The 61,517-nt window shown below is 42.6% G+C and overlaps 1 protein-coding gene across 1 annotated transcript; it reads left to right on the forward strand.

Moving 5' to 3' along the window:
* The first annotated feature begins 12,137 nt into the window (after positions 1 to 12,137).
* Positions 12,138 to 44,376, forward strand: LTA4H (leukotriene A4 hydrolase). Its single transcript, XM_063447173.1, has 19 exons — positions 12,138 to 12,371; positions 16,657 to 16,787; positions 29,812 to 29,932; positions 31,625 to 31,693; positions 32,180 to 32,284; positions 33,632 to 33,684; positions 34,501 to 34,573; positions 35,630 to 35,770; positions 36,218 to 36,241; positions 37,377 to 37,447; positions 37,950 to 38,061; positions 38,800 to 38,944; positions 40,724 to 40,827; positions 40,917 to 40,987; positions 43,265 to 43,319; positions 43,401 to 43,496; positions 43,653 to 43,735; positions 43,856 to 43,960; positions 44,118 to 44,376. The coding sequence occupies exons 1-19, from the start codon at positions 12,225 to 12,227 to the stop codon at positions 44,236 to 44,238; spliced, it is 1,827 nt and encodes a 608-aa protein (XP_063303243.1). The 5' UTR covers positions 12,138 to 12,224; the 3' UTR covers positions 44,239 to 44,376.
* The last annotated feature ends 17,141 nt before the right edge of the window (positions 44,377 to 61,517 follow it).

The following is a 61,517-nucleotide window of genomic DNA, read 5'->3' on the forward strand; positions in this document are numbered from 1 at the left end:
TGATCAACATACTGACAGAAATACTGACACCCACACACAGGCACATACACTGACCGAGATACTGATACACACACACACACACACACACTGACAGACACACTGACACACACATACAGGCACATATACTGACACACACAGACTGATATACTGACAGACACACAGACACATACAGAGACTGACACATGCATGCACATGCACTGACAGACATACTGACACACACACATAGACATACTGACACACACACACAGATATATTGACACACAGACAGACCTACTGACACACACAGATATATTGACACACAGACAAACAGACATACTGACACACAGACAAACAGACATATACAGACACACACACAGATATATTGACACACAGACAAACAGACATACTGACACACAGACATATTGACACACAGACAAACAGACATACTGACACACAGACATATTGACACACAGACAAACAGACATACTGACACACACACAGACATACTGACACACATGTAAAATGTACATTTTTAAACCCACCCTCCAGTTTCCTACCTTTTGCTGGAGGGTGGATTCCCTGGGGTCCAGTGTGGTGCCTGAGGATGATGGGAGTGAGGATCCCCCATCCTCACGGCAGCCTCGTCCTCTTTCCCTCGCGACTCCTCCTGCCACCTTCCATGCAGCTCCTCTCTTTATGGGAGGAAGTGACTTGCGGCTGTCACTTCCTCCCAGCCGGCTGCCAGAAATACAAGCCCTCCGGGTGGCCCTAAGTGCATGGGCCACCCGGTGGGACTCAGAGGACGGGGAAAAAATAAATTGATGAGGGCAGCGGGGCCCACGGGGCAGGTGCCTCGGGCCCCCCAAGAGAAACTGGGCCCGGGGCAGCTGCACCGTTTGCCCCGCGTTAAAGACGGCCTTGCTTTATATGTTTAAAGAAACACTGTAGGCACCCAGACCACTTCAGCTTTTTGAAGTGGTCTGGGTGCAGTGTCCCTTTTGCACTTAGTGCTGCAATGTTAAACATTTGAGTTTCAGAGAAACTGCAATGTTTACATTGCAGCACTAAGTCATTCTCTAGTGGCTGTCTACCATGCAGCAACTTGAGGGCTTCCTGTATTGAAACGGACCTTTGGTTAGGTATCTGACGCTGGACGTCCTCACGCTATGCATGAGGACACACAGCATCATATTTTTTCTGACACTATAGCTCCCCTGCCTCCCCCCTCCATTGCACACACCCTTCCCCGGTGAATAAAGGGTTACAAACCCTTTTTTACTTACCTTATCCTAGCGACGATGTCCCTCGGCACTGGGTCAGCGCTTCACCCCCTCCAAGTCCCGCGACGACCGCGTGCACATTATACCTCCCCATAGGAAAGCATTGAATCAATGCTTTCTATTGGGAAAAAAAATCTGACGCTGTGTGTCCTCATGTATTCCTGGCACTATAGTATCTTTACATTGACTTGTTAGGCCTTAATCACAGTCTAGTGGTGACAGTTCCATAGCTTAAAAGCTCACGAGTCTTGGAACACCTTAGGGTGCTGTGCTAACACTTCATTATTAAGGACTCCTCTAAGCCGCTGACAAAGGGTCAACAAATAAACAATTCATTCTTACAAGGCATTGAAGATTATAAAACTATATCTAACTGCTTTCTACTAGGATTTACCACTGTCTGAAATGTTATTACAAGTTACTCCTACCTAGCTTTCCTATGTAAATGCACCAATGGGCACTATTCACTAGGTGCCCCCTCCATCCCCCAAATTGTACAGTAAAATCTGCAAAAAAAAAAAAAGTTTTTTAAAAATGTACTTTGAATCCATTGCTGGTTCCAAGCTGCCTTCAACACCACCAGCAAGGGCTCTACGTGGATCAACCAAAGGATTCTCAAGGGGAGGGAAAGAGGGAGGCAATGAGAGGGAAATTAGGTGGGTATTAAAAAACAGAAGTATCAGTAAAGGGAAGACAAATGTTTCCCCTTCTAGGCTCAAGGGAGAAGCTCAGTAAGTTTGTTGACAGCAATGCCGTGTGGGCTAACGAAATGTAAAATATGCACAGAATTCACATTAAGCAGCCAGGAGGTGTAACTAGCTCTCAGAACAAAAGTTAATGTATCTCTAGATGAACAGAAACACTGCACATACAGACTCCTACCTTCATGGCCCGATAGTTTGGGCACTCGGATAGAGCTTCAGGTCTAATCAGGCCCCCCTCCAGCCGACAGGAGGATCGTGGTTGTTTAAAAATGGTCCTACCCTGCGTGGTTGTTTAACCGCTTAGTGACCAAGGACGTATCAGGTACGTCTGACAAAAAACAGTCCGTAAAGACCGCGGACATACCTGATACGTCCGCAGCTAATTAGAGCGCTGAATCCCCAGATCACCAGGGAGCCCACGGGACCACCAGGGAATGTTTCTAAGCAGGAGGGGGCAATGTTATATTTAAAAAAAAAAAGAAGGCAATTATGATGTGGGTAGCTTGTGTTTAACCCCTTAAGGACACATGACATGTGTGACATGTCATGATTCCCTTTTATTCAAGAAGTTTGGTCCTTAAGGGGTTAAATAACAACCCCCCCCCCTAACCTTGTCACACTCACCAGCCCTCTCACCCACATATTCATTAGCAGTAGCACTGTTTGATTCTTACAATGCGATTTACAGTATGCATCAAGGACAAATAGCTGTTAGTCCAAATTGCACTAGTTTCACTCCACATTTATTTAGAAAAGCAATGTGCAACATAAATGTTTACTGATGTTCTTTAATATGAAAGTACAATAACGGCTTTGTACATAACTAAAGTTTTTTTTGCCTAAAACATTTATGATTTGCATTGCTACTCCAAATACACGGGGGGCAACTTGCTCTAATAATAGTTTCATCAAACCAGATGATTCTTAGAAAACCAGTGAGTATAGATCCTTTCAGGATTATGCACTAAACTGAGAATTACTGGGAATTAAAAGTGAATTTTACATTTGAGGCCAAAAAGCTGAAATGGAAACATTCTCCAAGTCAGCTATGCTTCCAATTTGGCTATTTTAACCTTAAATTTGAAATTCACTTTAAAGTCGTACTGTATTGACTAACCCTGAAAATGTTTAGCACATTTGTGCCTTGGTATTAGGAACATTAAAGGAACACTATAGGGTCAGGAACACAAACATGCATTTCTGACACTATAGTGTTTAATCCACCATTTAGGTGGTTTGCCCCCCTAGAAAACGTTAAATCTCATCTTATTTCCAGCACTGCGTGCGGGTCCGCCGACGATGGCACTGCCCTTGATCCGCCTCCTTGGTGACATCAGAATTTCCGATGATGCAAGGGCCAAATACCGTTTTGGCCAAGCATCGCCTCCTCACAGAGATGCATTGAATCAATGCATCTATATGAGGAAAATTAAGCGTCTCCATGCAGAGCGTGGAGACTCTGAATGGCAGTGCTGCCTACTGGGCAGCACTGCCCCAGGAAGCACCTTCAGTGGCCACCTGAGGAGTGGCCACTTCGAGGTGCCCCTAGGGGGCAATGTTAACACTGCCTTTTCTCTGGAAATACATGCTGTAGTTTTTCTGGTGACTATAAATTTATATTTTTCCATTGGACTACAACAAGGGAGACATAGTTCAACAGCCTACACAGCTTATTCCTTTCTTCAGTGACTAAGATATACAGTGCATTATTTTGCTGCATAACAATGGACTATTTATACCCCAACCCTGAAAGGGTTTAAACAAATAATTGAAGCACCATAACCAGCCCACTGCAGTAGTTATGGTGCTAAGAATGCCCTTGCACTCTCGCAGTGTACGTAGTACGTAAAGAGCTTCCATTAACACCACTCTTTTAAGCCTGCAGGCTGAGAAAGTCAGCTGAGCTCTCTCAACCAATGAGTCTGCAGTCTAAATCACGAAAACCAGACAAATAGTCTGCATTGCACTCATAAGGATCTTTCCATGGAAGATCTTGTGAAAGGGAAAAACAAAAATATCCTCTTCTGTTGCCTTCACCCTATCAGTAATGACTGTCAGCTACTCCCGCACCACTGCCAGGTCAGCACAGAGAATGTGTGTATATTGACCATGAGGTCCATGATGTCCATGTTTGATTCCCGAAGCCCCTCGATCCTCTAGTTGTAGGTAGACATTAGGGCGGTCAGCCCCTTGTATGGCATCAGGCGCATCCATTAAATCCTCGGAGAAGAATGAGCTGAAATGGTCCGACAGGGTCACTATCTTTGGCCTCGGCTGAAAGATGTCTCTGATGCTCCAGTTTCCCTCCCCTGAGCGGGTTTTTAGCTTCTTGGTTTTTTCCCCCATGATGTCCCAGGTATTAGGGGCATCAACAGGGTCGAGTTGCTGCTGGATAAACCAGAATTTTGACTTTTTTTAAAAAGCCGTTTTGCCCTGAAATTTGCACTTTTATAGACATTTTTATTAAAAAATGACAAACTCCAGACACATAAAGCACTTCGGTAAGCTAAATTTCTTCATGTGTCTATAGTGTGCCTATAACATGCCTCATTAGATTCACCACTACATGCCTAAATGTAACATCAAAAAACAATAAATAGCCATACTGGGCTATAGCAACTGAAGGATTTTTTTTCCAAGTCCACTACGTCAACTGGGTAGAGTGGTTTTCAATTCTCTACACTAAATTCTTTAGGACATAAACAACAGAGGTCTATTCATTAAACTGTGATATGTAGTGAATTGAAACATTAATTTTAAATGATAGAAAAATATAGTTGATTTGATAAAGTTCTTTAATTCAGCCTAGGCACACCATAGCTATTTGAACCTTCATTTTGCAATTCTGATTGTAATTTGAGATTAGATCCATGATGTAGATTGGATGTGACGCAGACAACCTGCTGCTGGGTCCATTGAGTGAGCACTCAAAAGAGCAGTCCAATCTCCCCAAACTGACGAGAAATCCCTCTATTCAGCAGAATTAAACTGTAAGTAGTTTTTTTTTTTGTGTGATTTACAGCATTTTCCCCTTTCCATATGTATTTTTTTTAATCTCATGTCATATCCTGTGATATCACGCATATCTAATTATGCAAATTAGCATGGCGGGTATTTTTTTCCAAGCAAGATGCAGACGGTTTTCTTGCGATCCTGTGCTCTCTAGTTAGTCTAAGTGCAGCCGCCGGATGTTCCCAGTTTGCTCTCTGACTCGCTGAGTGCCAAACTGTGCAGGAGCAATTACTCAGGTCTTCATCCGCCATAGTGAAAAACTCACGCTCAACTGGTAAGCATCATTCATTTAGGACTCCAGATAGAGCACCAGGCAGGGCTAATCCCTGCTAGGATTATGACTCCTCCATTGGCCCACCTGGGATCATAGCCATCTAAAAAAAGTCAAGCAGGAGGGGGCTACACGACGATACACATATACTTTATAACCTCCACAAGCACATCACATACAGCCAGCACACATTTACATATGTTACATACACACAGTACATACAGCTGTAGTGAAGCGATAATCCTAACTTTTCCTTCGCTGGATCCGGGAAGACAGGAACTCTGGAACAAGGCGCTGTGAAGTGAATAGCTCTATTCCCCCCACTCCCCCCCAGTAACTGGATGACACACAGTTCTGGGAGTACAACTGATTTATTTCTCTCAAACACAGCCTTTTATGCACGGACCCCCCAGCATGGGGTCTCCATACAAAACATACACAAGCCCCTCCCAGACGACCCAATGCCTGAGAGATAATTGAGTCAAAACTGAGTAACTCAAATCACTTAGGTACAGGAAAATATACAACATATATACAAAACACCCCAAAACATAAGTCATAATTCAAAGGAACCCCACAATTCGTATATTTCTGAATATCTCTGATCTAAGCGCCCAACATATCGAAAAAGCACTCAGATAGGTTTGGTAGAATGGAACTGTCATTCGGGTAAAGTTCTGACCGACTGGCTAAGAGGCGATAGCCCAAAGCAGTTCCATAACAATGAAGGTGGCTGCCGGTCAGTTTTCGGGGGTTCCTGTGCGAACACCGACGAACGCTCCCCCTGGCTTTTAGGTAGCGAATGCTCCTCTCAGTCAGTAGTTTATATCTCCCGAACATCATTAGTCTAGGTGTTAGGGAAGTAGAACGGGCGGCGGTATGAAACTGCCCAGGTTCATGGACTTGCGTAGCCGAAAATAGTTCCATGCATTCGACAAATGTGTCGAGTTAATGTGTTAAGATGTTGATTTGTAGGTTAACTGCCAGGGAAGGTTGGTGTTCGGGGAGGTATAAAAGGGTGGACCACACACCATCCATTCGGGAGATGAACAAGGGAGTATGGACAACCGAACACAAGGGAATCACACAAACATCACATACAGCTAGCACACACCACACACATTACATAAAGCTTGAATTTTTTGAGCTGATTTTATGATAAACTTATCTAAAATATCAGTGTCAAATGTTTGGACAGGGGCTATTAGGGGAGTAATTTTAGTGCTTTCCAGAGGTGTTATCTTGGGTAGACTCGCCTCTGTTCATGACCATTTCTAAGAGCACAAGTGGTCATGGTGGTTGGGGTAATCCTTTAAAAAAAAAAAAGGTACATTGCATTACAGTTAAAGGTACATTAAAAGTGCCATAATCAGTATAGCTCTCTGTAGTGTTTATGGCACCAGGAGGGAACTGGTCAGTCAAACTGTTTGCTAAAGGTTTGACTTTGGTACGCCTTTGCCGATGCCCTTCTTATGTGAACTCCATTATAGGCACAGCACCCCAGAAGAGATATCCCCTGGACTGCAAGGAAGGGGAGGCATGACTGCTGCCCTGCAGTAAGGGGGTGGGAATAATCAAGATACATTGTTGCCTATATGGTGGGATATAAGAAGGAGAGCAGAGGGGTGGGACTCACCAGTGCAGAAGGAGCAGTCTAGAACAGTTTCCCGCCCGCCCTCCCCAATTTTCCCATGCTATGTGATGTTTTTTTGGCTTGTGGTGTTGTTTGTTTCTGTTCTTGTTTTATCACAGCTATGGCGGAGTTCCTGGCCAATGCACGTAATGCACGGAAAGGATTTGGGGAGTCGCAGCCTGCTAGGGCTGATGGCCGAAGGCAGGCTGAACGAACTCTGGGAGGGTAACGGTCTTGGGGGTAACGGTTTTGGTATTTGGGTCAGCAATCATGATGAAATCAGACTGTACTGTTAGGCGTGTTTTGTTCTCCTGGACTTTCTCAAAGAAAAATGCAAGATTGATAGATTACCCCTGGACCTATAAGGAATGGACACTTGACTGCTGGCCAGGGTCATGCAGAGTACAACAAGGGAAGTGGCTAACAAACATTTTACAATGTGTAGTGTCAGCAATGAGTCTTTCACTTACCAGGAGGGCAGCAGAGTAAAAGCATGTTTGATTTCTCCCGCCGTCCTTTCCCAAAATATTTTGCTGTGTTTTGTTGTCTTTTATTCATTTTCTTTGTCAAGCTTGCGCACGTTTCTGGCCAACAGAATATATAGGATTTTGGTTAACTGACTACTTGGTAGGACAGAATTCGTTTTTAATGTTGGTACTTAATAAAGCTGTTGCCTGTGCTCTTTACCAAAAGGATTGTGTTGGTATGTTGTTTATGGGATCCCTGGTTCAGCAGTCATGAATCTACAGAGTGGCCAGCATATATACCTAAGTTTATCAAAGCTAGAGGCCGCCAACATTCATTATAAAGCTATTTCAAGCACCATGATCACTTCAGTTATTTGAAGTGGTTATGGTGACACACTGCATTAGAGAGGGTGGGCTATGGGTGCAGTTTTTTTTAAACTGCTCACTAAAAAAACTATTATTTGCGCCATAACCACTTCAATTAACTTTAGCTGCTATAATGAGCTGTAGAGGTGATGGTGTTTATAGAGATTTTATTAAATGCATTCATTTATTTATCTTAAGGAGCTACTGTTACCCTTTATAACACATCTGGTGTTTTTTTGTTTTTTTTAAACATGCAATGCAATTGGGCATTCCTAGCTAGTACAAAAAAATTATTTAAAGCTCCCAGCATTGGTCTCCACTCCTCTGTCCGACATCATCCCTGCACTTGTGCGGTCCGGTCAAATGGTTCTCATTTGATTGGACCGTTTCGCCTGTTCAGAACTCATGCTTGCGCTCTGAGCTGACAAGAGGATGGAAGAAGAGGGGGCAGGAGGGAAGTTGTATTTTTTTTTTTTATTGAGTTCAGCTATGGAGGGAGATGGAGGGAGGGGAGAGCAAGTTTCCCCTGCAAGGAGAAGATCACTACATCTGTCACCAGCACACAGTGCAAGCTGACAACAAATTACATTTTTGTACAAGTTTGATACTGGGCACAAAAGTTATTATATCTTTGAATGTGCAGTGTTTCAAGCGGAAACACTGCACAGACACATACCAACACAACCATTTCAAATTACTGAAGTGATCAAGGTGGTTGGTGTAACCCTTTAATTAATAAAATAAATATTTAATAATATACATTTAACAACCTAAATAAATATGTTATCTATCAAAATTGTGGTAATGACACATTTGTACTTTTGCAGTTCACATCCCCCTCCAGTGGTCAATGGGCCCTTGGTTAATAACCCTTTCAGATTAGCCCTTTAAGATGCCATTAGTACATTTACCTGTGGCATTTTTTAACGTAATAAACATGATTTGCTTTTATTGTGCATTTGGGGAAAATACAAAGGCATCATTACAATGGAGTTCATTGACAAAAACTAGAATTTTGAAGATTTGTCAAGAGAATTGTATAATTTATACCAAAATGGAAGAATCAGAAACAATCTATAACTCAATATTATTTTATTATTATTTTATTATTTTGGAGTATTTATTTTTTGCCTAAAATTTTCCAATCCTTTTGACAGTTTTCCACCATTCCATATTTAATGAATAAACCCAAGTGCTATTTTTAACAGTATTTCAAACATTATGTTGTATTTTATTAATATTGGAAAAAACAGAATGTCCCGAAACGGGACTATTGGTTTGTACAAGTGAACCAGTGAGGGGGTAACCCTTAATTCGACAACAGAGAAAAATATATGTGTCCAGAGGATACTAATCCAATAGATGCAAGAAAGGTTCCTTGTAGAATATATAACTAATATTAGAGAGACGTAACAATTCCATGCATCCACTACCCTCTATGTTCACAGCAGAAAGGGTTAATCCTAGATGGACCTGGCACCCAGACCACTTCATTAAGATGAAGTGGTCTGGGTGCCTATAGCGGTCCTTTAACCTTAATAGTGGTTTTGTTTTAGAAGGTCATTTCGTTGCCTTTATGTATTGCCACAAGGGACATACGTAGTGTAACTGGTATACAGTATATACCTATACCAGAGTGGCACGTTTCTTTAGGTGTCAGCCTGGGGTTATTGGTTATAAATACAAACTATTGGGGGGCGGAGCCTAGCATCCGAGCTGAGCGGTTGTGCTGAGTCTCGGCTCCCGCTTAATCTGGCAATTATCGGGGTAATCCCACGACAAACACGGCACAACCACACCCCGGAGATAAGCCATCGTGACGGGGACACCCGAGGGGAACCGCCAGATACCTGAACCAAGCCTGTACTCCCTCAGGACCCGACAAAACAACATGAGGCCTACTGGAGATCGAGCAGTGGGGAGGCGGCCGCTCCCCACGCTGTCTGACCTGGACACAGACCTCACCTCCAACCCCCCCCCCATGGACCGATGGGGGTTATCTCGGTCCACATCAAGCGAGAGAAGAAACGACCGCAGGCTGAACACACAGCCCGGCGACCCGCAGCACCGGGACAGCCGAGCGCGTGGCCTACTTAAAATGGCGGCGGCAAACACACCAGATGAGACGACAGAATGCCACATGACAGTGCTGGATTACACAGCCAGGCTCAATGCAATCTTTGCAGCCTTCTGGGCAAAGCTGGAGCTTCGGGCATGGCAGCCCACTCCAAGCGCACGCATGAGTACTGAGACGCCCAAGCAACCTAGCCGCAAGCGGATTGCCACTCAAGTACACAGCGCCCCAAGATGGCGCCGCAGCAGCAAATGTCTTCGGCCTGTACGCAAATACACGAAAGGGAAAAGACCACCGGAGCGAAGCCGCAGGGCGCCGCGAACCCTCCACACACATAGTAAACAGCCTCATTCTTCTTCCGAGCTGGGAGCTCACCAGGAGGTAGCTCTCCACCACCACCCATATACCCAGGGAGCTAGCCGGGACCCAGTGGAACCCTGGGCCCACGGCCCTGATGATTGGGCCAAAGCCTCGGGCCGAAGACAAAAGGCATTCGTACGACCTGGACCCAGGAGGGAAATCGCAGCACAACGGGCCAAGCGACCGAGTGGCCTGAACAGGCAAACGGGAGAAGCTGGACGGTATCCTAACCAAGCACGAGAACAAGGAAATCTTCCCACTCATCTCGGGGCTACATAGGACTTCCCCCCACAACCTAAGTGTGACTGCTCGTGGTACCCCTGGCTGGCATAGGATAACCTGGGAGCCAGGACTGAGACATGAGATAGGCCCTTTGCCACTCACCGTCACTACCAGCCTTCATAGCGATGATGGTGCCTATTAATCCATGCATAGCGATGTTACTTATGATGAAAACTGAACAGTCTAATTATAGGCCATGCAATTGTGCCCTTAGAAATTTATGCATACATGTAATGCACCATATAAAGGATGTACTATGCAGTGACTAGGCAGCATTGAACATAAACGGTATTTTAAATTGTGTAGAGTATTTAAAGCCAAGTCACAGCATAATTTCTTATAACGTGAGCCATACCCCAAATTGCCGTGTTATCATGGTTGATGTTACTATGTATGTTTTGCAGCCTTGGTTGAGAGCCACCATGCACCACGCTGTGTACATGCCGATCCGGTGGTTCTAACCATCATTGTGCGGGTCTTTGCACCCCTTACCCTAGCTTGACTACTGAACCTACGCATTAGACTAACTAAGCTTGTTTCTCTTTAACAATAAGAGCTTATTGACCGCTCATACACATAGCCTGATTATTTAACTTTTCCGAGAAAACTGAGCAATGTATTCCCACCAATATTATCACTATGCGTGCCATTCTGATATCTCTTATTTTGTAACACTTTTGGGCCTGGACAGCTATCCCTATGATGATCCTAGATATATTCCTGTTATTAAGCTTGGCACAAATACCCAGCATGTTTATACCCGTGTTTTACTTTCACAAAAAATTTTACTACTAAGAGTCTGCTCTATTAAGCTGTGTATATCATAAGTTTTTTCATCTGTCTTACACTTGTCTCCTTTACTTTAACTCTGTCAATGCCATCGTATTGTTCAAAGCTACCTTCATAACTGCTACTTTATACGTGTTATTAACTTTTTGGAAAGCTTGTCTAATATAAAATGAGGCTGCCATTCGTAGGAGATGTACTCTTGTGTTAAAGTGATCCCACTCTGTACAAATACCGTGCATCCCCTCTTCTCTATTCTGTACCCCATTTAACTCCTGCCTCAATAAAAGAAAGATTGACAAAAAAAAAAAATACAAACTATTGGACCCAGATTTTCTACCTTAGCCTTCGACTGCCTTTAATTCTAACCACAAGAGGTCTGACGTCGATATATACACACTTTGTTTTATATGATATAAAGATTATTCAACATAATCCATCAGTTGATGTATAAACCCTGACAGGGTAGCTAATCCCTACCACCATCACCCTCAGCCCACATCTCATCTAGCCCACTTTGGAGTCAGTCCAGTTTGTTATTATAGAGCCTTTTGTATGGCTCTTTTTAATGGGTCTATGATATTTATGTCTTTTTCAATTTATTAAAACTTATCTAATTATTACGTCTCTCTAATATTAGTTATATATTCTACAAGGAACCTTTATTGTGTCTATTGGATTAGTATCCTCTGGACACTTATATATTTTTCTCTGTTTTAATAATGTTACTGTCAATCAAATTATGTGTCAGAGCCAAAAAAAAAGCCAAAGATACGTTAAAATAAATATATTCCAATTTCCATTCTACTAATTGATAAGTCGCAAAAAATAAAAAATAAATGTCCGCCTTTGAATTACTACATTTCCATTGATGCTTTGCGCGACAGTCAAAGTCTCCCGTTGCATGCCGGGATTGTGAGAGTGCTATTAGTGCCTGTGATCCCATTGAGGCTCTGTCAGTTCCTGGAAGCTGAGCTGCAGAGTGTCTCTGTGCAGTGCTATCACCAGCCATGGCAGATCCCAGCTCCTTCGCCTCTCCTGATCACTTCATCACCAGACACCTGAACCTCCATCTTAGCCTGGATTTCTGCAGCCGAGTTATCAGAGCCTCCACCTCCCTGACCGTGCGATCCCTGCAAGACAGCCTGAGCCAGCTGGTACAGTGACCATCATGTGCCACACCTGGCATGGGGCATAGATACAGCAATGGGTGCCACGCCTGGCATGGGGCATAGACAGAGCACTGAGTGCATCACCTGGCATGGGGCACAGAGAGCACTGTGCATCACCTGGCATAGGGCATAGATACAGCAATGGGTGCCACACCTGGCATGGGGCATAGACAGAGCACTGGGTGCCACACCTGGCATGGGGCATAGACAGAGCACTGAGTGCATCACCTGGCATGGGGCACAGATAGAGCACAGTGCATCACCTGGCATGGGGCACAGATACAGCACTGGGTGCCACACCTGGCATGGGGCATAGACAGAGCACTGGGTGCCACACCTGGCATGGGGCATAGACAGAGCACTGAGTGCATCACCTGGCATGGGGCACAGATAGAGCACAGTGCATCACCTGGCATGGGGCATAGATACAGCAATGGGGGCCACACCTGGCATGGGGCATAGATACAGCGCTGAGTGCATCACCTGGCATGGGGGCTAGTTCGGGAACTGCCAAGGGCAGCACTGCAGGAATAGGCCCAGGCTACAGTCAGAGCCCTAGTCATAACTTAATATTGTGTATATAGCAGAGATTTTAAATTGTGTGACATCATTTTTTATTTTGTGTGTATGTTCTATAAATTATTGTAGTTATGTGTATCCTTTCCTGCAATTGGTGGTAGTTGCTTTTGTGACCAGCAGTTACTATCTGTAGATGTTACCGCTCAGTCCCTGTTCCAGATGTGCTGGGGAGGTGGAGAGAATGAAGCCCTCTCTCCCCACCTCCCCTCCTGTCATATCCCTAAAATGAGAGAGGCTGAATTAAGGAAGCAGATGTAATTATCTGCTACCTGGTAGTGTAACTCACACTAATCTTGGGAAGGCCAAGACACACAAATTCCCTAGTCATTGAATTATATCAAGAAACTAGCCATAACCTTAATTTAAAAAATAATAATAAAACAGTAATCGAAGATATGTAATGGTGAAGCATTTATTAAGGCCCAATAATGCTATTTTGGGGTTATGGAGACTTTTATAACTAATTTCTCTTGGGATTTACAGCTCTTACTTTCTCACAGCATTTAGCAGAAGATGCGGAAGTTTTCTAATACAATATACACACTATCTAAAGAGCGTTTTACCCTTGACAAAATGTCCCAATGTCTTTTTATATTGAGTAAATAGATGCTTTAAAGGTGTATTCCTGATGCAATAGTTTTAAACCCACTATTTTGTTTACTCACACTGAAAAGGCAGTGTTTACATTAAACAGCATGGAGGGATATGTTATCGACACCAGAACCACTACATTAAGCTGCAGTTGTTCTGGTGAATAAACTGCTCCTTTAAATTGTATATAATATTGCTCATAAACTTCATTCCAAGTGTGCACAATGACTTTTGGGTGAAGGTTTTTTTTCTCCGCTAGTTGCTTCTGTTATGAAATTCTTTATTTTGCAAGAATACTGTTGAGTTACAGTATCCGTTACACCTTGCACAATACCTGCCAGTAATTCATTCCTGTATGCTACAGTACAACTCTAGTCCTCTCGAATATTTTGCTGAATTTAATCTCCAATTGTTTGCAGTGAATGAATACAACTTTTTTTGCTTTCTTTCCCCCCTCTGACAATTGCCACGTGCATGATTTATTGCCAGGACCAAAAGCTACCTATATTAGACATGCATCCAATTTTTTTAAGTGAATGACAAACTCAATGAAAATTTCAGTTCTTGTTAATTTAATCTGAGCACTATAAACAAATCGCTGTATGAACAAATAGGTCAAAGATAATAATTTTGTTCATCGCAATTTGTATCCGCGCGTGGACTGCTGTAGCCATGCAGGTTTTTCAAAATAATTCTTATTTATTTATTTTTCTGGCTGCGTGTGTTTATGCAATTGCATAACCTTTCTTTAAAAGTAATTGTTTGCTTTCATTTTGCATTAACCCTGTTTTAGTAAACCGGTCCACTCATTTCCATAGAGATTAAAGGACCATTATAGGCACCCAGACCACTTCAGCTCATTGAAGTGGTCTGGGTGCCGGGTCCCTCTAGTTTTAACCCTGCTGCTGTAAACATAGCCGTTTCAGAGAAACTGCTATGTTTACACTGAGGGTTAATCCAGCCTCTAGTGGCTGTCTCATTGACAGGTACTAGAGGCCACTTCCGTGATTCTCACTGTGAAAATCACAGTGAGAAGATGCTGGACGTCCATAGGAAAGCATTGAGTAATGACTGCGCGCGCGGCTCTTGCCACGCATTCGGCGCTGTCGTCGGCAGGAGGAGGAGAGTTCCCCAGCGCTGAGGGAGCCCGGCACTGGAGAAAGGTAAGTGGCTGAAGGAGTTCTAACCCCTTCAGCCCAGCGGGAGTAGGGCATGAGGGTGGGGGGGGATCTAATGACCCTATAGTGCCAGGAAAACGAGTTTGTTTTCCTGGCACTATAGTGGTCCTTTAATGATATGAATGAATGAAAATTTGTAATTAATTTCAGACAGACTGGGGTAGATACTGACTGAATTTTGGATGATCCAACACAAAAAAATAAATATTTTAGAACGAAAAACAAAATCTCTTTCCACGCACACCTGTAATCTAGATTTCTACAGCATATCTCCTATTGTCTACCTGGATTTATTCAAAATAAACTTATTAGGTGAACAGTGTATCTGTAGGGTCACTCAAAGCCTAATATTTACTGATGTGTATCTTGTTCTTTATGTGTTTGAGGGCATTTACTGCTCCTGTTTTTTCTCATTAAAACAAACAAAAAAAGCAATAATAAAGTTTTAGTTTAAGGCAAAAACCTTCCCTAAATCATGTGCCAGGACATGTTTCCTCCTACATCCCAACATCCCGCAACATTGCTGCTCTTAAAGGTCCAATCAAATGCTTCTCATAGAAAAGCATTGGTTGATCTTGGGGTGCATGCGCTGGCAGCTCAGAAACCCATCACCCCATTCTGCTAAAGACATTTAATCTAATGATTCAGAACAAGTGAACGCTGTATCGTGTGCGGTGCGTGTATTCACAAGTTGAGTGACCCCTCATGGTGTTTGCTAATGCCCACCTGCCAACCTTCCAATCCAAGTGCCGAGGGGGGAAGGGACGGAATATTGTGCAGTCTATTAAACTGAAGTCCTTGAGGCTTCCCATTGCAGGCATGCTCACAGCGCTGCCTGCAAGTGAAGAACCTGATTATGTCTGTTGCTAGTACACAGTGTGCATTGATAATAACCATTAAAAAAGAATAATAAGAATTATGCACAGAATTAACGTTAGTCAGTCTAGAACAGTGTTCCACCCTGACTACATCACTTACACCGGAGGTGTGGCTACACTCTGGCAGCAAAGTAGGAATATCTAGATTGTTGCATGTACCATGACCTCTTCTAAAAGCAGAAGTGGCCATGGTGGTTGGAGTAACCTTTTAAACTTTTATCCTTTTTTGTGCAGTATTCTGTGAGAATCTAGAACACCTTTTAGTTCACTGCCTCCTATCTTGTCTTTTTTATTTATTTATTTTTAACTAAACATGGGTAGGGCACCTGCACAGGTATCTTTGGCTTGCAAATAAAATGCATAAAAATAGATAAAAACAGAGTGCTTTACATTTGTTTATTTTCTGGCCAGTATTATATACTCTTTTTGATAAGCTGTAATAGAGAGAAAGAGCTGTGCTATAGCAACTTAATATTTCCTATTATACATATTTGTTTAAAGAGTCGAATGCCTGGAATGTATTCAGACACCCAGTTTCATTTAAAAAATACATTGGACACTTGTTCCTACCAAAGGTGCCACTCTCTAAGTGTATCTCTAATGTTATAACCGTGATGGCCTACTTTGGTACTCTGATGCCTTTTGGACGCCCGACGGCCATTGTAAAAATATAGTTGGCAAACATTTGGGATGTCGAGGTCCTCCATCACTCTCCTGCAATAAAATATGAGTGAGGAAACCCACACCAACACAATTCTGTGTGGATAATATCTCATCCTCGGCAGAGTTGATAATTCTTAGGTTTTCTGAAGACCTCTGTGCTTCTAGAATGCTGGTACCTTACATGCTTAGCAGAAGATTATCAGGGTCATTCACTGAAGACCAAAACATAAAAATGGCTTATCTGGAAGAGTTCTCCAACTTAGCCATAGTACAGCTTAGCTGTTGTTGCCTCTGTTTTGCCATTCACTAAAATTCAGAGTTGAATGTATAGCTACTAATGGCTTTAAAGTGTTTTTGATCAATGCTTCTCCTGATTCTTAGGTTTTTGACACCAAGGACCTCACTATAAAGAAGGTTGCTGTGCAAGGACAAGATGCCAAATTTAAACTTGGAGCAAGTCACAGTTTTAAAGGAACGCCTCTGGAAATAACACTTCCATTTCCCCTGACAAGGTACTTCTGACATGTATTTAAACCTTTAAGTCCGCTGTATTTTTAACGTTTTTTTTTTTTTTTTTTTTTTTAATTCTTTATTTTGTCTTGACACGACATGTTACATACATTAACTTGCACAGTTTAAACATGAGTTAGCATGATTTAGACATGGGTTAACAGAGAGTAACGTGGGTTTAACATGGTCCTTCCACGGACATGCCGTGGGGTCTCTGTATTTACCTTGTGAACATGTTTTGTTGCGTTCGGCATTATGTGGCTGCTACTCATTAGCATACAGAACTGTATCACTGGTCATTACGACCCAATTATTGTCTTGCTAGAGTTAGAGAAAGTTTGCGCTTTGCTCATGGCAAGTCATATGGTGTTGTGGATGGCTATACCCCCATTTCCCTCTGTCCCATGTATCTGTTCCCGTGGATGCATTGCATTGGTCAGGTATTTTGATATTGCCAAGTGGGCTTGGAGAAAAAGAAAGAGATAGTGAACAGAATAAAGGGGGATCCGTTGCCGTCAGGTTGGGTGTTAGTTACTCAGGTTTGAGTTTTCCCAGGGTTCCCAGATCTTTTGAAAAGTTTTTTGAGTGCCCCTTATTCTAGCTGTCAGGTCGTCCATTAGGTGGACTTCTTTTATTCTGTTGATGACCCCTGCGATAGGCGGAGTGCCTGGCTTAAGCCAGTCTGAGGCTATAGCCCTCCTTGCTGCTAAGGTAATTTTATGGATAAGCTTTTGTTCTTGCCTAGTCCAGCCGTCCAGAGTCCTACTTAAGAGGAATAGCCATGGGTCGAGGTCTGGTGCTCTGCCAAAGACCTGTGTCAGTAGTGTCTGCACCCTTTTCCAAAATGTATTCATCTGTGGGCATTCCCACCACATGTGGACGTATGTCCCCCTCAGGCCACACCCCCTCCAGCACTCATCTGTAGGAGTCTTGTGCATTTGGTATAGTTTAACTAGTGTAGTGTACCAGCGGAGCATTGTTTTAATAGATTGCTCCTGGAGGGTAACACACACCGACGAGGTATGATTTGCCTCCCAAATCTCTTGCCACTCTATGCCTTCTAATGTGTCCACTAGGTCTCTTTCCCAGTGATCTGTATAGGCTAATTTGCCCCAGTCCCTAGCTTCTGAACAGAGGTGGGCGTACATGAGCGTTATCATGCCTTTGGGTATTATTTCGTGGAGGCAGATCGTTCGAAGAACGTCATCTGTTTCCGGGCTGCTGTTTTTATGTGCGCCTGGTTCGCGAAGTCTCTAATTTGTATGTATCTAAAAAAATCGGCGGGTGAGAGGTGTCCCCGCTGTCTGAGTGTGTCAAAGGAGATAACTCCCGTTCCCTCGTATAGCTGGCAGATGCGTTGTAATCCTATACTTTCTAAGTTTTTGAAGTCTCTGGCTGTCATACCCGGGATGAAGGCTTTGTTGCGTAAGTATGGCATAGTAGGTGATGGGTCTGATGCCAGCTGCAATTTTAGCTTGAAGGCGTCCCATATCTGTAGGGAATTAATTATAGTAGGGCAAGTGACCTTAATCCCAGGTCTGTGTTCTTTTGGTACCCACATGAGAAGCTGCGGGAGGTCTGTGCCAGTCATAAGTGATTCTACGTCGGCCCATTTGCGGTCCCCTGGCGGCGAGTGCCACATTGCCGCCTGTGTCAGTTGTGTCGCTATGTAATAGTAATATATGTTTGGGAGTCCCAGTCCCCCTCTCAATCGTGGTCTATATAAAATGAATCTAGATATTCTATGTCGTTTGTTTTGCCATATGAAGGCTCCGATTGCCCTGTGTAGGGGTTGTAGTGAGGCTTTAGTGACATGGATGGGGAGCGCTTGGAACACAAATAGTAGTCCAGGCAAGATGTTCATTTTAACGGCATGGATGCGCCCAATCCATGAAATAGGGCTGTCCACCCATGTCTCCATGTCCCGCACTAGGTGGTTTATTAAGGGCGTGTAGTTTTGGTCGTATAGTTTTTCCGGTTTAGCCGTCAGGCGAATGCCTAAATATTTAAGTGCTTGTTGTTCAATTTTTAGGTGGTATGTGTTGTGTATAAGGGCCGTGGTTGCTGCTGGTACCCCTATTGGGAGGGCGCCCGATTTTGCCATATTCGCCTTGTATCCTGAAAAGGTCCCGAAGGTACTCAGTACCTCCTGCAAGGCCCCCGTTGACTTCACCGGGTCGGTCAGAGCCAAGAGCACATCATCCGCGTAGGCTGATACCAGGAATTCTCGGCCTCCCACCATTACTCCCTTTTATGTCCGGGTAGCGCCTGTAGCAGAGGTTCTAGTGAGAGAACAAACAGCAAAGGGGAAAGAGGACACCCCTGCCTCGTACCGTTGGAAAGCTGGAAAGGTCAGAGCGGGGCCCCCAAAATCTTCACCTGTGCTCTGACATTAGTATACATCGCTCTTAATAGTGTCATGAACTGTTTGGGAAACCCTAGGTGAGTCAAGAGGGTGCAAATGGGACCCTTCTGATGTAGAGGGATTTGTTTTGTACTCCAGTTATGTGGCTCCTCCTTGTTACAGGGAACTTTAAGCACTGATAAATTAATGTTTGTTTTTATTCTGTCCCTAGCCTGCAATTGAAAGTGCATGCTAACATACAGTACTTTTGGTTTACACAAGCTCTATTGTATGTGCATATGTTATTACCCAACAATACAAATAAAACCAAAAGAAAGAAAACACATACCATTTAATTCTAACAGATTCAGACCCTTTATAGAGATTATGAAGTATATTTAAAAGGATGGTCAAGTGATGTCATTATTGTGATTGTATTTATGAAAGTGTTCTAAAAGTGACTTTTCTCCACTATAGATTCCAAAAATCTTCTCTGAAATATCCATTTCAGTACCATGACATTTTAGAGTGGCAGAAAAGAGAAGTGAAACAGAATACTTTGCTGATGCTATGCTAAACCTTCCTCATAGAGATGCATTGACTCAATGCATCTCTAAGTGGTGATGCTGATTGGCCAGGGCTCTGCCCCCACCCCACCAGCTTTGTGTTCCTGACACAATATAGTGCTCCTTTTAATCGCACACCAGAGGCTCCTGCAGGCACTAGCAAACTATGAACAGAGCAGAAGATAAGAAAACTGCAATTTTACTCACTGTAAATTCCTTTTACCTTAATATGGTGGCAGTACAATAGGGATGTACTCTTCCCATGGGACAAGCATCTCAAATTAAAAAATTAACATAAACTATCCTCCCCCAACAGGTATAAGACACCAACCTGCCATGGACCCTCAGTACATCCCAATAAAACATCTTACTACTTACTACTGCACAAATATCAAATTTATTAACTATAGGAAGGAGAGTTGTACTGCCAACATATTAAGGAAAAAGGAATTTACGGTGAGTAAAATTGCAGTTTTTTATTTCTGACATATGGTGGCAATACAATATGGATATATCGAGATGCCAGAGCTATGGGCGGGAATTAAGCAACCACCGCTTGTAACACCTTATGCACAAAAGCAGCGTCAGAGGCAGAGAATACGTCTAGTCTGTAATGCGTGATGAAGGTGTTGAATGAAGACCATGTAGCGGCTATGCAGATATCTTCAGGTGAAGCATGTGCTCTTTCGGCTCAGGAAGCAGCCATTGCTCTAGTATGAGCTTTTCGAGGAGGCAGGTAGAGGCAGATTTGAGAAAGAATAAGCCAACTTAATCGATTTGGAGGCAACATGACCTAAACATTTCCAAAGAAATTAACAAAAAGATGGTCAGTCTTCCTGTATTTAGAGGAGTGGACTAAATAGATCTTCAGAGATCTTCCGACATCCTACGTGCCAATTATCATCCAAATCGGAGACAGATGGATAACCAAAGGAGGCAGAGAAATAAGTTGATTGATAACCTTGGAAGAGATGACTTTAGGTAGAAACAAAGGTTTTGGACACAGAACAACTTTTTCTGGAAGAATTTTTGTAAGTTCAGCAGATGATTAAAAAGCCTGAATTTCACCTATCCTCTTTGCAGAAGTTATGGCCACCAAAAAAGCTGTTTTTAGAGACCAGAGCTTTAAAGATGTTTCGTCCAAAGGTTCGAAAGGATGGGTACAAAGAGCCTTCAAAACCAAAGACAGATCCCAAGAGGGGAAAAAACTCTCTTCTTGGGGACTTAATCAGCCTGACAGCCTTAAAAAATCTCATAATCCGAGGATTCAAAGCTAAATTCTTTACCAAAAAATGAGAGCAGAAACTTGAACTTTGAGGGTAGATAAATTAAGACCCCCCTTTAACCCCTTAAGGACACATGACGTGTGTGACACGTCATGATTCCTTTTTATTTCAGAAGTTTGGTCCTTAAGGGGTTAAGGCCGTCCTGTAGAAAATGCAAGATTGTATCAGTAGAAGGAGAATCTTGCAGGCAATGATGAGATATGCACCAAAGTAAACGAATAACTTGGGATCTGGTTAGTGTTTCCACCCACCAGACCTCAATTTAGAGTGCAGCGCTTATACAGTCCTAATGGTGAGTATAAATAACTCACCCCAATCTTAATGACTTGTGGGGGTGTACATGAAAAATAAAAGAGATACAGAATAATAGTGCAATATTGTATATACACAGTATTTTGTATTTACATTTTTTTAGAGCCTTTTTAGTTTTTAGGCTCTAAACTTCCAGGCTTCCGTGTCTTTAGGGTAGACTGCTTAACCCCTTTTTTTTTTCTCTTGGTTCTTTTTCCTATATGTCTTGCCACCATATGGGTATAAGGAGAGAGAGAGAGAGAGAGAGACGGGATTCTAGGTGTAGTATTTTAGAGGAAATTTCCTTTGGATAAATTTTATAGTAAAAGCAAATGTGCTCACCTTTTTCAGAGCCTATTTGTCCTCGGCTCTAAGTTTGCAGGCTTAGTGTCAAATTGGGGTGACACCTCCCCTTACCGGACAAAGTGCAGGATGCAGTAATAAATGTAAATAATTTATTATTAGCTGTAATTAAAAAAGTATATAAAATAACACAATACTCGAAAATAAAAAATGATCAATATAAAATAAAGTGCAATAGTGAGTCTGTTCTCCTCTGCCAAGACGCGTTTCGCTTTGATCAGCTTCCTCAGTTGGCCGTGGATTGCATTCTGTCAGTTCCGGTTTTTGTACGTTCCAAAAAGCCCGCCTATTTTTCAATTCGCCAATCGTCTTTCTTTCCGACGTTGTAGTGACGTAACGTCACTTCCTGTTCCGGTATCTCGGTGGACTCCAGGTCCCATGGTGCTCTGCGTCTCCTCCGCGACTTCCGGGTTAGTCCGTTTGTCGGAGAAAAAAAAATAATTTTCCGCAAATCAAAGTCTTTATATATGATTTCACCTCCAAATAAAGTTGCACATCAAAAGAAAGTGTTATTCTCTTTATATTAAATTAAATACTATCGAGAATAGTAAAGAGAATAACACACTTTCTTTTGATGTGCAACTTTATTTGGAGGTGAAATCATATATAAAGACTTTGATTTGCGGAAAATAATTTTTTTTTTCTCCGACAAACGGACTAACCCGGAAGTCACGGAGGAGACGCAGAGCACCATGGGACCTGGAGTCCACCGAGATACCGGAACAGGAAGAGACGTTACGTCACTACAACGTCGGCAAGAAAGAGACTATTGGCGAATTGAAAAATAGGCTGGCTTTTTGGAACGTACAAAAACCGGAACTCACACTAAATACAAAATACTGTGTATATACAATATTGCACTATTATTCTGTATATCTTTTATTTTTCATGTACACCCCCACAAGTCATTAAGATTGGGGTGAGTTATTTATACTATACATTATTACTGTATAAGCGCTGCACTCTAATTTGAGGTCTGGTGAGTGGAAACACTAACCAGATCCCAAGTTATTTGTTTACTTTGGTGTTTTTTTATGGTGGGATATTGGGAATACCCACAGAGTGTTTACAGCAGCTAAAACTACTGTTACCAAAAAATCTTTTACTAAGCGCCAAACATTGCCACACCTTTTCGCTGTTTATAATGATGAGATATGCACCGATGAAGGAATTTTGTCCAAATTTTTAAATGGATAGCAGAGGTAGATCTTCTGGTGGAATTCAGCAGAATCTTGATGCAGACCAACCATTTTCTCTCAGGATTTTTTGGGTATAAGCCACATCCATCTCTAGAGGGTCTCTTGACTTTGCCTTTATGAACCAGTCGTCTTTGTATGAAACAACCTTGTACGCTTAAGGCTGCGATAGGCATGAGAACCTTTGTAAAAATCCTGGGAGCTCAGGCAAGACAGAATGGAAGGACTTTGAATTGAAAGTGATGAACCTTGTGACCCTTTCTTATGGCAAATCGCAGATACTTTCTTGAGCCAACATCCATAGGAATGTGAAGGTAGGCATCTTTCAAATCTAAACTTGCCATAAAATTTCATTTTTGGAGGATATGAGTGACTGATGCGATGGTTTCCATTCTGAAATGCTGGTAAGGAATATTGTTTAATTATTTTAGATCCAAAATGGGACGACAGGACAAATCTGGTTTTTGGACCAGGAATTACTGAGAGTATACACCCTGATACAACTGGGTTCTTGGAACTCTTTCTACAAGACCTTTCTTTAACCCCTTAAGGACCAAACTTCTGGAATAAAAGGGAATCATGACATGTCACACATGTCGTGTCCTTAAGGGGTTAAAAGAGTAACCGTAGCGGAGAATAGAGCTTGACTTTTTAGTTTTGAACGGTAGGAGGGAAAATGGAAACTTGGTCTTGGTATATCTAAGAACTTTATTTTGTATCCTCTTGCAACTAGATTCAAAATCCATGGATTTGCAGTGGTGTCTCTCCATCTGTGAGCAAATTGTTGTGTCCGTCCACCTATTCTTATGGCGTCAGAATCTTTTTGCTCTGTCAGTTTTGAAGTCTTTATTTCATTTAAACTTAGGATCTTTCCTGTTGTTGATTAAAAAAAACCTGAATTTTTCTTGATACTCCCTGCGGTTCTTGTATTGGAAGTTATTGTATCTGGGCTTCCAGACATACTTCCTCTCCTGAGGGAGAGCTTTTTTGGTAACCGACATTTGTCAGATTAATTCTTGCAAAGGAGAATCAAATAATTTCTTCCTCTCCAAGGGCAGTTCACAAAGTGCACACTTTGAGGCCGCATCAGCGTCCATGCTTTAAGCCAAAGTGCCCTGCAAGCTACAGATGTCAGGCCCATGAAACGAGCAGAAAGTTTAATCACCTCTGGGATAACATCTAGCAGATATTCATTAGATAACTTTAAATTGTGGAACAGGCGAGAGAGAGATCTGTGTCCTGGTTATCTACAGGCCATCTTCCAATCCATGAATCCAGTAATACTGAGCTTTAGCCACTGAAGCTCCTGCCAATGCTGCTTTAGCCTGAAATCCTGCTGCTTGATTATGCTCGTCTACTGGAGGTTTCAGCCCTTTTATCCATAGGGTCTTTAAGTCCAGAGACTTCTCCAATCGGTATAGTAGTCTTTGAAGACAACAGAGCAAATGGTACGTCAACGACTGGCAAGTCTTCTCACTTGTCTTCTCCTTGCAGCTTTATGATGTTCTTGAAATGCCTGGAAATAAATGCCCTTTTTTCAGGGTTTTTCCACTCTCTCAACATAAGTTCCAGAATCTGCTATGGGACAGGAAAGGCTTTCTTACTCGCTTTATCTGATGTTTTTTCAGAGAAGGCAACATTAACTTCCTTAATAACCTTTCTTAATTCTTCTTGTGGGAAACAGAGTTCTGTAATAGAAGTATCGCTGGAAGTTTCTGAATAGGAAGACCTAGAACATTCGCCCGAGGACAGCTCTGATCTAGAAGAAGATCTCTTCCGTTTTTGCCTCTGTTTGGCTGTAACGGGTGGTGTTACATTTGATTGCAGAATTTTCGAATTACTCATGTCTGGGCCAGATAAGTGTCAAATGTATTGATACCAAGATAAGAATGACTTCATGTCCTGTTGCTTGGACTTTTCCAGCGATAAGGACGAACACTGGTTTCAGATGTTCCTTTTAGTACCATCTGGTAGTGGTGTGGAGCACTTGTTTTGACTTATAACTGTTTTTTTTAGCAGCAGGAGCAGGCACCTTGTCTTTATCCATAATATCTGGAGAGACAGGACTAGACATATCTGCAAAACATAAAGCATTTCTGAAATTGGAGGGGGGAGGGGGGGCTGGTGACATGGGAGATCCTTCCTGGCAAGCATCCATGCTGTCCGTAGGATCTGCACAGCTTAAATAGGTAGCATTCATTCTGTGCGCATGCATCTCGCTTGGGTAGTGATTTGCTGCCGCTAGAGACCTCCTCCTTGCTTTGCCGGTGACTGCACTCTGCATAAAACAAGTGAAACAGACTTGCTGCGTAAGTCCTGCCGGATGCATGCAGGCCACTCTGCTCTCCACCCGGGAGGCTATCAGGCTGGATCCCCCTGGCAACAACCCATGTGCCTCACCACAAAATCCAGATGTTGTCCGTTCCTGATGGAACAAGAAAGAGAACTGAGGGTCCATGGCAGGTTGGTGTCTTATACCTGTTGGGGGAGGAACGTTTGTGTTTTTAATTTCAGATGCTTGTCCCATGGGAAGAGTACATCCCTATTGTACTGCCACCATATGTCAGGAAAATTGTAAATTAAACAGACTTTGCAACAACTCTGATCACACATTCGATCACTCTTTCAGGAAGTACTTGGTAAGGCTGTGCAAGTGACATGCATGGAGGTGTAATTAGGACTGCATAAACAAAGTGATTTAACTCCTAAATGGCAGAGAATTGAGCAGTTTGCCTGCAGGGGCATGACCTACTTAATTTAGCAAAAGTTGTTTTGGTGCCTATAGCGTCCGTTTAAACTTTGTGAAACAGCAGGAGGAGCCTCTAGTGGCTTTCTGTTTGACAACCATTAGAGGCAGTCTTAATTAACCTTTCTCTAAAACTGCAATGTTTTCCGTTGCAGGATTAAGGGGACAGGAACAGTGCACCCAGACCACTTTAATAAGGTGCACGTGTGTCTGAGGGCCTATAGTATCAATTTAAAATGAACATTTGCTCCAAGAGGCTGATCAGCCAGTGCAGCAATATAAAGGGAGCCAAACATGACCCATGGAGGTGTACTTCACATGGTAAGGGGTGAATTTAGTAAGGGGAAATGGTGGGTGGTGATGCCCAGTTTGCATAGGTTTGAGCATTTGGTTAGACAAAAAAAAAAATGTCCTGTCAGATGAAGAGATGAGTGAAGGAACGGATTGTAGGGGGAACTGATGGTGTCAGCTTTGGAGAATGTGATGTGGGGGTAAAGGGAAGGTTACAATTGAGGGAATGGCTGTGTAAAGTTATGGAAAAGATTAGAGGGTTAACGACTGCAAGGAGAAGAAGAAATGAGGGGAGGGGAAAAGAAAGGCAAAGCAGAGAAGAGGGGTGACTACAAGGTGTGACTTGTTAAATAATAATCTTGCCTGGAAACATTTCCTTTTTATTATTCCATACATTTCGACTTGTGTGAGCATTGATTAGAATAAAGTTAAAGCTACTTGCTTTAAATTGAAAGCAGTTGGGTTGTAATATAGAAACTATAAACGCCTAGGATAATCTACACCCTGTACCTTGTACCTGTATCTGTTGGACTTGGCAGTATAATAACACTGTGGTTGATGATCCCATTGAACTTAAAATACTCCTGTATCTTCTGCACTTCCTTATCAAGCTGCTCTAAGTTCGACATTTTCTGCTTATTCAGCAGCTGCTGACAGGGACACTGAAGTCTTACTTGCACAGCAGTTTTTTTTTTTTTTTTAATACTGTATTCGGCTCCCTGTGACAGCTTGTTAAAGGAGCCCTATAGTCAAAATATAAAAACAAGAAAGACAGGTCCCCTAACCTTCTACCTTGCTTTTATATACAATTTCAGTGATTATAATATAAACTTACCACCGTTCCAGCGCCAAGATCCTCGGCAGGCCGTGCCCCCTTTTTCATCAAAATGACGAAATAGCAGGGCTCAGACGCTTCTCTTGGAGAAGCATCATAGCGAGCTGGTGCGCATGCGTGGCTTCGCACTGCACCAATCACGTTCATTACCGCTCTATGAATGAACACTGAGCACTGTACCGCACGTTCACGAGCTGAGCTGACTGACAGCTCAGCTCGCTGTCTATGCCCAACCCCCCTCCTAAGCACAAGGTTTGTGTGTATACAAACGCTATATATAGTGTTTGTATAAAAACACACAAGTTTTAAAAAACTTACACACACACACACTATCCATCTCTCTCTATCCTTCCATCTCTATGGAGAGGGATGGATGGACGAATAAAGAGGTCTGGAGGGAGGGAGGGATGGATGGGGATCTCAATCTCACACACACATTCACTCACTCTTTCTCCAACTTTCTCTGTCTCTCTGTCTCTCTCTCTCTGTCTCTCTCTGTATCAATCTCACTCTCTCAATCTTTCAATCTCACACACACTCACTTTCACAATCTCACACACTCTCACACACACTCACTTTCACAATCTAACTCTCTCTCACACACACTCACACTCTCTCTCTCTCTCTCTCTCTCTCTCTCTCTCTCTCAATATCACTCACACTCTCTCTCTTTCATTTCTAAAATAAGTTTATTACTTATTCAGCCAAGCGTGACGACATAAAACGTGATGAATGCGAATTAGGCAGCCCTTAACTCGGAAGTCTCTCTGGTGGCCGTCTGAGTGACTGCCACTGGAGGTGTTCCTAACTTCCAAGGTAAACACTATATTTTCTCAGAAAATCCAGTGTTTACATGAGAGAGGCTGCAGGGAGCTATAGTTCTCACTAGGGATCGACCGATTATCGGTTTTACCGATATAATCGGCCGATATTCGGTATTTTCGGCAATATCGGTATCGGCCAATATAGATACCGATATTGCCGATAATACCTCCCAGGACCGCCAGGCTCATTACAAGCCCGGTGGTCCTGGGGGGGGGCGGGCAGCAAGCGTTTACTCACCTCCCAGCAGTTCCTCCAGCTCCCCAGTGTAAATCTCGCGAGACCCGCGGCCAGCTCTGACGGCCGCGGGTCTCGCGAGATTTACACTGGGGAGCTGGAGGAGCTGCTGGGAGGTGAGTAAACGCTTGCTGCCAGCCTTCCCCCCTCCTCCCCCACAGCTAAGCCAATGCCACTGACTGGACCCCCCTCCCTGGCAAGGCAACAAACCGGGAGGGGGGACAACAAAAAATAAATAATAATAATTAAACATATAAAAAAATATTAATTTAATATAAAATTTTTTTAATAAAAAATGCCCCCTCACACACATACACTCTATTATTATACACATACACACACACACTGTGTTTATAATTCAGTGTGTTTGAATAGTGTGTGTTTATAATAATGCAGTGTGTGTATATAATGCAGTGTGTTTGTATAAATACACAAACTATACAAACACACACTGCATTATATACATACACACTGCATTATATACATACACACTGCATTATATACATACACACACACACTGCATTATATACACACACACTATACAAACACACACTGCATTATATACACACACTATACAAACACACACTGCATTATATACACACACACTATACAAACACACACTGCATTATATACACACACTATACAAACACACACTGCATTATATACACACACACTATACAAACACACACTGCATTATATACACACACACTATACAAACACACACTACATTATATACACACACACTACAAACACACACTATACAAACACACTGCATTATACACACACTATACAAACACACTGCATTATATACACAGTGTGTTTATATAATTCAGTGTGTGTTTGTGTAGTGTGTTTATATAATGCACACTACACACACTGCATTATATACATACACTCTGCATTATATAAACACACTACATTCACTATACACACACTACACAAATACACACACTCTGCATTCGTTATATACACACACTACACAAACACACACACTTTGCATTTAGTATATACAGCATTCACTTTACACACACACTGCATTCACTTTACGCACACACTGCATTCACTTTACGCACACACTGCATTCACTTTACGCACACTACCCACACACTACACAAACACACTACACAAATACACACTGCATCCACTACACAAATACACACTGCATCCACTACACAAATACACACTGCATCCACTACACACACTACACAAACACACACTGCATCCACTACACACTAAACAAACACTGCATCCCCTACACACACATTACACAAACATACACAGCTCCCCTGTCTAAACACACTGCATCCACTACACGTGGCATGTATATTTTGTGCATTTACCTTTAGAAATAGTTTTTATTTTCCAAAATGGTAAATGTACAGAATATCGGCAAATTATATCGGCTATCGGCCTGAAAGTTCACAGAGTATCGGTATCGGCTCTAAAAAATCTATCGGTCGATCCCTAGTTCTCACCTGAACAACCTCATTAAGCTGAAGTTGTTCAGGTGACTAGTATCCCTTTTAATTACTATACCAGGATGACTATAAAAACCTGCAGTCATCAAACTGATGTGATACAGTCCCCGACTGAACAGTAGCTCAAAGGAATGTAAATGTAGAATGTTGCAATCGTTGAGCATTCTTTGAACTACACTGAAATTGCAATTGGAACAGAGTTTTGGATGTTTTAGGTTAAAACTGGTGTGGCGTGGCTAGGAGTTATAGGGAACTTAAGATTTACAGTAAAGTGCATTTCTGATATTCAGCCATTTTGTAACTCAATCATTGGATTTTGATATCGTATGGTCAGAATTACATACAATGCTATGTCTGCTTAATTTCAATAACATTTTTTTTATTTTTTTTTATGATGGAGGAGGGAACCTATATATTTGACCACCTGGTAAATATTAGAGGTTACTGTTATGGTATATGTAAGGGTAGCAACTATCACATGTCAGACTATTAATACCTGCAACGTAATATCTGTATGATCCTCTGGTGTTTTAAGAACAGATATTTTTAACACCTTTCACTTTCTCAACAGGGGGCAGGAAATTATTGTGGAAATCTCCTCTGAGACCTCTCCAAAATCCTCAGCTCTTCAATGGCTCAAACCTGAGCAGACTGCGGGCAAGGTTCACCCTTATCTCTTCAGTCAGTGTCAGGTAACAAGGTTCTATTGTATAATTTTTTGTAATTTTTTTTTTTTTTTTAAGGTGTCTGATAAGGAAATTGCCAAACAAATCTATTCAGTGTGTGCTGGGTTCTTTTCAACTGATGCAGGGCTCAAGATCGAACTCCCCCTAAAAAGCATAATCGCTCTTCCCCTGTTACATCCACTCCCATGCAGTGCAGCTTTCTCATTTTCTATCCCTGGGACTGCAGTATGGAACCGGGCAGCCGTGATTCTTCCAGCGGGGCCAGGTGCTAACCATCTGGATGTCTAAGTCGGTTAAAGGACCACTATAGTGCCCTGAGGGTGCCCCCACTGGGCTGAAGGGGGGTTAAACACTCTCCTCCTCCTTCAGTCGTCATTGGCAAGAGCTGCGCGCGCATTCAGCCAGTCCATAGGAAAGCATTCTCAATGCTTTCCTATGGACGCTGGCATCTTCTCACTGTGAAAATCACAGTGAGAAGTGCCTCTAGCGGCTTTCAATGAGACGGCCACTAGAGGCTGGATTAACCCAAATATAAACATAGCAGTTTCTCTGAAACTGCTATGTTTACTGGAGGCACAGTTAATCCTAGATGGACCTGACACCCAGTCCACTTCATTGAGCTGAAGTGGTCTGGGTGCCTATAGTGGTCCTTTTAAACATGAGGCTGTTGCCTGGTGCAACTTAAGCTCATTAATGCTCAGTTAACCAGCACGCTAAGAAAGCTCTACTTGGAGGGAAGATTTGGGAATGTGAAGAACCATAGATGCACACCGAAAGCCAGGGACTTGCTTGTGGGGAGTAGCCCTGTCCAGAGACGTGTAACTTGTTGATTTATTATTGAAGAAACTTATGTTTTACAGTTATTATTGTTAGGTGTCGTGTTGTCTGGCAGTTAATAAAATTAGTCACAGTTAATTACATTATCCAGACAAAGCAGCACCAATTAGTGAAGCTACCTATTGTCCCTGTTGACTCCCTATTATGATTGCTCCTATAAGTGTGTGTTTTACCCTTCACCAATGTCATCTGGAGAAAGGACTATATTCACTTCAGCGCTGTCTTCTCCAGGGGGAGGGAACATTTGACGGAAGTACTCATCCGGTACTGGATCTCAGTCACACGATGAATAAATACATATTATTTATTTGTTTTTCTTAAATTCTCTGTTTATTGAAAATTACAGAATCATACAAATGGTATACCGGTAATTTAGAACATAAGTAGGGCTGAAACCTAGCCCGAGAGAAGATAGAGTCCACAATTAACAGTGTCCACGGATCTTTCACAGAAATAAGTGACATTGCAAAATAGCCAGATGAAACTGGTCACTGATATTTTCAAGTACAGAATGATAAGACTGGGTGTTGTGCTTACGTTCATACATTCAGATCTAAGTAAAGCGGTGGTCCCACGTTGAAAAGTGAACGTCCTATCTCTACAGGTTGCCTTTCTACCCAGTCTGTATTGTTCAATAAATATTAAGACCATTGGTGCAGGATCTCTGATTTTGACAACTTGCTACTTTGGCCTAAAATGTGCAATTTGCATTGAATCACTTTAGTGAATAATCCTGTAAGACTTGGTGCTTTTTCATGTACGGTACATACCTCGATATATGAATATCTGATGAATAAACTGTCGAATTGCATTCTGTACAGAACTTGGGTTATGTTTGTGTTGTGTCTTCTATATTTATAGGCTACACATTGCCGGACAATTATTCCTTGTCAGGATACCCCATCTGTGAAATTTACTTACTACAGCAAGGTTAGTGACTCTCATAAAATGTCAAAGCACGTGTAAAGGGTTCAGACTTCTTACTAGCTAGATGTGAAAAACACAAGGCACTCGGAGCAACATACAGCACACACTGGACTTAGCTGTACTGTGGCATCCTCCCTCTAGTGGCAGCTGGATGTCAGTGAATTCTCATCTCTTGCACTTTCTGGTGACTTTTTGTTTTATATTTGTGTGTGTGTGTGTATGTATGTATGTATGTACTAATTAATGCAAAATACCTGTTTGTGTGCACATGCAGAGGTAATAAACTGAATTGCATGATAATATTTAATAGATCAATTTTCTAATCAACCGTGACATAGCAAAGTTACTTAAATTCTTTGGGGGGGGGGGGGGGGTAAATGATCCTAATCTGTCGCTGTTAGAAATGAATAACAATGTGTGGGGTTTATATTTTGTGTCTATTTATGTGATGCAGATATGTTCATGCTCTCATTCTGTATCTCCCTCTAGGTCTCTGTTCCCAAAGAGTTAGTGGCTCTTATGAGCGCTCTCCGTGATGGTGAATTGCCCGATCCAGATGATTGCAACAGGAAGATCTTCTGTTTCAAGCAAAATGTAAGATCAATAAGTAATCATATCTGTCACCTAGGAGCATGAACATTTCTTACAACTAGTTGAATGTACTATCCAGCATTGTGGAACTTCATATCTGATCTGCAGGCAAGTTTCTAACCAAATGGTAGCATAGAATCATGAGACCTCTATTCCACAAACTCCAGCTGCCTGTGCGTTCGTCTGGTCATGTAAAGTCTAACTCTAATAGAAAGTGTGTATCCGACACACCTGGCGATTTTTATGATTCATAGTTTTGTCCCATGGGTAGTCACTGTTTGGCATGTCTGAAAAGTAATTTAGTTACACTCCTGTGTTATGTATGAAAAGTAATGACTATTGCTAAAGAACAGGCATTTTATATACATTGTGCAGATCTATGTCCACATTAATAGCATATATCTAAAATGTATTTATTATTGAGGCTTGGCACATAGTGTTTTTATTTGGGAATATAATAGAAATGCTTGCCAAAAGAAGCTATTAAAACGATCCTACAGAAATCTAGCCCACTTTAGCTCATTGAAGTGGTCTGGGTTCACTGTCCCTGTCCCCCTTAGTCCTGCAATATAAATACTTGCAGCTCTAGAGAAACTGCAATGATTACCTTGCAGGACTAAGACTGCCTCTTAATCAGACCGCCAGTAGAGGCACTTCCTGGATCCTAATTGACATTGGACATCCCACATCAGTAAAATCCCCATAGGAAAGCATTGAAGCAAAGCTTTCCTAAGAGGAGGGCCTAATGCACTTGACAACTTTGTATTCCTTACACTATGGAATCCATTTAAGCCTTACTAAGGGCAATCTACATCTTCAACTCATTTAAGTGTTCTGGGTTCACTGCCCCCCTTAGTCCTGCAATTTAAATTGTTGCGATTTTTGAGATCTGCAATGTTTACATTACATTGCAGTACTAAGACTGCCTCAAGTGGCTATCTACCAGACAGCCACTAGAGGCGCTTCCAAAAGTTTACTTGACTGGGTCGCCTAACTGACGCTGGATGTCCTTGCTGTCTGCTTGACAACCTCCAGCATCAGTAAAATACCCATGAGAAAGTATTGATTCAAGGTTTTTTTTTTTTTTTTTTTTGGTTTTTTTTAACCCTTTTTCTGTTCTGCAAGTGGGGTAATGATAGAAGGGGGGGACGGACCCTAGTGTTAGGAATACAACTTTGTATTCCTCACACAATAGAATCCTAGTTTTAGAAGGATAAAACCTGAGTGCAGACTATCTTTGGAATTTTGTTTAAGTAAAGTACTGCTGGTTACTAGCACCGACCAAGTGTATTCTGTATATTATATATATATTTTCAATTTTCTTCCCTCATATAATCTTTTGTCCATTAGGTCCCAATACCAAGCTATCTGGTTGCACTTGTTGTTGGAGCTTTGGAGGGCAGGTGGGTGATGGATATTTCTTTGAAATATATAAATCCTAAAATAAATATATATTTCCAACACGTGTCATAATGGATAGACCACACCTGTGATGTGTAGAGAGCCATAAACTAAGATCTCCGCTTCTAAATGTACATGTTGCCCACAGTTTTCAAATATATTTATTTTTTTGTGTATCCTTTATTTGCTACTTTTCCAGTAAATAGCCACGTGCATGTTAAATCCTTATTCTTATGTTGTGCGATATCTGGTGCTGTGATAAATGGTCCAGCTAAGTTGTAGAGGCAAGTTTTTTCAGAAAATTGAAGTGCAAGAGTTTTTCTGTGGTACATGTCACGCTAGTATTAAGACCTTGTGTAGTCGTTAATTAGACGTGTGTAATGCAGATGGTCTCTTTAAATTGATGTATTCATTTGTTTTGCTGTAAATAGAAACCAAATAATCTCTACATCAGTTTTGTGTAACAGAAGACAGTATAAAGGCCCTCTTCTGTCATGAATGTCCTCCTCGTTTAGTAACTGAAGGACTGTTTTAAAGCTTATGTTGCCTATAATTTGAATTATATGGTGTCATAAGGTCTATGTGGACCACTTTCCCAAAGAATATCACTGGTCCATGATAACAAAAAATGACTGCAGGTTGTTACCCTCTTTGACAAGACTTGGAGCACCCAAGGAGCCGGCTTACCACCATTCACTGTGCTATAGTATTACTAACTAAGATTCAGTCAAGTGAGCGTATATTAAGTGAGGCTTATTATGTGTGAAAAGCTGACCGTGTGTATGATGCTATTTTTTTTTTTTTTTCTTCTCCAACAGGAAGATTGGTCCTAGAACAACAGTGTGGACTGAGAAAGAGCTTTTGGAAGCTTCTGTGTATGAATTTGCTGAGGTTGGTTCTGCATATTACATTTTGTGAAAGGGAATGTAAATGTTTATCATTTATACTCTACTGATCATCTCGCAGCCAAAAGGCTTCACTGGGACACAGGTTTCCATTATTCTGTCCCTCCAAAAAAACTAAACAATATTAACTTCATATTTTGTTTAAGATATTTAATAATTGCAGTTAAAAGATAATGAAGAGAAGTCCAGGAACTGTCTCTCCGCTAGCAAAGAAAAAAAAACAATACAGTGTTATTGCTACATTTTGGGAGAAAACCAGATCCCATATAGTACATGGGGGGTAAAGTTCAACCCATTCAGTGTCCAAATCATAGATCTCTGTTCCAAAGGACGATGGAGATTTCTCAAGGTAGAGTGTAGTACAGCCATAGAGCAACATAATTGATCGTAGCACAATGACTGATCCAGGATCCCTGTGCGATCATGGTCTTGATTTTTGCATAAGGTACAGTTGCCATACAGACCCTGATGAGAAGTTATGCCAGGTAACTGCTGCTGTTTTCTGCCATAACCTTTTTGACCAAGGACTGTGCTGTGAGAAGGCTGTGTGGAAGGTAAATTCACATGAGGTGTATTTGCTCTGTTGCATATCTTTATGTGAAGAGTGAGAGAAGCATTTGTATGAATTCCAATAGTGCATGCTCATGCCGAGAGCTTAAGGCTGCCATGGAGATCCGCAATATGCAGAGTATATGATCAAGTCAAGATGCTTCAATGATCGTAAGAGGTTAGCCCCAGTAGTTGATTTTAAAATTTATGGACAAAATAGCCAAACTAGAAAAATCCTCTAAGTCGGCTATGCTTTTAGTTGGGCTGATGATTTGATTGAACGATTTGAAAAAGCAACTTATTTATTCGTCATAATATAAAGTATGTAACTCCCACAAACTTTGCTCCTATGCAGTTGTCATGTCCATACCGTTTCATCGACAAATGTTATCATAGAGAAATCAGTAGGCCATCCCAAAAGATGCGCCTGCTTGCAAAATCTATTCAATAAATGGTAAACTTTTCACTTACGACACATTTTCTCTCCACACAGACAGAAAAAATGTTAAAGTACGCAGAAGGCTTGGCTGGTCCTTACGTCTGGGAACAATATGATCTGCTTGTTTTGCCTCCTTCGTTTCCCTATGGCGGCATGGAGAACCCTTGTCTTACTTTCGTTACCCCAACTGTTCTGGTAATTGGATAAATGATAACATTTTGCTGCCAACATTTTATAAATTTGGAATGTAATTGTTGAAAGTTCACAGGTATAATTGCACACTCCATTGGTTGACATATATCATTTTTTTTTATGTATTTATAAAATGTAAACGTTGCCGTTTGCCAATCAAACTAGAGGCCTTCATGTTAAGCATCGCTAGACAGTGTTCAATCTTAGGCAAAACCTTTGGAATATATGTATACAGTAGTTCTGGTGCCAAGAATGGGGAATCAATGCCAAAAAAATACTCCTGGAAGAAATAAGAACTAATAGGGTAAAAAAAAAGTACCTATGACAAAGCTGCTTTAATCGAATTACTGACTGCGTAAGTTCTGTAACGTAAAGAATGACATTAATGCAAATTGTTATGCAAGATTTTAATTTAATGATTTTTTTTTTTCTTCTTTTCCACCAATGCAGGCTGGTGATCGCTCCCTAGCAAGCGTATGTAATAATCTTTCTAAACTTCTTCTGTTAATACTTTTTAATCCACTATTCTTCTAACCGTGTTTGTATATATGTATATTCTAAATTACAAAGCATAAACCTGCTACCCTTTTCTCTCCCCCTTTTCTCTCCCCCTTTTCTCTCCCCCTTTTCTCTCCCCCTTTTCTCTCCCCCTTTTCTCTCCCCCTTTTCTCTCCCCCTTTTCTCTCCCCCTTTTCTCTCCCCCTTTTCTCTCCCCCTTTTCTCTCCCCCTTTTCTCTCCCCCTTTTCTCTCCCCCTTTTCTCTCCCCCTTTTCTCTCCCCCCCTTTTTTCTCTCCCCTTTTTTCTCCCCCCCTTTTTTCTCTCCCCTTTTTTCTCTCCCCTTTTTTCTCTCCCCTTTTTTCTCTCCCCTTTTTTCTCTCCCCTTTTTTCTCTCCCCTTTTCTCTCTCCCCTTTTTTCTCTCCCCTTTTTTCTCTCCCCTTTTCTCTCTCCCCTTTTCTCTCCCCCCCTTTTTTCTCTCCCCCCCTTTTTTCTCTCCCCCCCTTTTTTCTCTCCCCCCCTTTTTTCTCTCCCCTTTTTTCTCTCCCCTTTTTTCTCTCCCCTTTTCTCTCTCCCCTTTTTTCTCTCCCCTTTTCTCTCTCCCCTTTTCTCTCTCCCCTTTTCTCTCTCCCCTTTTCTCTCTCCCCTTTTCTCTCTCCCCTTTTCTCTCTCCCCTTTTCTCTCTCCCCTTTTCTCTCTCCCCTTTTCTCTCTCCCCTTTTCTCTCTCCCCTTTTCTCTCTCCCCTTTTCTCTCTCCCCTTTTCTCTCTCCCCTTTTCTCTCTCCCCTTTTTCTCCTTCCCATCATTGACTTGCGGTTTAGACCAAAGTAGTGTTAGGTCCTGCTGCATGAGCAAAGAAATCATAACTACAAAATCCTTCTAAAACAAGTTAAAAACCTGTTCAAAACGAATGGATGTAGGCTTTAGTTAACCTTCAAATCCTAAAAAATAATTTCTTTTGGATTTGACAAACAAACAACCTCTTTACACGAAGACTTTATTTTTGAATTAAAAATGAATCTTAATATATCTTTTGTTGTAAACACTGTTATGCTTTCTAAAGGCTTTTTCAGGGAACCCCAAGAATATACTAAACCTTATTTTAATTAAAGGTGATTGCCCATGAAATTTCACACAGCTGGACTGGAAACTTGGTGACAAACCGAACATGGGAACACTTTTGGTACGTCTAATAATTTGAAGAGGTCGCAATTCCAGAGCTTGCAAGACAGACACTACATGCAGGGTTCAAAGTTTCCACTTGCCCCTTGCCATTGGCGAGTGAAAATTTTGCATTGAAAATTGACAGTCTCAGCCAATCCCATGGGAAAGCATTGGAAGGCTAATGTGCACGCATGCCAAAATGCCTGAGTAATGGCCACTGGAGGTGTCTCTAGGCACTAATGTAAACACTGCATTTTTTATGAAAGCCTGCATGGACAGACTATACTCACAAGAACAACTACAGTAACCTGTAGTTGTTCTGATGACTATAGTGCCCCTTTAAGTTTGTTCTTCTCTTGGCCGTGTCTTTTAATACCTATATTTTGTCGTTTTTTGTTTTACTTAATTAATGATTTCATAAAACAAGCCTAGCATTAACTGTTTGATTTTTATCCAGCTGAAATGTATGTCTGTAATCCTGTCACTTCAGAAGATTGTACCTTTAATTGTTTCCCTCCTAGGTTAAACGAGGGACACACGGTGTATTTGGAACGCAGGATTGATGGTCTTCTTTATGGTGAAAATTTCCGTCAGTTCCGAGGCTTGGGAGGATGGAAAGAATTGCAAAATTCAGTAGGTGTCTATGCTGCTTTCTATTTGAGGGGAGTCGGGGGCCGACATTGATCTGTTTCGTTCTGTCTGCTTCCTTTTGCGCATATGTAGCGCAGGGGTTACACATTCCACAGGTTAATAAACCTTCCACTTGAATGACCTGCTAAAATGATTCAATGCAACGAAAGATGAATCACTGCCTTAGACTGGGTTTTGTTTATAAAAATAAACTTCACTCTTTAGCGGATGACTTCCAGTTGTGTGTTTGTGTTTTTTTTCTTTTTGTTTTTCCTTATACAATTGCAAAGGTTAGGATGCTATACTATATGTTGATTAAATACTCAATGTTGATTTAAAGGGACTGTATGCCTCATAACCACTACAGCTCTGTGTAGTGGCTATTGCGAATTTTTAAAATATTATTATAATTATACTGTTTCGGAGCAGTTTGACAAAGACAGGCACCAATTTATCCTCAACCACATTGATAACGTGTAATTAACACTTCTGCATTATGAATGTTATTTCAGCCCAAACTGGATAGCCATGATAAGCTAAGGGCTTGGCTAACCCAGAAGTGACTGTAGGTTTATAAAGTGAGTGTAGGTCATGCCGTTGTATGCCTAGGATTGCTCTCATATTTATGTTGGTAAAAGAATGCTGGAGTAGAATGTTGATCTAATATTTGGTTATAACTGTTTGACTCTTGTCACCGCTTACACGTTGAACTAAGACTGGACTGCTTTAATGTTTATCTAGGTTAACACTTTTGGTGCCAGCAATGTTCTCACCAATTTGGTTCCCAATCTACACGAGGTGGATGTTGATGAAGCATTTTCTTCTGTTCCTTACGAGAAAGGGTTTGCTCTCCTGTTTTACCTAGAACAGCTTCTTGGAGGGCCAGGTAGGCCTCATTTATGCACAACCCAAATTCCTTTTTAGATCAGATTTGAGTTTTTTTTTTTTTTTTTTTTTTTTATAGCTTTCCCCATATAGCAGATGGGTAACCCATGACTTTCCTGGTGTTGTGCTGCCATTGTAATGTGTTATATAATGAAGCAACTACCTACAGGAGATCGGTTCAGCTTGGCTTAGATTTGCCGCACACTCAAAAGTGCAGCAATATTTCAATCAACATATGGTCCCAGTCCAGCATTGTAAATACTGCAGACTGGCTAAAATGTTGCTGCACCGTGTTTATAGATCACATAACATGTGCTGAATTGATTTGACAAGCTTAAACCTTTTTTTGCTTTTGGATAGACTTGTGCACAAATCCCATTCAACAGGCGCTGAGCAAACCAAATGCCTGTTAACCACTGGACAAACAAATAGATTAATTAATCCAGCGATTTAACAGGCATGTGATTCATTCTGCACAGCTGCAAATGATTTGTGCACCAGTCTGCTTTTGGATACCATTGTAATGGTGGCTGAAAATGCTGTAAATGTTGTGTAATTTTACTCGAATAAGCCATATGTATGGTCAATCTGCCACGGTTCACTTACAAGGCCTTATACTACTGCTCATCAACTTTAAGAATCTGCAGAAAATGCAATTTAAAAAGCAGCTCAATGCTCTGTTGAATATCTTGATGCCATGGGGGAAAATTAATCCATGTTCTATTTTAAAAAGTGATGCAAAAATTTAAAAGGGTAGGTGTCGGACACTGAATTTGTCTGCTGGTTCGCATGGTGATTGGCCCACTTCTAGTGCTTTTAGTCCATTTTTGTTTTGTTTTTTAGAATAGAAAACTTTGGTAAATCTTTCCCAGTGTGATAGTTTTGAAAGCGACTTATATGAAACTGAAAACATAAAAGGTTTTCCAAATGCCTGTAGGCTTTTTTTATATTTGGAAAAGGATTCAAATTCCAGTGTGCAACAGTAACTGTTACACAAGAGCATTCAGGTGTTTTAGTATGCGAGCTTTGATTGCAATATTCATTTTTTATTTTGTATTTTTTGGGGGGGGCAAAGATTTAAACAAAAATCTATTATGATCTGTCCTTTTATTTAAGTGGACAGATATTGTATTCAGATCCTGTACCTCATTAAACTTTGCTTTTAAAATGTAACTAATGTGGGTCCCCTAGACTCAAGGCAGGACATGACCAACATGCCGTGGCCTGACTGACCATATTCTTCTAGTTTTAACACAGGAACTGCACTCAATCTTCCAACCTTAGAACCAGGGTACAGCTAGATCCAGGTCCAGCACCAAATCCCAAATGTAATACTTCAAAAGAATGGATAAAGGTTCAATTTCAGGCAATTTATTGTCCCCACGATGTGATAAAGGCCACACTGGTCAAAATGTTTTTTTGCAAATTCTGGTGACAATAAATTGCCTGAAATTGAACTTTTGGAGTGCCCTTATCCTTTCTTTTGACATATTCTTCTAGTTAACTTTTTTGTACATTTGCCCTTTTTTTTTCTTTTTTTTTCTCATATGCATCAGATTACAGAATAGGCTTTTGAGTATATACGGCAAAGTCCAACAGGTTATTACATACTTACATACAAACTTTGGTATTGTATATCTAAGCCATTAATGTTCCTTTTTTGCTTAACTCTAAAATGAAGATTCCGGTGAGATTTTTTTCTTTGTCTAGAGTCTAGACGACCAAAATGAAATTCCCATCTATCAAACAGAACTTTAACTGTGTGGTTTTGTTTTGCCAGATGTGTTTTTGGGCTTCCTGAAATCGTATCTTCAGGTGTTTGCATACAAGAGTGTGACTACAGATGAATGGAAGAAATACCTCTATTCCTATTTTAAGGACAAGGTAGGAGAGCGAGGATGTTGTATTATTTTACAGCAGTTTTTATATTTTCTACTAACCTAATGCTACAATACCCTACGTTCCTTGTGCAGGTTGAGATTCTTGACAAAGTTAACTGGACGGGATGGATGCATACACCTGGCATGCCACCAGTACAACCTCAGTAAGTCTTGTGTTCCAGCACTCCAGCAATGACTTGCTGAACTTTTATTTATTGAATTCAATAAATCCTGAAGAATAGGAGAATGTGCTTAGCTAAATGTTTATCTTGCTTTTTGGTGGAAGAATGTTTAGGAAGCTCAGACCAATACATCACTCACTCCTTAGTCACCAACATTGTTGCCATTTATGCACTTGATGACAAAAGAGCATTGGAAATTCACTATAACTTGTAAAAAATGTCAAAGCTCTACATGGGGTACTTGGTGGTAGTAGTAGTGGTATATCATTTTTACAGTAGTGGGAGACGTGGTTATTCACTAAAGTGAGAATTCAAAGAGAAAGGGTTACTATACCGCTTTTTAGAGGGGGGGTGGAGGGGGAACCATTCTGGTGTAATATGCCTTATTGGGCAGTATTGGAGAAGTTCCCACCCCCCTCCCCTACCCTGTCAATTTGCAGAAAACCTCCAAGAAAAAGTTTTAATCACGTGGAAGCCAGCACCAGGTGAAGCTACCGATGCTAATCTTCTACTCCCCCTCTGACATCACTGGGGCTGCATGCCATCCAATCACAGGCTTCTTATAGAGAAGCCTGTGATTGGATAATTTTGCCGGCTCAAAGCACATGCATGCAGTCTGAGCCAACTAGGGAAGGTTTATTTAAAGAAACGGAGAGAGGCAGGAAAGGAAATACAGAGTATGTGGGATGGAAAAGGTAGCTTCCTCTTGCAGGCGCTCTGCCTACAAGGGGGAAAGATTTTTATGTCTGGAGGCAGCATGCCGTGTATGCAGAGACCTATTTTATGTACAGAATTGACATTTTCAGCCTGTTCTGTGTTGCCAATGTCTCATGTGCTGGGGGAGCAACTAACCCCCAGCACACAATTTCAAATATCTTAGTATGTGCACTGTTTCAAGCTGAAACATTGCACATTCTTTCTCGTACTACCCTCACCATGACCTTTTTAAATCACTGAAGTGGTCATGGTGGTTGGAATAACCCTTTAAATTCATCCTGAATTCTCACTTTAGTATTTAACCCTGACAGTCTCTGAAATTTCTCTTGAGAATTGAAACCTGTCTGGAAAATCTAACCAGTCATTTTGGTAGATGTTGGCTATAAAATTATTAAATGAAAAATGTCAAAATGCTCTTGGTTAAATAGCCTGAGGTTTCTATTTTTCACAAATGTATAATTTTGTGTATTGGTTTTGGATTCTGCTATTGATATCATTGTTAGTCTCGGCTGCCTAAAATACATTTATTTTGTGTAACAACAGAGTATCCTTCAGTTGGGCTCTGTGAATTTATATAACAGAGGTGACTATCATGTTGTCAAAGATTGACACATTGGCCCAACTGTTTATATTTTTTTTGAGTTTATTTAAAGAACAGGAGTACTATTAAATATTAAACATCGTGCCAAAATAGCCAAAATTGAACAATTCTCTGAAGTTTTCATTTTCCAGCCAAATGTTCGATCTACTGCTCAATCTAAACCGTTCCTTGTGCCTCAAATGAAACACGTGACATAAAAACTAGAAGGTTTAGCAAGCTCTGTAACATGCACAGTATGAAATAACTCTATATCAGGACAGAAAAACCCTTATATTTTATTATACCCATTATCTCTCTGGAGACTATTGTCACAGCTTTGCAGGAAGTCTTATGAGGAACCTATTCTGTGAAAAGGGGTTACATTTTGACGATCATCCTTTAAAGGACCACTATAATAATAAATATGTGACATAAAAACTAGAAGGTTTAGCAAGTTTTCCTGGCACTGTAGTGCCCTGAGGGTGCCTCCACCCTCAGGGCCCCCCTCCCGCCGGGCTCTAGAGGCTGGAAGGGGTTAAATTTACCTATTTTTCCAGCACCGGGCGGGGGCTCTCCTCCTCCTCCTCGTCATCAGCTGAATGCACATGAGCCCCGCACACATTCAGCCAGCCCATAGGAAAGCATTCACAATGCTTTCCTATGGACGCTGGCGTCTTCTCACTGAAAATCACAGTGAGGAGCGCAGCTGTCAATGAGACAGCCACTAGAGGCTGGATTAACCCTATTATAAACATAGCAGTTTCTCTGAAACTGCTATGTTTATAGAAGAAAGGGTTAATCCTAGCTGGACCTGGCTCCCAGACCACTTCATTAAGCTGAAGTGGTCTGGGTGCCTATAGTGGTCATTTTAATGTGCAACGTGTTGGGAGTTGGTCATTTTTTAGCAGGAACATATAACTTTTTTTATATATTTAATTTTTGTTTTGCTTTTGTTCTTCTAGGTACGACATGACCTTGGCTAATGCTTGTATCGCTCTTGGCAATAAATGGGTTGAGGTAAGGAGAATACAGTATACACAGCTATGAAGTCTACACAGAGAAATTATAACTGACCTGGTTCTCCCAATGGTATTCTAGGCTAAGGAAAGCGATCTGAGCTCCTTCAGTATTGAAGATTTAAAAGATTTGTCCGCATTTCAGAAAATTGAGCTTTTAACGCTTTTGCTGCTCAAGGTAAGAGAATAATCTTTTACATCATAATATAGCTCTTTCAGGTGGCGTTCAAAGATTGATCAGGCTGACCGCTCGGTGTTGAGTCATCTTAAACTATGAACAGTTTCAAAACCACTCAAAGATTTTTCAGCTATTTTTATTGTTTCCTCTTCATAGGAGCCACTCCCAGTCGCTCATGTCAAACGCATGCAAGAGGTGTACAACTTCAATGATGTTAAAAACTCAGAAATTCGATTCAGGTATGTGATCCTTCCTTTTAACTAAAACACTGATCAAAATTTCAAGATTCACTGAAAGCTGAGAAGAACATTCGTGATAGGTCGAAACCAACAGTTGTTGCACGCGTGTCATTCATGCAGGTGGCTTCGTCTCTGCATTCGGGCAAAATGGGAAGAAGCTATTCCCTTGGCGCTCAAAATGGCAACCGATCAAGGAAGGATGAAATTTACTCGTCCCCTCTATCGGTAAGTTATACAGAGTGAAAAGTTGGCGTAAAACGTCACATTCTTGGTTTTACACTAGACAAAGTTGAATAGTTATCACTTAGACGCTCACTAGTACTTTCCACCTCCAAATTTGGAAACCATTTTAATGCATTTTTTTTTAACCCCTTCTTTTCAGTGATCTGTACAACTTTGACAAGTCTCGTGATTTAGCAGTCAGCACCTTCAAGAAGAACAGATCGTCTATGCATCCAGTGACTGAAATGCTTGTGGCAAAGGACCTTCACGTGGATAGTTAATGTCACTTTAGCAATTAAGAATTTTCTAACCACCCTCAATCTTGTGGAGTTTTATGTGATCAAAGCTTTGTATGGCACACAAATTGGGGACATTTTATATGCTTGCAATTTTTATCATCATTAAAAAATAAATAAAATAAAAAACCTGATTGGTTCTATTACATTTTCTTACAGTATGGCCAATAGCTTCCAGATGTAGAAATGTGGGAAGCACTCAGAGGTGCTGTCGGGTTCTCCAAAATTGTTATTTTTAAATTGCACTGGTTATGTCCCCCTTTTTATTTATTTATTTATTTATTTATTTATTTTTATTAATTTCTTTTATTTTTTTAAGGAGGATATCATTATTTTGAAAAACACATGTGTGTGTTGAGGGAAAACTGTAAAACTTTAATTGCAAGATAATTCCATCCCACTAACACCCATGTTAGCGTAATAATTGAATAACCATAAGGTTCAACGAAGAGTTTTATTAATCGTGCAAAGCAACTGTGTCACAGTGCTAGTAGCAAGATGGCTGACAGTGAGACAAAAGTAGATTCCACGTTGTTACCTATAACATTTTCCTACTTGTTTAAATTATTCTTGTCGAACTCCGTAGATTCGAATTGTTATTTAAGATCACATCTGATACCCAAAAGGTTCAATCAACTGACCGCTTGCATTGGTCCATTCCACTGGTACAAGCTTTAGACCAAAGATATGGATTTCTATGTGTAGCTCTCATATCTTTCCACCTGTATGTATTTATTCCATATCTCTATAGCCTTAATGGTACACGAAAGGCCTATGAAGGAACCTGCTTTGTGAAAATTATTGGTGGTAAAAAAAAACAAAAAAACAAGAAAAGCTGTGCAATTGCTCAATGTGCCCCAGGTAACAAAAGGCAGCACTGAAAAGTGTTCAATTCGCATTACATAAATTCATCACAACATTAAAAACACTGACGAGTGAAGCAAGATTGATATCGTTACAATGGCAAGGGATGGGATATGTTAGGCAGCAAGTGAACATTCATTTAATTTAGTTTTTCCTTTCAGATTAGAGGCAGTGCTTATACCACAGGGATATCCAATCTGGAGGGAAAAAACAGGCAGGCAAATCTCCAAACATTTTAATCCCTCCCCTAATTACCTCCTTTCCCATAAGTAGCAGCTCCTCCTGATCATCCCCAGTTCTTTGCCTGCCTTCGGCAGGGGAGGTTAGACAGGAAGGTTCTCCAGGAAGTAGGTGAGAAGGGCTGAGGCTCTGGAGGCTCTGCTTCCTTGATGTCCGGTAAGTAGCGTGCAACACGCCGGCCGGCGTGGTCACTCGAAATTTATGTTGCTGTCTTTTGCCGTGCCAGGTGCCGGTATGACGAAGGACGCAGGCGTGCGTCGGCTGGGAGGTCCTGTCGGTGGAACGCACACACAGGTTGCGTTGCGTTCCACCAGGGAGTCGCAGAGCGCTATGCACATGCGCAATGCGAACCTGGATTCAGGCGCCAAATTCGAACTGGACGTTTCCGTTTGGTTACAGGACTTATATGAGCATGTACCAGCAGCAACCTCTGTTTGCCAGGAGCTCTCAGATCGGTTGTGAAGTGTGTTTCTCACCTGCCCTCCAACACACTCTCAGGCCATTTAAGGTAAGACTGTTAAGTTTTCATTTTAAATGGTTCTTAGCCTGAATCCGTAAGGAGAAAATTTTGATTATTTTCCCCTTTCTTGTTTTCTTGTTTTCCAGTATGTCTAATCCGGAAAGTATGGATAAAGTTGCTGAGAAGGGGAAATGTGCATCTAAAACCAAGCATTTAATGTGTTCTGTGTGTGGCCAACCTATGCCTGATGGTTGTAAAAAGAAACTTTGCTCAGTGTGTTCAAAAGAAGCTTCAGAGGAAGCAAAGAGAACAGAAATGTCCACTTTTCTCAGCTGGTTGCAGCAAAGTATGCAGCAAACATTTGTGGATGTGCAGTCAGCTGCTTTACAGTCAGTCCAGGCTTCTGTTGCCCAGGATTCTCAGATGGTAAAGCATGCTAAGAAAAGACTGAGATCTTGGGAAACATCTGATACTAGTTCGGGAACTAGTGGTTCTGAGTATGAAGATAATTCAGGCAGTGATTCCTCAGATGAGGAATTTGCTTTCCCAGATGAAGCCATTGGGAAATTGATTAAAGAAGTGCAGTGCATCTTTGATTTTGGGGTAACGGGGAAAAAGTCCAAAGTGTTTCCTTTTCACCCACAGACTAAGGAATTGATTTTGAAAGAATGGAAGTTCCCTAGTCACAAGCCGTTTATGTCTAAGCATTTTAAAACTCTTTTTTCCATAGAATCAGAGCAAGACTGCAAGCTGGATACGGTCCCTGTAGTGGACGTCCCTATTGCTCAAATAGGTAAAAAGACTACTTTACCAATTGGAGATTCAAGCGGGCTCAAGGATGTCATGGATAAACGCATGGACTCCTCTTTAAAGAAGTTGTTCATCTCTTCTGCAGCCCAAGCTAAAGCCTTGATTACGGGGTCATCCGTTGCCAAGGCCCAGAAACTTTGGTTGGAAGAACTAGAAAAAGTATATACGGGAGAAGCTAAGGAAGACCCGTTAAAGCTATTAAAAAATATCAAGATGGCGTCTGATTTTTTAGTGGATGCTTCTTCAGAAAGCCTGAAATTGTCGGCCAAGAATATTGGTATCTCAACAGTCGCCAGGAGAGCGCTTTGGCTTAAGAATTGGTCTGCAGATGCGGCATCTAAAAATTCTCTGTGTGAACTACCTTTTGAACCAGGAAGACTTTTCGGTTCTAAGCTGGATGAGCTGTTGAAACAGATGAAGGAAGGAAGGAAAGCTTTACCAGTATCATATAGGAAGCAGTCTAGAAGCCGTCACGCAGAGACTCGTCCTTCATTCAGAAGTTCCTTTCGTAGAAACTATTTCAGGGGTCAACAGCAAAGAGCCTTTGATTATAGGAAGAAGGAAAGGTTTACTGCCAAGAGAAATAAAAAATTATGACGCCAGGCCGGTGGGTGGAAGGTTGAGTCACTTCCTAGAGCACTGGAAAGAGACAACGTCAGATCGCTGGGTCCTTACAGTGATAGAGCACGGATACGCTCTAGAATTATCACAAGCCCCTATAAACATGTTTCTATGTTCCAGGGTTCAGTCTCTAGATATGGAACTCTCTCTGATGCGAGAAGTGTCAACTCTGTTACTAAAAAGAGTGGTGGAAGAAGTTCCTATGAAGGAAAGACATCAAGGCACCTATTCAAGACTTTTCTTGGTGCCAAAACCAGATGGTTCGTTCAGACCTATTCTAGATCTAAAAGCCGTAAACAAGCGGATTATAAAAAAGAAATTCCTCATGGAATCAGTAAAATCAGCGGCTCTGCTTATTCACCCAAAGAGTTGGTTTGCGTCCCTGGATTTGAAAGATGCCTATCTTCATGTACCCATAGCGGAATCCAGCAAAAGTTTTCTACGGTTTGCGGTGTGCTGCCAATCGGTAACCAAACATTACCAATTCAGAGCACTGCCTTTCGGCCTATCATCAGCGCCCAGAGTTTTCACAAAGCTTCTAGTAGTCGTTTCAGCCTTTCTAAGAGGTTTGGGCATCGCTGTCATTCCATATTTGGACGACTGGCTGTTGATTGCAGAGTCCCAGGTTCAACTACAGTTAGATCTGAGGACAGCCATCAAATCGCTGGAAAAGCATGGCTGGCTAATAAATTTCAACAAATCGGAACTAGTGCCAGTTCAAAGGATCCAGTTCTTGGGTCTAATTTTGGATTCTATCGCAATGAAGTTATTTCTGCCGGAAGAAAAGAAACTAAAGATCAAGCGGTTAATCCGGAATCTCAGAGTAAAAAGAGTGTTTTCAATCAGAGAAGCCATGTGCTTGCTGGGTCTGTTTACAGCCTCAATTCCGGCCGTCGGTTGGGCAAAAGCCAGAATGAGACCTCTACAAAGAAACATTCTGCTAGTCTGGAATCGACAGGAACTCGGCCTGGATGGGCTGATGAGGTTCAACAATCTAATTTTAAAAAGTCTGCAGTGGTGGACATCTTCTCGTTTCCTCCACGAGGGTCTGTCATTCCGGATGAAGTCCTTCACTATCATAACAGATGCCTCTGCGCTGGGCTGGGGGGCCCATCTGGGAGACATAAAGAAGCAGGGGTCCTGGCAAGTGAAGGATATGAGAAGTTCCTCGAACTTCAGGGAATTAAAGGCCGTATGGATGGCACTCTTGGCGTTTCAGTTTCTCATCATAAAGCGACATATTCAAATTCGTTCAGACAATCGTACGACAGTGGCATATTTGAACAAACAGGGAGGTACGAGATCAACAAGATTAGAAAGCCTGTGTTCAATGATCATGCTGTGGGCGGAAGTGCACCTTATGTCCATCTCTGCAGTTCACATTTTAGGAAAATTCAATGTGGTGGCAGATGCCCTGAGCAGGCATCATTTGAAACAAGCAGATTGGTCCCTGTCATGCAGAACTTTCAATTTCATCACAGACCGCTTCGGTGTTCCAGAGATAGACCTGATGGCATCCAGAATGAACAGGAAGACAAGACGGTTTGCGTCCCTAAATCCAGCGGACAGGCCGGATTTCATAGATGCCCTGTCAGTTCCATGGAAGTTCAACCTGGCTTATATCTTTCCGCCAGTAGTGCTTATTCCCAGAATACTTCAAAAAGTAAGGCTGGAAAATGTAAGAATTATCCTAATCCTTCCATGGTGGCCGAGGAGAAGTTGGTTCTCAGTTCTCCTGAACTTTCCGGGGGCCACCTTTTGGAAGTTGCCGCTTTCAGGAGAAATTCTAGAGGACGCCATGGTGCCTCTTCCGACCCTTCGGAAATTCCAGTTGACGGCTTGGTTTCTGAATTCCAGATTTTAGAGAGCAAAGGTCTGGATCCTGAAGTGATTAAGATCCTGTTGGCAACTAACAAGGAATCGACGTCTAAGATCTACACTAGAATTTGGAAGATATTTTGTCAGTGGTGTTGTAGGTTTAAAGTCAACCCGGTTTCCGCGTCCATTCAGAAGATCCTAAGCTTCCTTCAGATGGGATTTGCAAAAGGCCTTAAACCTGCATCGTTGAAATTACAAGTTTCTGCTATCAGTTTCTTCTCCCTCAGATGCCTGGCCTCAAATGTTCTGATTTCTAGGTTCTTCAGAGCTCTGACTCGTTTGGTGCCCTATGTTAGGGAAACCTGTCCTCCCTGGGATCTAAACTTAGTCCTTTCCGCGCTTTGTGAGCCGCCCTTTGAACCATTGGAGGAAGCTTCCCTAAAGCTCATTTCATTGAAAACTGTTTTTTTGGTGGCTATTACATCTGCTAAAAGAGTATGTGAGATCCAAGCTCTTCGGGCAAATTTTCCTTTTTTAGTTTTTCATCAGGACAAGGTGGTTCTAAAGCTCGATCCTTCGTTCAGCCCGAAAGTTTGTTCTGTTTCAAATGTTAACCAGGAAGTGGTCTTACCAACTTTTTGTCAGAATCCATCTAATGCCTTGGAACGCAAATTTCACTGCCTAGATGTAAAGAGATGTCTTTTGCAATATCTAAAAGCAACAGAATCCTTCAGGAAGGATAACAGTCTTTTTGTATTATTCAAGGGCCCAAGAAAAGGCATGAAGGTTTCGAAAACTTCTCTGGCTAGATGGCTGAAGGATTGTATTCAGTTGGCGTATTCCAGGAATGGCATGGATCATGCAGGCCCGTTAAAGGCCCATTCTACTAGATCTGTTTCGACGTCCTGGGCTCTGCGAGCAGCTGCTTCTCCTTCTCAGATTTGTTCAGCGGCTACGTGGTCCTCGCTCCATACTTTCGCAAAACACTACAAGTTGGACATACTGGCCTCGGAGGATGCAGCTTTTGGGCGCAAGGTGCTTCAAGCAGTGGTGAAATGAACCCGCCCTCTGGATCTGCTTTATTATATCCCTGTGGTATAAGCACTGCCTCTAATCTGAAAGGAAAAACATAAATTTTACTTACCGAAAATTTCTTTTTCCTTAAGATTAGAGGCAGTGCTACAATTCCCGCCCATTTTTTCTAATAAACTAAGTAATTTTGCAGCTATTTGGCTTATGTATTGTCTGGGGATGATCAGGAGGAGCTGCTACTTATGGGAAAGGAGGTAATTAGGGGAGGGATTAAAATGTTTGGAGATTTGCCTGCCTGTTTTTTCCCTCCAGATTGGATATCCCTGTGGTATAAGCACTGCCTCTAATCTTAAGGAAAAATAAATTTTCGGTAAGTAAAATTTTTGTTTTTTTAATTTTACGTGTTTGAGCTCAGGAAAACTGGAAATGATCTGAGAGTTTGACCAGGACCAACTAGTGATGGCTAGAACACTGGGACTGAAGGTTCAAAACAGCAAGTCCTGTGGGGGTGTTCCTGGCATGCGGTGGTTAGTAACTACCAAAAGTGGTGCAAGAAATGACAAATGGTGAACCAGGGGATGGTGAACCAGGGTCATGGGCGCACAAGGCTTTTTGATGCATTTGACAGCAAAGGCTACTGTAGCTCAAATTGCTGAAAAACCTAATGCTGGCCATGATAAAATCTTGTCAGAGCAACTCGTGCATCTCGGTACACTGTGTATGTCAGTGACAATGATGCTCCCTGTCCACCACTGAAAGAGTTTTCAATGGGGACACGAGCGTCAGAACTGTACCCTGGAGCAACGGAAGAAGGTTGCCTGGTCTAATGAATCATGTTTTCTTTTAGATCAGTTGTATAGCTGTGTGTGTGCGTGCGTTGTTTGCATAAGGAAGAAATGGCAGCAGGATGCACTATAGGAAGAAAGCGGTCTAGTGGACATCAAATACAATCCATTTAGGCCCCACCTCTCAACTTGCAAGACTTAAAGGGTTTGCTGCTAACGTCTTGGTTCCAGATACAACAGGACATGTTCAGAGGTCTTGTGGAGTACACCCCTCAATGCATCAGAACGGTTTGAGCAGAACAAGGGGGACGTACATAATAGGTGGTTTTGATGTGGCTTGTCAGTGTATATTTCTGCTTAAATGTACTTACATGAAAGTTAACAAAAAGAAAAGACTTGCATGTATAAAGGCATTCTGTCTAATATTGGGGATTGAACATGGAAACATCACATTTTAGATGTTTGTATGCCTTTTAAGGTAAATAAAATAAGACCAGCAATTGCGAAGTGTCGGTGTTGTTTTGTGGGGAATGGCTAACTGTCTGTCAAAGGCATTTTTGACAACTACGTAACTGAGACTTATTTTGTCCTACCCTAAAGGGGACATTTTTCCTGTTGGTAAATGGGGAAACTTGGCTCTCCTCTCTTAGCTGGTGCCAAAATTAGTGGGCCCAAGATGTCTGATTTAGCTTGAGCGGTCTGCACAGCTGTTTAAATTACCATAGCTGAACTTTATTGTTCAAACACCAAATAAAAATAATCTGGTGAATACTGTCAGCCACTCTAAGCCCCACTCCCAAAAGACCTCAAATTAAAAAGCAAAAAACAAAAGTATCAACATGGGAACCTCCTAAAAAGACCCCTAAGGGCGCCAGATATAAATACTTCTATTTTAAAGTACATGTCAGGGGAGATTGAACCCATAAGATAATCAAAATTAAATACAACCTTAAAAAAAAACCCTATATTAAGACATATATAAGCAGAGGGGAGACCAAACAGATAAATACATACAATACATTAAGACTATTAATATAAAAATGTGTAAAAAATAATGAAAAAGGGAAGCAATAACAATATTATAGCAAAGCATTTAAAAAAAAAAAATATTATAGCATAGCGTTATAAATATATAAAATTAATCAATAAAAGTTAAAACATCTACATCTGTATTCAAGCCTTGTGGGATCGATGTTTTTAGCTTAAAAATACATTCTGTTTCTTTCTTCAACAAAAAAAAACTCCTTGTATCACCACCTCTCAAATGGGATACTACCTTGTCTATCCCAATACAAAATATATTGTTGATGGCTGACACCCTCGATGTCCCTCAAGCAGCCGTTGGTCATATTACCAAGGTAGATCCACAGAAAGGATGTTCACTCCCCAAGAGACCATATGACATGGATGACCTGAACTCCCATAGACATAGAATACATAGACGCTGCATTCTGTGCTGAGCAGCGAGAAATGCGGCAGCAATCTTGGACCGGTCGCTGCTCTTTTGAAGCTATTGAGGATCCCTCGGAAAGCCCATCTCACTAAAGGTAAGTGAAGGACTTGGGGGCACTTATAGCCCTTAATGCCCCTACCCCATGTCATTAATGCCCCTACCCCTAATCCTTAATACCCCTACACACACAGTGTTAATACCCCTATCCCAGCACACATAGTTCTTAATACCCCTACCCCAACACAGGGGTATTAACACCATAGGAATAGGGGTATTAACACTGTGTGTGTAGGGGTATTAAGGATTAGGGGCATTAAGAGCTATAAGTGCCCCCAAGTCCTTCACTTACCTTTAGTGAGATGGGCTTTCCAAGGGATCCTCAATAGCTTCAATAGAGCGGCGACCGGTCCAAGATGGCTGCTGCATTTCTCGCCGCTCAGCACAGAATTCCATAGACGTGCGGCGTCTATGTATTCTATGTCTATGTGAACTCCTTTTCAACTTGGAGGGGGGAGGGCGGACCCGGGGAGGAGGAACTAAGCATCAGAGCATGTTCCTACTCTGACCCTGGACCACTACACTTATCCATGCTACTGATGACGCCACATACTGTACTTATTGCACTTATATCGAACAAATGTTAATGAATTGTTCCAAACAAGAAATGTTTTTTCTCCGACAATGTTTATCTTCCAATGCTGATTTATGTTGAACTCAATAATACATATCTGACACAAAAGAGATTGTTACAATTGAACTCTCTCCAGTTGGTGTCTGGGTACACTGTGCTTATCACCTCCACATTTTACCCCTGGCAGTCTTTCAAGTAGTGTCCTAATAATCCTCCCTTCAAATTAGATACCGCAAATATACTTAAGTAAATAACCTACAGTTTCCCCTGTGAAAAAACTTTTAAAAGTGGTAGTTTTTTCCCTCTGAAACTTACAAGTGTTACAATTGTTGCATTAGAAAAAGCCTTTCGGCTGTTCCAGTATAAAAACTTTCGTCTTTCGACCTGCACTTTTCTTAAAGCATGGGATGACAATGGGTTCTTGAATCATCTAAAAGTGTTTCTGGTTTTCTGCTAATTATTTAGAAAACAATCTTATTTTAAAATTGGCTAGTGTTTTTGAGTGTTTCTCAATTTTATGTGCTTTGTTATTATCTATCTATATATATATTTTTTTAAATTCTTTATTTTTGTAGTGCAAAAAGATATGACAACGCTTATGTGGTACCCCAACGGCATTCCACATGTGTTTCAATGACAGTTATAACAGTGGGGTACACGGAATACTTGCACCTTTTTATATTATTATGCGAGGTCAGTTCTATTGCGAGTAGTTTATATGGAGATTGAGTACGTGAGATTGTTATTATATTTTGTTAGAAAAGCAACCTCAAAATTATTGTCTTTTTCATATCTTATTTTCTCTTTTAATAATTCTTCTCTGTTGAACTCCTCAACCTTTTCTGGAGTTTTACTTAACAAATCTAGTCTAAGGTAATGTCTACTAAAATTTTGTATTTATTTAACCCCTTAAGGACCAAACTTCTGGAATAAAAGGGAATCATGACATGTCACACATGTCATGTGTCCTTAAGGGGTTAAAGGGACACGATACGCACCTAGATCACTTAATCTTATTGAAGTGGTCTGGGTGCAATGTCCCTGTCCCCCTTAGTCCTGCAATGTAAATCATTACAGTTTTAGAGAAACTGCAATATTTACATTGCAGGTCTAAGGCAGTCCTCTTGTGGCTGTCTACCAGACAGCCATTAGAGGTGCTTCCTGGAGTTTACAGTATTCTAGGTCACCTAAAAGACGCTGGACGTCCTCACATGCATTAGGCCCCCCCATCGGATGACGTTGGAGGAGACAGAGCGACAATCTAGTGCCGAGGGACATCGCCGCTGGAATTGAGTGACTAAATAGATGTTTTTTAACCCTATACATGCTGTGAGGGGATGGACCAGAGGGCACCATAGTGATAGGAATACACATGTGTGTTCCTAACACTCAGGCCCGTCGCTACCCGACAGGCAAAACAAGCAACTGCTTGGGGCCCCGAGCTGGCCCGGGGCCCCAAGCAGAGCCGGCAGGGGCATGCGGTCCTGGGGGGCCCGGACTGCTCAGGTCGTCCGGGCCCCACATTCAGTGGGTACATACCGGGTCGCAGGGGGCCCGGTATGTACCTACTGGGCCAGCCTCTTCTCCTGGGGGGCCCAGCAGCCGGTCACCTCAGGGCCCCCCAGAGGCTGGCCCTGCTGACACCCGGCGGGCGCGCGAGGGAGCACTCTTCTCTGAGTGCTTCCTCTTCAGCTCCCTCGCGCACCGTACTGATGCCGGAGCCGGAAGATGACGTCATCTTCCGGCTCCGGCATCAGTACGCGGCGCGCGAGGGAGCTGAAGAGGAAGCACTCAGAGGAGAGTGCTCCCTCGCGCGCCCGCCGGGTGTCAGGGACAGCTGACAGGGAAGACTGTGCAGTGAGTGGGGGAGAGGGAGGGAGGAAATTGGAGAGGGGGGGGAGGGAGGAGGGAGAACATTTGAGTGGGTGGGGGGGAGGGAGGGAGAAATTTTGAGTGGGTGGGGGGGAGGGAGGGAGAAAATTTGAGTGGGTGGGGGGGAGAAAATTTGAGTGGGGGGGGAGGGAGAAAATTTGAGTGGGTGGGGGGTTGGGGGGAGGGAGAAAATTTGAGTGGGTGGGGGGGGAGAGGGAGGAAATTTGAGTGGGTGGGGGGGGCGAAGGGAGGACATTTGAGTGGGTGGGGGGGCGAGGGAGGACATTTGAGTGGGTGGGGGGGAGAGGGAGGAAATTTGAGTGGGTGGGGGGGAGAGGGAGGAAATTTGAGTGGGTGGAGGGGGAGAGGGAGGGAGGAAATTTGAGGGAGTGGGGGGAGAGGGAGGGAGGAAATTTGAGGGAGTGGGGAGGAGAGGGAGGGAGGAAATTTGAGGGAGTGGGGGGGAGAGGGAGGGAGGAAATTTGAGGGAGTGGGGGGGAGAGGGAGGGAGGAAATTTGAGGGAGTGGGGTGGAGAGGGAGGGAGGAAATTTGAGGGAGCGGGGGAAGGGAAGGGAGGAAATTTGAGGGAGTGGGGGGGAGAGGGAGGGAGGAAATGTTGGGGGGGGAGAGGGAGGGAGGAAATTCGAAGGGGGAGAGAGGAAGGAAATTTGAGGGAGGGGAGGGAGAGGAAGGAATTTGAGGGGGGAGAGGAAGGGAGGACATTTGAGGGAGGGGGGAGAGGAAGGGAGGACATTTGAGGGAGGGGGAGAGGGAGGGGGGAGAGGAAGGGAGTAAATTTGAGGGAGGGGGAGAGGAAGGAAATTTGAGGGAGGGGGAGAGGAAGGAAATTTGAGGGGGGAGGAAGGAAATTTGAGGGGGGAGGAAGGAAATTTGAGGGGGGAGGGAGGAAGGAAACTTGAGGGGGGAGGGAGGAAGGAAATTGGAGGGGGAGAGGAAGGAAATTGGAGGGGGGAGGAAGGAAATTGGAGGGGGAGGAAGGAAATTGGAGGGGGGGGAAGGAAGGAAATAAAAGGGAGGGGGAGAGGAAGGAAATTTGAGGGAGGGGAGGGAGAGGAAGGAATTTGAGGGGGGAGAGGAAGGGAGGACATTTGAGGGAGGGGGGAGAGGAAGGGAGGACATTTGAGGGAGGGGGGAGAGGGAGAGGGAGGGGGGAGAGGGAGAGGGAGGGGGGAGAGGAAGGGAGTAAATTTGAGGGAGGGGGAGAGGAAGGAAATTTGAGGGAGGGGGAGAGGAAGGAAATTTGAGGGGGGAGGAAGGAAATTTGAGGGGGGAGGGAGGAAGGAAACTTGAGGGGGGAGGGAGGAAGGAAATTGGAGGGGGAGAGGAAGGAAATTGGAGGGGGAGGAAGGAAATTGGAGGGGGAGGAAGGAAATTGGAGGGGGGGGGAAGGAAGGAAATAAAAGGGAGGGGGAGAAGAAGGAAATTGGAGGGGGGAGAAGGCAATGAGAGGGAGGGGGAGAAGAAGGAAATTGGAGAGGGCGGGAGAAGAAGGAAATTGACGGGGGTAGGGGGAGAGATTGACATCCATCACACACACACACAATGCACCCCTTGCACACAGAAAAACACACACTGCATTACACACAGACACACATACACAAGCAATGCATCCCTTACACACAGCAACACACAATGCACCCCTTCCACACACTCAGTGCATCCCTTACAGCAGTGTTTCCCAACCCAGTCCTCAAGGCACACCTACCAGTCCAGGATTTAGGGGTGACCCAGTTGTGTCTAAGGTGTTTTTTCTTTTTTTTCTAAAAACACCTTAGACAAAACTGGGTAATCCTTAAATCCTGGACTGGTAGGTGTGCCTTGAGGACTGGGTTGGGAAACACTGCCTTACAGACATACACACTGCATCCCATACATACACAAACTCACCTTGCAGCCCTTACACATACAAACACAGATTCACACAATGCATTCCTTACACACATCAGGACACCCCCCCCCCCCCCCCCCACACACACACACCCCTGTGAACAAACTCATTGGTGGAACATGAAGGTGGACCCTGGGACCCAGACCGCCTCCAGAGAGCCTGTTCTACACCAGACCAGTGGAGCCAGACGGCAGCTGAAGTCCTTCATCATCCTCATCTGGTTGTAAGTAGGCAATCTAGTATATTATTCGTGGCACTAATCTCTAATTTACCTCACATTAAAGGGACACTATAGTCCCCAAAACCACTGCAGCTTAATGTAGTGGTTCTGGTGTCTATAGCCTGTCCCTGCAGGCCTTTTATTGTAAACACGGCGGCACTGCAGCACTGTGTTAGTTAACATGGCAGATCATATGGGTGGGGCACTGTGATGTCACATGGGGGGCGGCAAACTTTACTTTTGCCTAGGGTGGCAAAAATCCTTGCACCGGCCCTGCAGACACTGCATCCCTGTGGGCGGACTCGGGGGGGGGGGGGGGAGGACCCGGGTGCAGGCGCCGGGGGGCCCAGACCTTGAGCGTGCATGTGGGGGCCTCCATGTCTGTTTTGCTTGGGGCCCCCAAATTCCTTCAAACGGCCCTGCTAACACTATAGAATCCCTTTAAAACTTGCACTTGCTCTAAGTATTTGATAAATAATAAAAAAAAAACTTCTGCAAATTTTTCTTTATTATCGATAGCATGTGGTACTGTAAACAATAGTGACAATGCTTCAGGGTTTTCTTAATGATTTTTAAAGTTTTTTTTATTTGAAGTTTAGTTTGTTTAATTTGGATAATGTCATGACCACTGACTCAGCCATTCTGGACAGTGTTAAAACACAGTATATTGCAATATTACCAGCAAATGTTGCAGCAATTTATGATAATATGGCAACATCAACTGGCTCTCGATAGCCCATGTGATATATGCAAAATGACATAAAACTGTCTCACTCCAGAGGATCTGTCATATGTACGAACATAAGATACTAGTACCCTTTGACCAGCTCCAACAGAGAACACACCTCACCCCCACTGATTTCTTCCGGTATATGCAGCTAAGAGACTATGTCCAGCGGCCAGACGTTAGACAGGCAGCGACCGGCCCTATGACATTTTTTGAGAGAATGTGCCTAAACGAATCCACGCGAAAAGGCTTAATAACGACAATGTACACACACATATGCTCAGAAACAAAGGAATGGGGTCCACTAACATACACAGAGGCGTGGGAAAGGGATCTGGGGGAGGTGCTGGAGGGGGAGGATTGGAGAGACATTTGGGAGGCAAACCACAACGTATCCATCTGTGTAACATTACAGGAACAATCCTACAAAACAATGTTTAGGTGGTACACCACCCCAGTCACACTGCACCGCATGAGACAAACACCCACTGATGAGTGTTGGAGGGGTTGTGGACACAGGGGCACATACCTTCACATGTGGTGGGACTGCCCCAAAGCTCAACGATACTGGTCTCAGATTCAACTCGTACTGTTTGGAATTTTCCATAAAGCACCTGACCTTGTCCCATGGACATACCTCCTAAACAGACCCATAGTTAACTGGACGAGAGAGGAACAAAAATTAGTACATAAAATCACTCTGGCGGCTAGGAGAGCTATGGCGCAAACTTGGCTACAAACGGAATTACCCAACATCCAGAGAGTAATAGGAAACATAAAGGAGGTACACCTAATGGATAGCCTAACGGCTAGACTGAGAGGGACCACATCTAAATTCGACAAACTATGGGAGCCTTGGCATGCCTATGCTCTTCTCAATCCCCCCTAGATCTACAGTTTACCAAAAATTCACATTAATTGCAAGCCGAGCTGGGACGTCGCATAGGACCCCCCCCCCCCCCCTCTCCCTTCCGCTTTTTCTCTCTTTCTTCTCTTCTTTTTCTTCTCTCCCTCTGCGTCTCTCCTTCCCTACAATATAGGGGTAGGGAGAACGTGGGGATCCTTCTCATAATCTCCAGAACACTAGCGAATAACCACACAACACACTACAGTGCATGACCAGTACTCAAACTCGAAGTGCCAGACAAATACGCAGGTACACATCAACTGGCGAGGTCCCGAGTGGAGGGACTTGTCGCTCAGGCCCATTGAGTTACGATATGTTCCGTAATGTCATGTTATGTTTCTATTTTTTCTAATGTTTTATAATGGTTACACCTATACAACGCAAAGAAGGAAAATATAAGAAAAAATGCCTTGGCGGACTGAGATGATGATAGCATTATGATATGGGAGGACTTGTCTCAGCATAACTGTTCAGCCTGAAATGATGTACTCATGATGAATATGTTTCGTGGCTTCTGCGCAAGCCCATACACTGTTTGAAGCATAACTCTGTCTACCAAGATGCAAAAATAAAGTATTTAAAAAAAAAAAAAACTGTCTCACTCTTACTGTCATTTTTTGTCATCAGTGGCAGCTTTCACAGTGGGTTAGTTCGTCTCCCAGCTGTGAATAAGAAATTAAAATATTACAATGAGAAACACCCCTTTCCATATCTAGTTCACAGTCTTGTATAGCTCCCGAACCAGGTAGAAAAATAATATACTACCATCGATGATGACAAGGAAAATAAAATTATAGCAAGTGGGGGACAATTTTATTTTTTGAAGGTCTACCCCTCGGGAAAAAAAAAAAATATGCCAGGGGCGGAGCCTGGCAGAGTACCGGAGCAGACACGCTTTCTCCGAGCTCCGCAATAATCCATGAAAATCGCAAGTTTTGCGGCTGATAACGGGCACATAGACGGTCCACAGAACATATTTACGATACAGCAACTGACATGGGCCGAAAAAATAAAAAGCCGAAAGCCGATAAGGACTTCCCAAGTCGAGATATCGGCGAACTGTTCCGCAATAAGCAGCAGGCCGCGTGGGACAAGATGGCCGCCCTGGGAGAGGATTTCTCCTGTTCCTCGGAGGAATACTCCGTCGACCCGGAGGAAGGAGCTGCCGCTAACCTAAGTGCTGGCCCCGGGCACAAGAAGCGGGACGACGGGGAGCCTGTTACGGCAACTATGCTGAGGGTGATGCTTGCTGAACTGCGCGCCAACATTGCGGGAGACATGGCCCACTTCCAAAAGGCGGTGGACTCCGCGACAACCAAAATTGCCCAACTGGAGGCAGCGCACGGCACCCACGACTCCAGACTATCTGTAGTGGAGAAGAGGTTGGAAGAGCTGGAAAAGCTACACGCTAATACAACGGGCAGACTGGACACGCTGGAAGATGTGAGGAGAAGGTACAACCTCAAGTTCAGAGGGGTGCCGGAATCTGTAGGGGTCTCCGACTTACCTCACTTTCTTCGAAGGTTCATTGCGGCCTACATGCCGCCTAAACAAGCGAAGGCAGTCAAACTCGATGGTATGTTTCGGATCCCGGTACCAAAAACTGCTCCACCTTCTACAACCCCAGACCTCATAGTTCGTTTCCAGTCGCTACAGGACAGGTCCCTGCTCCTCGCAGCAGTGAGGGGGAAGAATCAAATAATATTTGAAGACGCCACGCTGCAGATCTTCCCGGACCTCACCAGAAACACACTAGCCTGGCGCCGCTCCCTGCGCCCTCACCTGCAGCTTATGCGGGCAAAGGACATTACCTACCGCTGGGGCATGTCGAGGACTCTCCTTTTCCAGGTACAGGGGAAAGCATACCGAGTGAGCACCCTGCAAGACCTCAAAGAACAACTGCACAAGCTGGGCTTTCCCTCCCCGACTGCTACTTCTGGGTCTGGACTGCCTTGTATTGACCCGGCTGAAATCCGGGAGTTCGTGCCCCGCGCTGCACGGGTCTTCCCAAAACCCGGACCTGCGACCTGACTGCAGAATCTGAGACCGTCCCAACAGCAGCATACTAGGGCTTTACAGCCCCTTAAATATCGGGACTAGCCGAAAGATGACATCCAAATGTTTTTTTGTTTTTTTTTTCCACTCAGTTTTATTACCACCGTATGGTCTTTCATTTTAATGTATTCTATTTCCTTTTTGTTTAAAGTACCGTGCACTTGCTATACTCTGTCATAGGTACACGCATACGATAACTATGACACATAGTCACATACCGGGGAGAGCTTCTTTTTGCCTTATAAGGCTGCTTATACAGCTCGGAACACAGACCAAACCGGCCCCTAACACGCTGATACTCTGTCTAACATGACACATAATCTACTGAATTACCCCCCCCCCCACCTCTCACTTATCATAACCCACAGGGACTCTTGAGCCCCCTAATCCTACCCCAACAGGAAAGAGAGGGTGACCCCATAGGTGGTGGCACCTATTAGTTCTCATAGCGATTTGCATCACCACCAATGTTATGCCTTTTCTGACACTAACTTTCTGTTAACATAAAAATGTGCAATGCTTATAATGTCACGTATGTATACAAATATACGATTGTGAAGCCTGCATACGCTGTTGTGGCAATGTATGCTTCTATTGTTCTTTTCTGCACAACCAAAATAAAGAATTTTTAAAAAAAACATATATATATATATATATATATTTTTTTTTTTTTTTACAAGATTACCAATATTGAGTTAAGCACCTTCTGACGTGTGTAGTTTCCACATCCTGTTTGTAGTGCTTCAAAAAAATGGAAAAGGAGGACCATTCTCCTGTCTTACAACAGTGTTTAGGCAAGATTTCCCCTGCAACAGCAACTAATGCCAAGACATCCCTCACTGAATATTCCTTAATTCCC

Source organism: Pelobates fuscus, chromosome 3 (assembly GCF_036172605.1).
Source record: "Pelobates fuscus isolate aPelFus1 chromosome 3, aPelFus1.pri, whole genome shotgun sequence".
Taxonomy (NCBI): domain Eukaryota; kingdom Metazoa; phylum Chordata; class Amphibia; order Anura; family Pelobatidae; genus Pelobates; species Pelobates fuscus.

Coding starts and splice junctions, on each gene's coding strand:
- LTA4H (XM_063447173.1), top strand. CDS start 12,225: ATGGCAGATCCCAGCTCCTTCGCCTCTCCTGATCACTTCATCACCAGA. Junction 37,448..37,949: donor CGAACATGGGAACACTTTTG/GTACGTCTAATA, acceptor TTTCCCTCCTAG/GTTAAACGAGGGACACACGG. Junction 43,961..44,117: donor TTTACTCGTCCCCTCTATCG/GTAAGTTATACA, acceptor CCTTCTTTTCAG/TGATCTGTACAACTTTGACA.